The sequence below is a fragment of the Lissotriton vulgaris genome, chromosome 1_1 (genome assembly GCF_964263255.1).
Source record: "Lissotriton vulgaris chromosome 1_1, aLisVul1.2, whole genome shotgun sequence".
Lineage (NCBI taxonomy): Eukaryota > Metazoa > Chordata > Amphibia > Caudata > Salamandridae > Lissotriton > Lissotriton vulgaris.
In genome coordinates, this window is record NC_141685.1 from 39,707,122 (window position 1) to 39,779,210 (window position 72,089).

The window sequence follows — 72,089 nt, forward strand, 5'->3', positions numbered from 1 at the left end:
GAGTACGGAAACGTGGGAACTTATATCTATGATGTTCGATTGACTTTTGCTCCTCTAAGGTGCTATCACCGCGTCATGGGGTGCCCTTGCCACCCCACTTGCTGCTCTGGTAAGCTCTAGCCAGTCTCTGCTTGCATCGCTGCGCCTTTGAATGGCCCAATGCATCCGGGCACGGGATCGGCAGTTACTTGTGGCTGGGTGTCTCTCCGCTGTGTTGCTCTGCTGGGCCCTGGGCTCGGCACTGCTCCTTGCAGCGACCGTGCCACCTCTGCGGGTGGCCCCAGCTTCACTGTGCTCAGCCCTTGTCTCCAGCCTGACACCGCGCCTACACCAGACCCCGGCCACCTCAGCCCCTCACTATTGCAATACCCAGGACGAGCCTTCTCCGGAGGTCCTCAGGGCCGACAATCTCTTCACTCGCCCCAACGCAAATCAGCACACACCCGTGGTGGCTGCCCCGTGTCCTGCGGGTGATAGGGCCTCTTTGAGCTTGTGTGCTCTGTCCCCCTAACTGTGGCTCTCCGGCTTAGTGCTGTGCCAGGCGACTGTTGAGGGTCTTTCTGAAGGTGTTCAAAGAGGGGGCGTGTCTGAGATCTTGTGGTAGGTTGTTCCATGTCTTGTCTGCGATGTGGGAGAAGGATCTTGCTCCTGCTCTGGCTCTGTGGACGCGCGTGGTTTTGGCTAGTCCGAGGTTGGAGGAACGTAGAAGGATCTGATTTTCTGGTGGAAGTAGGTCTGAGCTTGTTGCCACTGACTGGGGACTGTGTGAAATGTGGAACAAGTATGCAGTTACCATGCTAGGAAAGAGCACTGGCACTGGGGACCTTGTACGCATGAACCAAGTGACTTTATGTGAAAGTTGCTTTAGATATCAGTCACAAACTCTGAAAACTAATTTCAGTTTACAAATGAAATAAAAATATATTTACCTGTTTACAATGCAAAGTCAATAAATATTTTTTTTTTCTATCTTTCCAACAGGCACTATGTAAACAATGCTGCAGATGGATACATATCGAATGCATTCGAAAAGATGCAACATCCTTGTTACATCAAGAAGTTTTCAAATGTAGCAAATGTATTTAATGAACAAGTTACTTACCTTCGGTAAAGATGTGTTCGCATATGAGCATAATTGTGCCATCTAGTTTGGGTTACGGATGTTTAAAAGTAGTTTTTCTTTGAAGAAGTCTTTCCAGTCACGAGGTTAGGTGACTCCTTCTTTTGTTGATAGTGCGCATGGGCATCAATTCCATTGTTATACTGTTTGCCCGCAAGAGGTTGAGAATGCAGTATATAAGTGTAGTACAGAGTTGTAAATGCGTATGTTAAGTAAATAATAACAACAGCAACAACCACAGTTGTCGGGGGAGATAGGAGGGCACATGTGAATCCACAGCTCTACATTCCAAGAACAGATGCTTACACTGATAGTGACCCAGATCTCAACTGTGTTCTCTGTTTGCAGTACTGTGAGAGAAGTAAAGAAACCTTCTCAGTGAAGTGAAATGAGTTATTCTGATACATTGAAACTATTTTCACAACTTGTTTACTGTAATATCGTTGTTTGTGGTGCTCATTTTATTTTTTCTGATACATTGGAAATATTTTTACAACTTCTTTACTGTAATATCGGTGTTTGTGGTGCTCACATTTATTATTTTTTGATACATTCAAACTATTTTTACAACTTGTTTACTGTAATATCAGAGTTTGTGGTGATTATTCTAAATTATATTTTTTGATATCCAGAACACAATATTGTACTTCAGTGAAAATGATTTTGAAAACATTTGAAAAATAAATTATTATAGTGTGATTATGTATTCTTTTTAGTGCTTTATTAAAAATATGCAGGGGCATGGTCACTTTCATTGTCATGACGGACACCGCCAGCAAATAAACTGACTGTATAAGCTCCACAGCAGCCCCTCGCCAGGCACACCAGAAGCGGGGAGTGGTCAGATACATACCACGCCAGATAGGAAACCTCCCTAACTTGCCGTGCCAGCTCAGGGGTAATGTTATGTTATGTTATGTTACATTTTCTTGTATAGCGCGGCGGCTGCCCCAGCGAAGGGGCGTCCCGGCGCTGGACTAGACAGGAGAAGGCAAAACATACAAATAGGCTAACAGGTCAACTTAGCAGAACAGGTGGGTTTTCAGTGCCTTTCTGAAGGCCAGAAGATCATTTATACTTCGGATCCACAGAGGTAGTGCGTTCCATAATTTGGCAGCCATGTATTGAAAGGAACGTCCTCCAGTGCGGGCGAGTCTGACACGAGGAATCGTGACCCGATTTTTTCCTTCTGATCTGAGGGCTCTATTTGGAGTGTACTGTGTTATCAAATGGCATAACATGGGGGGAGAAGATTTTTTCAGGATCTTAAAGGCCAAACACAGGGCCTTGAAGCTAATTCTCTTATCCACCGGTAACCAATGCAGTTTCACCAGGGTCTTGGTTACAGACTCGAACCGGGGAAGTCCTGTTAGGGCCTGTGCTGCTGCATTTTGGACATGCTGTAGACGTTTTTTTTCTGCTTGATTGGCTCCCAGAAGTAGGGAGTTAGCATAGTCTAAGCGGGAAAGGACAGTGGTTAGACTGATTGCAAGCATCCCCCCATCACCTTTTGTGTGTTGTATGTACCTTCCTGAGTGGCATGAGGACGCCCAGATAGACTTGTGTCCGGCGCTAGGTCTTCAGTACCGGTGTTTTACCATTACCACTGAGTCATTAACAGCCCAGAACCTGTTGCACACAACAGTAAGACAGGTGAGTTTAGAGATATGCATAGCATTGCATATGTCCCATTAGTTCAACCCAAGCTCACATTCTCTTCTATCAATTAATAGGACGGAATGTATGAAGCTCTGTGGTTATACTGAATAAGCAGTTACCTAGGTTATGACATCTATTAATGTAATAACTGCACTTTCACAATTTCTTTATTAACCTTCCTGCTTTCTCAAATTTGCTTGAAAATGCACCATTTGTCCACACTTTTTTCAAAATGTTCTCCTTAGAGGGTTCGGGCTCGCTCGCTACGGTGCAGTATGATTATCATTTTACGCCTCACCACTTTCAAATGGCACCAGCCGCCACTGCTATCTATCTATCTATCTATCTATCTATCTATCTATCTATCTATCTATCTATCTATCTATCTATCTATCTATCTATCTATCTATCTATCGCCCTCACTCTATCTGTCTATCTGTCTATCGGCCTCACTCTATCTATCTCATTCTGTACCCCACCACCTGGTCTTCTAAAAGTACAGCCCTGCCACCTTACATGCCTTCTCCAAAAGGTGCCAGGATACAGGAATCCTGCAATGATCTATCATCTCCAATGTTGCCTTCAGAGGTTTCTGGGAGAGGGGATCTTTTCAGTGGATGCAATTTGTTTTTATAGCTGACCCACTCCACAGTGTCAGAAATTAGGCCAAATTAAATGCAGGGGTGCAGGTTGTCAGCTGGTCGCCATGCCTGCTTCCAGCAGGCAGGTCATAGCTGCTGAGTCCACCAGTGGTGCCAGTCAGCAGTTATTATAGATTGCATGGCCATACGATGGGGGTTTCGGGCAGTGGTGGATTGGATATTTGTATAGCCGTGCTGTCCCTGTGGTCCTGTCTTTTGTTGTGCTCTGCCTGTTTAGCAGAACACAGCACCACTGTTTGTAGATGGACATTTCTGAGAGTTTTCATTTCTATTACCTACAAACATAGCACCCATATTAGTAGACTGAAAGTACCACCCCCAGAGTTTGGTTGTGCTATTGAATGGTCAAAGATCCTATGTTCAATGGTACTCATTTTATCGACCTTAGAAGGATGAAAAGCTATGTAAACTCATGTGGAATCAAACAAGTGAACATGTGAGTATAGGAGAGCAAACACAGATCCTTGGAGTAGGCACATTAGCTCCTTGGGCCCCCAGTGTAATAAATAACTGTTACCATACCACATGTCCCAGTAAGATAACAGTGTTCGGACACTGTAGTGACACACACAGCACAGCGTTTTGCTGCTACTGCCGTTCGTCTCTGCAATATTGCTGATTAAACAACAGCAGGGGAAGGGCCTGCTGGGGACAAAGATGGCAGATTCTGTTGCTGCTGAGGGTGGGCTCCCTGTTTTCTAGGCGTACCAGTCTTCAGAGCATCCTGTGACCGAAAAGGGGGCTCTCTGTAAGCTCACTGACTCCTAGCAGTCACTGCAAACCATCCTGGCCTGATAAACATGTCAACCTTGCTGACCTCTGATTCTCTCCAAACCCACTGACCACAGCCCACTCTCCTGTGACACCTGACACACACTGCAGCCCTAACTTACTCAGTAAACCACACACCTGCAACACACACTGCAGCCCGACACACACTGCAGCCCTAACTTACTCAGTAAACCACACACCTTCGACACACACTGCAGCCCTAACTTACTCAGTAAACCACGCACCTTCGACACACATTGCAGCCCTAACTTACTCAGTAAACCACACACCTTCGACACACACTGCAGCCCTAACCTCCTCAGTAAACCACACACCTTCGACACACACTGCAGCCCCTAACGTACTCAGTAAACCACACACCTTCAACACACATTGCAGCCCTAACTCACTCAGTAAACCACACAACTTCGACACACACTGCAGCCCTAACCTACTCAGTAAACCACACACCTTCGACACACACTGCAGCCCTAACTTACTCAGTAAACCACAGACATTCGACACACACAGCAGCCCTAACTCACTCAGTAAACCACACCCCTTCGACACACACTGCAGCCCTAACCTACTCAGTAAACCACACACCTTAGACACACACTGCAGCCCGAACTTACTCAGTAAACCACATACATTCGACACACACTGTAGTCCTAACTCACTCAGTAAACCACACACCTTCGACACACACTGCAGTCCTAACTCACGCAGTAAACCACACACCTTCGACACACACTGCAACCCTAACCTACTCAGTAAACCACACACCTTCGCCACACACTGCAGCCCTAACTCACTCAGTAAACCACATACATTCGACACACACTTCAGCCCTAACCTACTCAGTAAACCACATACATTCGACACACACTGCAACCCTAACTTACTCAGTAAACCACATACATTCAACACACACTGCAGCCCTAACTTACTCAGTAAACCACATACATTCAACACACACTGCAGCCCTAACCTACTCAGTAAACCACATACATTCGGCACACACTGCAACCCTAACTTACTCAGTAAACCACATACATTCAACACACACTGCAGCCCTAACCTACTCAGTAAACCACATACATTCGGCACACACTGCAACCCTAACTTACTCAGTAAACCACATACATTCAACACACACTGCAGCCCTAACCTACTCAGTAAACCACATACATTCGACACATACTGCAGCCATAACTTACTCAGTGAACCACATACATTTGACACACTCACTTCAGCCCTAACCTACTCAGTAAACCACATACATTCGAGACACACTGCAGCCCTAATTTACTCAGTAAACCACATACCTTCAACAGACTCCTGCAAACCAGCTAACCCACAAAACATTCTGCAAATCTCACCAACCGAAAAAACAATTCAACCCTCCTTGTGCACACAATATATTGCAAGCATGCACAACACACACGGTGTAAAACAACAAAAGCAGTAAAATGTATTTCTAATGCGAGAAATAAAGACCTACTCGAAAGCCCTAGTGTAGTAATGAGGGCAAGAAGGAAAATGTCTTAGCTAAAATAAAGTGCAGTGCTCTAAATGGCCAGTGTTTTCATATATCTTGGGCTGTGATGTGCTTGAGGCTGAATCTCCGTTCTGCACCAGGAGAATGGGACAATCTCTGGGTGCTTTGGGCTTGCTTGAGCAGTGGTCTAAGAACTGCAAATAAGTAAACTACAACCTACAGGTTCTGGACCTTCGGCTGTGTGTCTGAATGTGTTTTGATGGAGTCTTTGCATTTGCAAGTACAGTAGACACTTAAAAATACATACGCCTGCCTATGAAAGTGCAAAATAAATGTCAACAACTCAGGCATTGGATATTGCATCTTATTTCTACCATTTTAATTTCAATTTTAAGCCTCCAACTCCTCAAGGGCAGTCTCGAATCTCACCAGTTTGCCTTGTATCAAAATGACTATTCCCCCTCCTAAGATGCTTGTGAAACTTTGGCCTCCTTTATCTACGAGATCGAGGTCATTCATGACTGTATTTTCCATCTTATTTCATCCTGTCCCATGCAGAATCATTACAAGCCTTCATCCCTCGTATCCTAGTTCTCCCAAGGATTAAGGAAGAAGGGATATCCTCCTTGCTTACCGCCTGAAAGGCAGTCTCTCCAGATGATGTCTGTCCAGTGCGGACTTTTAAAATCTTTATCTGCGGTTGCTACACCTGCTTTCTAACTTCATCTTTCTAAGGAAGAGAGTTACGACTTGAAAAGGATGTTAGTCCTTCACAAGAAATAAGTCTGCAACATTCTCTGTGCTGGGACCCAAGTACCCGATTGTAGCACTTGACCCTGTCCGGCTCATGAAGCAGAGCAGTGCAAGGCCTATTCGGGAGGTGGTGTGGGCTAGTACCCCCAGTTTGCTAGCACGTGACAACCACACTCAATAAGTCATTGTCCAGTCAGTGCTTTATCTCATAAATATTACTTTATTGCAAACACACTATTACATACTATGCATCATTTACAAATATATAGTCAGGTAGATGGAAATACCTTTGGTGACGCATGCTGAACAGTTGGCACCCCAGGAAACCATAACAATAAGTCCAAGTAGTATGTAATAACCATAGTTGCAGCTTATTTATATTATGCAACAAATAACCATTGGCAAATCCAATAGTCCTTACTTCTGGTTGCATCATATATCAGGATGCAATGACAGATACAGCAAAATAGAAGTCGGGCGGCACACTATGCTAAACACAGATTTTTTGCCTAAGTGTTTTAAAGCCATGCCCCAATTACACTGGCCACGCCCCTTTGAGAGACCCTCAGTTTTTACATCCCACTTAAAGCCCTGGTCAGCAGTGATCTGTTTATGTAAAACACTGCAGATTTTAAGCAAGTAGGCCAGGTGTCAGAGGTGCGGCACGTTTGCCAGGTGTCAGAGGTGCGGCACGTAGGCCGGCGTAAGACGCGATGAAGAACTGAACACAGAGAGGTGGGAGAATGGAGGGCCTTGGACTTCAGAGCCAGAGGTTCATGTCCAGATGGAGCGCAAGGACTGACAGCCTTTGTCACTAGAAAGAGTTCCCTGCGACATGTTGTGACAAAGTGTGAGAAAGCTGGTGGATGAGGTAATGAAGGGGGCCAAAGGTCACAAGTGGAAATCATGGCAAGACAGACTCCTGCCTGAGTTCTTTCGAGGGCTGTACATTGAGTGCCATAAATGTGCTAATAGTAGTATCTGTTATTTACAGTACTTAGAATCGACAGAACTGTATTAGCAAGCGTTCAATAAATACATTGTATTGCTCTGTGATGCAGGAACAATCAAAAACTCTCACTTGGCCTGTTCCAATATCTGAAGAAAGTTTGGAGCGCCTAAAGGCGATTGGATTTTCAGGGAGTGCTACACAAGAAAACACACGTCAGGTGTGTTTTCTTGTGGGCCAATTTAAAATCGCAGCATGGGATGCGAGTACAATGGAATTAAGGGGATTCCTTCAGCTGCACACCTGGGGCAGCGCACTGTGAAAGAAAGGTGGGGGGGGGGGCAAGCTGCATCTGCAAGCAGTGAATGGGCGCCTTTCTTTGGCGGCGGGGGAGCTTGCAAAAGCACCCCTCGATCCCCGCAGCCCTCCTCGCCTTTGTGCGGGCCTCTCCTGGGAGCCTCGGCCGGGCCCTGAGCCCCCGAGGCAGGGGCTACAGGTGAACGGCGGTTAACGGTGCTCGAACAGGAGTAGTGTTCGCCGCTGGATCTTGAAAGCGCATGCGTGCAATCACACGCATGCGCACTAAACCGGCAGAAGAATGGGGAGCTTAAAAATACATGCTGCCGAGACATGGACCATATGCGGCTGCGCATAATTGTGCGCATGCGTGCAAACGCGGGGGGTGTAAAGACAAATGGGGTGGGTCTATTGATAGCACACCTGCCAATTGTTGAGTATGGCCCAAGCATGGGGGAACTTGTGTTCCGGGTCAGGGGCCACAGAGTCAGCACAAGCATTAGATGCTGATACCTCTGGCTTCTTTCTGTGTTCAGCTGACTGCAGAGGCGGAAGGACACCCTCTCGGGTGTCTGTGCAGCTATCTTCATCTACAGACCCTCACCGACCCCCCCAGATCTGCCCCCACCCCCTCAGACTCCAAACCTGCCCCCCCTCCAGGAGGTGGAGAGAGTCTACTATATAAAAATCTGTGCATACTGTGCTGCTTTTTACTGATCGCTGGGAAATCCTGCAAGTTACTTTGCATTTCACTGCACACGGAGGTATTTACAGCTTAATCTTTACATTTGTGCACGCTGCATGACTTGTAATACTGTATGAGACATCTTTGCACACTGGACTGCTTTTTACAACACTTTGTGAAATCTGTGCACATTGTACGTGTTTATTACTTAATTATAAGAAATCTGTGCACATTGCATTGCTTTTCAGGGCACTGTAAAGGATATTTACAGCTTAAAGAGGTAATCTGTGCACAGGGCACTGCTTTTACCACACTATAAGAAATCTCTGTGCAATGTACTGCTTTTTACCACACTATAAGAAATCGCTGTGCAATGTACTGCTTTTTACTACACTATGAGGACTATGTTCACAATGGACTGCTTTGTACTGCACTACAGGGGGGCATGCACAGTGAAAATGTGTACACTGCACTGATGTTTACTGCACTTGGAGAGATGCTTATCGCTGCACTGCTTTATACTGCATTGTGAGGAATCTTTGCCACCACACTTCTTTACCTGCACATTTGAGGGAAATTTACATTCTCATTGTTGCTGATTTTTTTATACCATGGGAGGTTGGACTCACGCACCCATCGACGCGCAGGCCCTCCTGGGTGTGTCTGGCCAGAAAGAGGCACTTCCACCCTCTACCCCTGCACTAAATGCCCTACGAAAGGAATGCAAAAAGTCAGAACGGTTATGGAGGAAGGACAAGTCTGCGAATAAAAAAGAATTATTCCAGACAGCCATGAGAACATACAAAATGGCACTCCGCAGAGCCAAAAGCGTCTTCTATGATGAAAAAATAAAAAATTCTTGCTGCTCCGCCAGGGAAACTTTCCTTATTCTTAAAGAGCTCCTTCAGGTCCCTGACCCCCCTGAGAAACATCTGAGCCCCAAAGAAGCGGAGGACAAATGTATCAACCTAGCTTCATTCTTTGATGAAAAAATCAAAAAGATTCTCGCCTCCCTCCCTGCGACCGCTGCCGCTTTTAATGAAGGAGAAAACGGCATTTTCCCCCCGAACCCCCGGAAACCATCCTCCCCTCACCTGCCTTCATTCGGACCGGTTACCAGGGAGGAAGTAGCCACCACATTTGCATCCATCAAGAGTGGCGCCCCAAGCGACCCGGTGCCTATACGGTTCCTAAAAAAAATCATCCATACCATAGTGCCCCCGCTGACCGCACTGATTAATACCTCCTTACTTCAAGGAGAAGTACCGCCGAGCTGGAAAGCGGCGGTCGTTAAGGGTCTCCTCAAGAAACCTTCCCTAGATCCAACAGATCTATCTAATTATAGACCCATCTCCCTCCTCCCATGGGCGGGCAAGGTCGCGGAGAAACTGGTCAACAAAAAACTGTCTGAGTTCTTGGAAACCAACCATCTGCTCAAGAGCTCTCAAACCGGCTTCAGACCAGGCCAAGGCACTGACACCGCACTCCTGGCAGCAGTGGAGAAGGCCAGAGACATTCTGGACACGGGAGGATCAGTGGCATTGATCCTCCTAGACCTCAGTGCGGCTTTCGACACTGTCAGCCACCAGGTCCTTATCCAACGCCTGGGGAATGTCGGAGTGAATGACAAAGCTCTGGAGTGGCTTGCGTCATTTCTCGGCCAACGTTCCTTCCAAGTCTGGGAAAGTGACAGCCGCTCTCCTACCATCCCTCTCCGGTGTGGCGTGCCCCAGGGCTCGTCACTTAGCCCCACGTTATTTAACGTGTATATGGCCACACTGGAGGAAGTGGTTACTCCATTTGGAGTAACCATCATCAGTTATGCTGATGACACACAGCTGGTGGTAACGCTTTCCCACCCCAAGCAAGACCCCTCGGACCTTCATGGCTGCCTCTCCAAAATTCATCAGTGGATGAATGACTCTGCCCTAAAGCTCAATGGGTCAAAAACGGAGATCCTACTCCTGGGGCACAGAGAGATCTCCCTTCCCCCAAACATCTGGCCTGCCTGCCTCGGTGAACCACCTTCCCCCAAAGCTGAGGTGAAGAGCCTAGGGGTATGGCTGGAGAAAGATCTCACCTTTAGGACACAGGCAAAGAAGACGGCCGGCGTTTGCTTTGGCCTTCTCAGGTCATGCAGGAAAGTCCTCCCCCTGCTACCTTTTAACTCCCGGAAACTGTTGATCCAGGGCCTGATTGTGTCCAGGCTGGACTACAGTAATGCCATTTACTTGGGAGCCCCGGAAGCAACCTTTTACACTCTGCAGAAAATTCAGAACGCTGCGGCCCGGATGCTCACGGGCACCCCAGCCAGAACATCCGCGAAACCCGCCTTGATGAAGCTGCACTGGCTGCCGGTCAGGGAGAGGGTGGTGTTCAAGGCTCTCTGCCTGGCCCACAAAACGCTTCACGAAGAAGGTCCTCCAATTCTCAAAAACTGCATCACCCCCTATAGACCGGCCAGAGCGCTCAGATCGGACCACGAAAACCTCTTAGTGGTACCGAGAGTGAAGAAAGCCCGGGCAGGAGGACGCCGATTCTCGGTGCATACAGCCAAGCAGTGGAATGCGCTGCCTCTGAAACTTAGAACGGAACCCAACCATCTCCGTTTCAGAAAATCACTCAAAACCCTTCTTTTTCCCAAGCCCTCCTAATCTCCTGTTCTGTGCCCCCGTCTGACTACTAGGTATTAGCGCTGAGATACTCCCGGGTGATTACGCGCTCTATAAAAACCTTAAATAAATAAATAAAATAAAATACTCTGACAAGGAGAGTGTCCACTTCTGCTGCTTTGCCGCGGTCAGCAGCCCCCTCCTTTCTTCCTCTTCTTCCCTCTCTCTGTCTCTGTCTCGCACTTCCTCACTTGCTGAATGAAAGCGTGACTTCAAGAAACGGCTATTACCCTCTCTTTCCTCTCGTTTCCTTCATTTGTTCCCCTGTGAAATGGATCCAAAGAAGAAAGAAACACTTTTGCTGGAAATGTCGACTTTTTCTCAAATTTTTCTATTCCAAAGTGCAGCCTTAGGGATGAAGAGAAAAAAAGGTTAAAAATAAGAAAAATACAAAGTAAAGCAAAACAGAGGGGTCGCAAAGAGGCCAGATTGGTTCTATTCACACCTAAACACATTAGCGCCACTTCACGGAGTTTGCCAGTGAAGCAATACTTTCGTTTTCTCGTCTTTCTGTTGGTGCGTGGAGTGGAAAACGTTTAATGCAATCCTTATCGACTGTTTTCCTTATTATAGTTTATAAAATGTGTACCACGGCTCTGTGTTCAGGGATGTGGTCTTTTTAAATCATACTGCTTACATTTTGTTAGGATATAAGCAATCGGCATTGAAACGGGTCCCTTCCTATTCCTGTAGTCATGTCCTTTACTTTTCAGGCAAAAACACTCTTTGATTTCTAAATATTGAGTGTAAAAGTGTTAAGGTAACCATGTTGTTCCAGGTAATATTACACATGGATTTGGATTTGGATGGATTTGGATTTATAAAGCGCGTAGCTACCCAAGGGCGTCCCATGCTTTACTTAATCTTGCATTCCCTATAAGTGTTTGCTTTTCCAGGAGGTTATTACTTTTTCTTTTCAGGCAGCATATTGCTCTTGTCGAGTGCATAGTTTGAAATGAGTCGCATCCAGGTGTTTATAGCGTGGCACAATTGGGTTGTAGCTATAGGCAGTGCACGTTTTTCTCAGTGGACACGTATATACATAGTAGGGGTCATGCCCAATTTACTCTCAAATACCAGGGCAATAACATCAATGATGTAAATTCACAAAAGAATGGTATGGAGGGATCAATCAAAAACATTTATTTCCAGCCAGAGTACAATTAATTACCCTGCTAATCTCTATTCTTATTAAGGACAAATTAATTTCTGCTATTACAGCTTGTGTACGTTTCAAGTGACGGGAAAAAAACACAGTATAGTCACATCAAACTAGTACGTATACAGTTTTCATATATACACAATGTACACATCTTTACACAAACAATTAAATCACACTCATATATATGATACACTACATACATACAATATATACAACATATACAACATATATCAAACACATACATATATAAAAAATAAAAAAAAACAATAAATCAATGATTGGTTCCCCTACTGAGAACAAAACAAACAGCTTGTATACTCTTAAATCAGAGCAATACTCTATAAAGTTGTCCCTACTGCGCCAGAGGAATAACACCTCAAAAGATATTCAGGTGGTGCTTTAATTCTACGTGATGGGACTCCTTTTTCTCAGTGGGGCAGTATGGTGTTCAGTGGGGGTGAGAATTTGGCTCTATGGCCAGAGATGCCGAATTTGGAACTGGTGAACCAGGTTCAGCATTCATTTCCAGACCATTCTCCTGAGGGAGCATATTCCCATGCTAGACCTTAGAAGGCCCCACTGGACCTTAGAAGCCCTAGTGTCTTAGCACCAGCAGGTGGACCCTAGCAGTGGCAGGTATGGGTTAACCTTAAAGGTTACCACAATCCATACCGAAGTTCACCTCCAGTCTTGCAGGCAGGCCTATGAAGCAGCACATCCTATAGCGACAGTGACTTTGGCACTGAGGTCACATAACCCTTGAGGCCAGTCCACCTCACCCATTGGTGCCTCCATTGGCCTTGTTTCAGCAGTGGTAGGGCAACTCGTCAGAAATAGACAATGCAGGATTTGCACCCACACCAAACTAAGTTTGCAAACTTCACGGTCCCTCTGCTTAAGGCACAAGCACTTTTAACATCTGCTTGTGCATTAGGGTTTGTGTATCGTTTTAATCCACACTAACAACATCTTCAATTGTTGGGTACATCAAACTCTCTCTTTTCTACTTAGGCATATCTGTCTACTTGGGTAACATAGCTCAAAAACATTGCCAAAATTAAAAGCTCTGATTAAACACTTATAAGGTCCCAAAGGTGAGACCTATTGGCTATGCCATTGCTTGTTAATACATGTAAGTTACCCCTATGGTAGGCCCTGGGTAGCCCTAAGAGCAGGGTGCAGTATTTAAAAAGTTGGGCATGTGCTTTTACGTTTTACATGTCCTGGCAGTGAAAAGCTCTTACGTTTGGTTTTTACTACAGCGCAGCCTATCTCTTTCTCGTAGGATAACATTGGAGTTGCTGTCTTACATTTTAGAAGTGCAATTTCCCAATGGGAAGAGATGTTTGGTTCAAGTTTGGTGTCTCTGGAATCCTAATTTAAAATCCTAACTCATGTTGAAGTTGAATTTTAAATTACAATTCTGAAAATGACAATTTTATTCTTCAATTCTTTGACTTTTAGAATGTTACCATAAAAATTAAGGGGGTTGCCACATGTCCATCAGAACCTGGGTATCTAATGATATTGGTTACAATGTGTTCAGTTAGGTGTCGCAATTGTTTGAATGAAAAGACAGTTCTAGAATACATCACCAAGGTATGCAGATCAATATATGGTCTGGAAAATTAATGAAACAAAACACACAACATATTTTATTTATTTATTTTTGTTTATAGAGTTTTGTATAGCGCAAACGTGACCCAAGGGTATCGGAGCGTTTCACAGTTGCATGTGTTACAGTTAGAGTGCAACGGTATAGTAGTGTTAATATATATTAGAGTCCGGTATATGTCTTTCTTAGCAGTTTCAACAATAACACATTTAGGATCTGTTTAGTGTACAAAGGTGTACCTCTAATCCTCTCCGAATGATCCCGATGTGTATTGCCATTAAGTTCTACATCAGGATTCCAGAGTAGTACTGATGGAAAGTCTTGCCTAAGGGAGGAACTTGTTCATTAGGAAGATCTTCGCTTCCCTCTTGATTGTTGCCATGTTTGGAATTTTTCCAATGTTTGGAGGAAGTGAGTTCCAGATTCTTAATTCAAGATTTTCCTGAACCAACGCTCAGCGGCGGGAGGGTGTGTCTGTCCTCCGCGCATGTGCAGTTGTTCACCCAAGGCCTCTGTAACCCGTGCTCCGCCGCAGTTGTGATCCACAGGCCCTCTTTAATCCGCGGTAGTCTGTGTTAATTCAAGACCTTCCTGAATCAGCCCTCGGCGGCAGGAGGCTGTGTCTTTCCTCAGCACATGCACAGTTGTTCATCCACAGGCTCTCTTTAACTCGAGCTCTGCCCTGGTAGGCTGTGTCTGTCCTCAGCGCATGCGAAGTTGTCATCCACAGGCCCTCTTTAGTTCAGTCCTGGTGTTACGAAAAGGCCTTAGAAAGCTCAGCAGGGCCAGCCAAGGGTGCCAGACCCACAACAGGGACCACAGCACCCATATTAAACCCCAGGTGAGGTCATGAGATAGAAAGATTGAATTCCTAATTATTGTATAGGTCTCGCTTTTGGGACCTTACAAGTATTTAGTTATGCAGCACAATATCCTTGGTGCAACAGCATCTACTGTTGTATGGCTAAACACTTATAAGGTCCCAAAGGCAAGGCCAATTGGCTATGCCAATGCTTGTTTTCATTGGTTCCTGTTTGTGCCTTTTAGAGATGCATGCTTCTGTTTTGTCCTCGAGTCTAACTACTTGCGCCTTTTGTTGATCTAGGTCACAGGTACTCACAAACATTTTACTGGAGGCCGCAAAGTTTGGTCTATGGTGTGACCGAGGGCCGCACTGATGCCAGCAGGATGTAAAGTCGGGGTAGGGAAACAAAGCATGTATATCTAGTGGCTGCCTTTAAGAATGAAGGTGTTCCTAAAGTTAAGGGCCTAGTTACTTCCTTTTCCTAACTGCAATTAACCTTTAAATAAGTGTTTGCTGTATATGTACCTTTCTTTTTCATGTTAGTTCTGAGTCAAGTGCTGCTGCTGCCGGGGTGTCTGCATGTAAAGACCTGGAGGGCCTTATGCGGCCCCCGGGCCGTACTTTGAGTATCACTGATCTAGATCCTCCCTGCGACCGCCCCAGCTACATGTGTATTTCCATGTTCTTCAAAAGGGGTCGGGGTTGAGCGGGGGTCGCTGTATCTCCTTTGCTCTCAGTGGTCCCATGGGAGTAATAGCTGCTCATTCTGCTAATCCTTCCCTAACTTTCCAGAAGTGTCAGAGCAGACAGGCTCGCTGATTCATTCTTGGTTACTGAGCGAGTCTGTTACATTTTTGCAACATTTCTTCAGCAAGTCTGTTTATTCCCAATGTATGGTGACAAGAGGCTCAGATCAGATTCTTCCTGTTTCTCTTGCTAAGCCATAGCACGTCCATGGGGGGAGTGGGAGGGGTAGAGCTGGGGCTGCCCTTCAAGATGCTCACACCCTGCACAGCTCAAGAAGCTGCCATGGCTTTACAAGAGAAACAGGAAGAATCAGAGAAACTGACACAAGTCATACACAGGGTACCAGAGAGTACTAACTGAGAACTTGCTTGTTTGCACAGTCGCTTTAAGCCAGAGTATTTTGATTGATTGAATGTAACGCTCTTAAAGTTACTCTGAACGCTTCTAAGACAATCACATTTTAAATGTAAAGGTTTTTGAAACAAGTGTTTTTTTAAAACTGAAATTGAATTGAATGCTTACTCACTGTGGGGAAACCTGACTTACTTACGTCGAACAGTAGAACGGGAGTTAGGCGGGGCAGGACCAGTGAGCACAGCTGAGAGGACTCGCCCTCGTGGGGAGCAAGGGACAGGTCAGCGCTCTAGTAGTTAAGCAAAAGCCTACTTATGGTGAACACTGCACGGACGTGCAGCGGCACGCTGCTGGCGCGCCTAAGGCTAGCCCGCCTGCGTCCGGACACGGTCATGGGCAAGGAACCATACCGGATTCGTCCCAGAAAACAGTAAGCTCATCACATATGATAGAGCAGTATTACTCTCATTGAGATACTCGGGTAGAGCCCATTGTGAGATGACTCTAGCGCCAACAAGCTTGATATGGAAGAAGATGTCATGCCCTCTCTGCCGGACTAAGTTTAACTCAGGCAAGATTGAAGGGCCACTACAACTAGATAGGCCCACAAGGAATGAGCAAATGGGACTTATTAACAGTAGATCTTTGCCAGCACACACCACAGAAATCCTAATGCTAATAGAGAATGAAGAACTTGACATTCTCTTCGTTACTGAAACGTGGTTGAAAGACTGGTCCGCCCCTGACATAATCCAAGGACTAACCCCAGATTTCCTTATCCAAAGACAAGATAGGATGGGAAAAACGGGAGGCGGGGTAGCAATTATTTACAAAAACGACTATGAATGCATGATATCGTCCATTACCACCACCAACAGTGAAACTGTACAATTTAACCTAAAACATATGCTAATAACTCGTTTTCAGGCACACTGCTCTATAGACCCCCAGAACCCCCACTCTATTCCTAGAGGAATTTCCCAGCTTAATAGCAGACATGGTGGCCAGCAAGAGCTCCATTACATTATTGGGGGACTTTAACTTCCATCTGGATGAACCTGATAATACCACAGCATTTAGATTAATTCATGACATGGAGGCCATGCAACTGAAACAACTGATAAACACAAGCCGGACAGGCCGGACTTCTGTCACTCCGCTCTAAACACACATCTTAATATCTCCAAAACCACCACCACCCCCTTCAGTTGCAAATTGACGACTTCCCTCCTGAATCTCCAGTCAAAAAGCGGATATATCTCCATCACTATTTTCACGAATGGCACAGTCCTAATTCAGGCCAAAAACGCTCACTTAGAGAGCTTCGATTCTATCTTCCTCCCACTAAAAGAAGCCTCCTTGTCCTCACCAGGTCTCGGATTCACCCCGACAGAAGTCGATTCAGATCCCCCCTGCGGCTGCCCAGACATCCACCTCGGCTTCATCACAAGGCTCCCTGCGCAACTCCATTCCTCCTTTCTCCGCTCAGTACCAGATCATTAGACAGCATCCAACCAGAGTCCCCCACTGTAACTCTTCCCCACTAACCCTCCGTCATCCAGACTACCTGGACACCCAGGCTCCTCCTCACCTCCTCTGCTGTCTCCTATGATGGAAGTCCATCCTCCAGCTCAGTCCACCCTCAGCCCCCCGCCCCTGATTATCTCGGGATCCGGCTCCACTCTCGAGGCAGCATTCCCATTGAGTAGATTGCTTGCCCATCCATGCCCCTCCTCCCCCCCTCTACCAACCCCCAATGGGGATCATCACCTTCCAGCTCAGCTCACCAACCCCCCTCCGTCCTCTCGTCACCCGGGTCTCATCACATGCCTTGAGGCAGCATTCTCCTCCCCATTTACTCCTACTACAGATTATCTAGGCAGCCCCCTTCATAATAATCTTCCTGAACAGGACTCTCGTCCCTCTTTAAACCACCCTGACCGACCCTCAGTCAGCAAGGACATTACGACCTCTGACACACTTCTTCACCCCTTGATCCTTCCTCCCTTAGTCCCTCCCCCCCCACCCAATACCACTCCGGATTCAGACACCCATCAACTCTTCATAGACAGCATGACGCAGCGCCTCTCCTTACTTGAAACCCAGCTAGAAATACTGGTTCGATGCCTGAGTGAAATTCTCTCCTCCCTAACCCTTACGCGAAAGCCCTCACATTCACCCTCAGAGCAAGCCGATCTCACCCATTCAAGCATAGATAAGGCAACACTCCACTCTGAGCCACAAGCCCCACCCAGACCCAAAGTCAGTTCCCCTAGTAAAGAGAAGATCAGCTCCTTGGACACACTCTCTAGAACACCCTCCTCACTCTCCTCACAGAAAATGATTCTCCCTCAGGCACCCCTAGACCTTCTGCTGAACTCGTCCCCAAAATCGGCGATCCAAGTAATCACGGGCTTCAGAAGCAAACACCCTCCCCCGAGAGCACCCAGACCCCCGTCCCACCTTGCCCTCCTGCCTAAAGCCCAACCGAACGAACACAGAGAATAATCCCCCATCAACTGCATGCTCATAAACTGCAGATCAGCCTCTAAACATACATCCAAACTTTCAGAAGCCATTCTCTCCCATGACATACAGATAGCATTCATAACAGAAACCTGGCTCAACAACCTCTCCTACCCTATCATGGACATGTTAGTTCCCCCTGGTTTCACTATGATCAACAAGGATAGGCTAGGGAACAGAGGAGGGGGCATAGCAATCATCCACAAGAACAACATCGCCATCACGGAAATCTCCTCTTGCGCTTACAGCTCTTTTGAATGCCTCTCAGTCAACATCAAAACTCAGGATTCCAAACCCACACTCTGCCACCTTCTCTATCATCCCCCTGGCAATTCTTCAGAATTCACGGTTCACCTTTCAGACTTGATTGCCCACTGCGCACTAGGCAACTCTAACTACATAATCCTGGGCGACCTCAACCTAAGGTGGAAGGAAACCAAGAACCCACTCATTCAAACCTTAAACAACCTACTCCTTTTTTAATTTTTTTTTTATTTTTTCTGTGGCAGAGGCATAAAGCATACAAGGACGAAACAGCATCTAATCAATGGCAGTCATTCACATAGTTGCTAATACATTACTAGCTTAATAAGAAAAAAGAAAAAAAACATATAACATATAAAATATATCTTTGCAAATGCAGTCGTTATTAAATTAGATCCAATTGTCAATAGGGGACCATATCTTCCTAGCAAAAATCTTCTTTTTCTGTCCCTTCAATTTATAAACTGCTTTGTCCATTCTATAAACATTTAGCAACTTTCCCAACCATTGTTCAAATGTTGGTGGATATATATCCAGCCATCTAGAAGTAATACAAAAACGGTAAACAGACATTCCAATGAAGAGAAAGTGTTCTTGATCAACAGATAAACTCTCAGATGGAAAATAGATACCAAAAATAATCACAGAAGGACAAAGCTTGATGTTGACATTGAGCAAGTTAGTCAGAAACTTTTCAATCTTATCTATATATACCACCAATTTAAGACAACTGTAAAACATGTGACATGAGTCCGCTGCTATAGTTCCACAGCGACTACAATTGATACCTTTCGTGGCTTTCCATTTGGCCAACTTAGCAGGTGTGTAGTAGAGATCTAGAGTAGACATATAATGTTGGCTTTTAAGAGAGCTATTAATTAGTGTTTTATTACTCATCTCAAAAGCCCTTACCAAGTCTATCCCTTCTATACACAATTTTCTTTGCCATTTCTGGGCTTGTTGGTCAAGATCATCATGCAGCCTGTTGACCATTAATTGATAGATTGTGCCAATACGGTTATCCTTCCTACAACTCTCTAAAATATCGATAGTCTCCATGGCATCGCTATATAACAGGTTTTTTTTTTCCAAAAAACTACGGATCTGTAAATATTTGAAAAATTCATTCCTGGAAAGGCCAAATGTTTCTTGAAGTTCAGAAAAGGACATAAAAACCCCATTTTGATACAGTTGCCCAATTGAGTGGATCTGTCCCATATGCCATCGATATGTAGGAATGTCTTGAAAAATCCCTGATAATGAAATATTGCAACAAATAGGTGTATAAAAATTGAGTTTTGAAGTTATCCGTAAAGTTTTGTTGATCTGTCTCCAAACTAAAAAGGCAGAAAGAAACACCTTAAATTTTGTTTTTTTGTAATAGCTGGGTTCCATGAATTTCAGTAAGCATTGACGCGCATGAGCGCCCATAAGCATTTCAAAGATGGAGGGTGCCATAGAGGTTTCGGTAGCATGGTCATGGAATAGTAGGACCCTGATTGCTTTAAGAGTGATGGCCCAGTAATACATTCTGAAGTTCGGAAATCCCAACCCAGCACGCTCTTGCGGAAGAGTACACCATTTTAAAGATCTTCTTGAGCGGCGGTACCCCCACAAAAATCTGGACAACATCCTGTCTATTTTATTGAAAAGAGACATTGAAAAGAATAGGGGAATGGTGCGGAAAAAGTAAAGAAATTTTGGTAAGATCATCATCTTGATGACATTGGTTTGTCCATATAAAGATAAGTGTAAATTGTTTATCCTTTCTAAGGTTCTATTGGTGGATATGAGTAAAGGATCCAAATTTAGTCCGACAATGTCATCAATTTTAGGTGATATAGTTACACCGAGGTATGTGCCAGTAGAATTAAATGGAATATCAGTGGGTGTACCAGTTTCAGAGTGTATAATCTGGGTTTTTGAGATATTGAGCTTATATCCGGAGAATTTACCATATTCTCTAGCAACTTCAATTATTTTAGGTAGCGCAGTAGAAGAATCAGAAGTTACAATGGCCACATCGTCTGCGTACGCTAAAACTTTGTGGTCAACCTCGTGAAGTTGGACTGGTGGGATGCCAGGTTCTGTAATTAATCTGTTCAGATAGGGTTCTAAGTAGAGGGCGAATAAAAGCGGGGAACAGGGGCAACCTTGTCTGGTCCCCCTAGTGATTGAGAATGGTCTAGAGGTATCAGTGCCTAGTCTTATTACACCCTTGGGATTAGAATAAAGTGATTGTACAGCTTTAATAAATTGTGACGGGAAGCCCTTCCATTCTAATACAATCCAAACTTTCAGAAGCCATTCTCTCCCATGACATACAGATAGCATTCATAACAGAAACCTGGCTCAACAACCTCTCCTACCCTATCATGGACATGTTAGTTCCCCCTGGTTTCACGATGATCAACAAGGATAGGCTAGGGAACAGAGGAGGGGGCATAGCAATCATCCACAAGAACAACATCGCCATCACGGAAATCTCCTCTTGCGCTTACAGCTCTTTTGAATGCCTCTCAGTCAACATCAAAACTCAGGATTCCAAACCCACACTCTGCCACCTTCTCTATCATCCCCCCGGCAATTCTTCAGAATTCACGGTTCACCTTTCAGACTTGATTGCCCACTGCGCACTAGGCAACTCTAACTACATAATCCTGGGCGACCTCAACCTAAGGTGGAAGGAAACCAAGAACCCACTCATTCAAACCTTAAACAACCTACTCCTAGCGAACAATCTGACTCAACATTGCTTAGAAGAAACTCACCACAAAGGAGCCATCCTTGACGCCATTATTGCTGAAAGCAAGACTATCACCATCGATCACATCCTCCCAGTCGACTGGTCAGACCATCACTTAGTCCTCTTTCACATCAACCTTTAATCCTAGACAAAACAATTCTAAAACGAGACACTCTCAAACGGGTTAGGAACACAGCTCAAATTCCACGAGCGGCCCTAGAAGAAAGAATCAGTCTGCTGCTCCCCTCTACCACTGACCACCTCTCCACCAACGATATCACCGCTCTCTACAACACTAATTTGACGCTTACCCTTGACCAAATTGCTCCCATTAAACTAAAGAAAGCTAGGAATATTCCCTCTAGAACATGGTTCACCTCTGACATCAACGATGAAAGAAGACTTTTAAGAGCCGCAGAAAGAACATGGAGGAATGATCCCTCAAACCTCCACCATGATCAACTCCAAGCAGTCCGCAGGATGTACAAAAATCATACCAAGAATAAAAAGCCAGCTTTCTTCTACTCTGCTTTAGATAACGCAAAATACCGGCCTAAAGAGCTTTTCAACATCATCAAGAATCAGACCTCCAAACCTATACCCCCCTTAACTCAAGCATCCAAAGCTCGGTTCGACAGCTTTGCAACCTTCTTTAACGACAAAATCGTCAAGATAGACCTAGCATTGGGCTTAACCCCCTCCTCCCTCAATGAGATCAATACGCCCAAAACCCATGTCAACGCTTCCATGAAATCTCCACAACAGTGGTCATCATTCACTCCCATCCAAGCCCTCAGCACTCGCCCTGGACCAACTACCGCCTCTTCTGACCAAAGATCTAAAGCGAGTCCTAGCTCCAATATGGTGCAAGATCATCAATAGCTCTTTGAGCTCTGGATCCGTTCCAGACTGCCTCAAGGTAGGGCAAGTCACACCACTATTAAAGAAGCCAGGTCTAGACACAGAAGATCTAAACAAAACCAGACCGGTCTCGAACCTTCCTTTTTTGGCTAAAATCATGGAAAGATGTGTTCTCCCTCAGCTAACCCTTCACCTTGAAAACATCAAACTTCTAGATCCCCACCAATCGGGATTCAGAAAGGGATGCAGCACTGAATCTGCAATCCTCAACGTCATAGACGACCTACGCAAATCACTCGACTCGGATCAATGCTGCCTTCTCATCCTCCTAGACCTATCTGCTGCATTCGAAACAGTCAACCATAATCTACTGCTAAGGGTCCTTCAAGAAAGAGCTGGTCTTCAAGAGACAGTCCTTCAATGGTTCTCCTCCTTTCTTCACAACCGATCACAGAGAATAAAAATCAAAAGCTACGAATCCGACCTCCACCCGGTCATCAGAGGTGTTCCTCAAGGGTCTGTACTCTCCCCACAACTCTTCAACATCTATATCGAACCCCTCACCTCTCTACTCAGAAAATCCAACATCCCCTTTCACCTATATGCGGACGACACGCAGCTGTATCTGGAAACGACCTCAATTGAGGACATCCAGAGACTAAACAACACAACAACACAAATATTTACACCTAGGATATTTAAAAAATGGGCACAAAAGTACAAAATGAAGGGTGTTTTGCGGAGACATATTGTCGCAGCCGCAAGCACCCTTCTGCGCAATAGTTAATGTAAATCCTGCAGGGTCCGCTAATAGGTGTGGTAAAAGGTTAAACCTAAAGCGGGTCATTAGGAATCTATCATGTGAATTATGTACCAGATACAAGTACGGCTTCATGCCCTCATTTTTTATGAGACTAAGGACAGCTACAGATTGTTTGGTTGTTTCCCTGCTGCTCTACGGTTTACATAGTGATTGGATAGTAATTTTTTAATTTTGGATTTATCCGAGGGTAAAATAAGCTTAGGGTTGATGAACAAATCCTTCCGGTCAATGCTTTCCAGGGTGATCTTAACATAATTTAGCCAGGGAATATGTAACCCTTTGTCCCTATGCAAGCAGTCTTCCAAAATTTGTCTACCTAAGACTGCCTCGGGATTTGACCAGGTGTTCAACGATGCCAATACTGGTCTTAGCTTACGGCCGTAGTTTGCTTTTGCACCATTTGTGGAGAATAATTTTGAGCAACGGTCCTCCACTAGGTATCTAAATTTGAGTGCCCCGTCGAACAATAACCCTAGATAGGAGAACAACTTCACCTTCTCTAATGTGTGGTTCCCTATCCTATAGGAGAACCTATTACACGGTTTAGAGCCTGCTAGTATCACAAACGATTTACTCAGGTTTACTGACAGATGCAGACACCCCATGAACTTAACAAAACCATCAATTAGGCATTGCAGGCCCCTCGGAGTGCGTGCAAGCAGGACCGCGACATCCACATACAAAAGCACCGGAATATGACGCGATCCCACTTTAGGGCAGTCCGAGTTTAGAGCCAGCAACGCCTTCTCTAGGTTGTTGATGTAGAGCGAGAACAAAAAGGGTGCTAGGATGCAACCCTGTCGCACTCCACTTGTGCAGGGAAATGGATCTGTGTTCCCCACCTCCGTGTTGAAACGTACCCTAGCTGTTGTGTCCTGGTGTAGTACACTCAAGATGTTAATCAGGCCTAGGTCAATTCCCATATCCCTCATCAGGCACCATAACTTGTTCCTATTTACATGATCGAAGGCTGCAGCCATATCCATGAAGCCCAAATACATAGCCTCATTGCAAGCTTTAGTGTATTTAGCGATCACCAAATACAAATTAAGGCATTGATCGCTTGTGGACCTTCCTGTTCTGAAACCATACTGAATGTCCGTAATTAGATGGTGTTCCTCGGTTCAGTCCATAAGCCTTTGCAAAATTACCCGGTCCAAAACTTTTGCTGAGACGTCGATCAGGGAGATTGGCCTATAACATTGCGGGTTGTCCCTGTTACCCTTCTTAAAAATAGGGACAATTACCGCGGTAGACCAAGAGCGGGGCAAAACAAGCTGGACGGCAGTGTTTAACACTCTGGTGAGGATGGGGGCCCAAAGATCTACTTTACTCAGGTATAAATCAGGAGGAGTGCCATCAGGGCCCGGCGCTTTATTGCGTGTGAGGCCTTGGATCCCTGCTGTTATTTCTGCGAGGGTAAACTCAATACCTATTCCCAGTTGGGCAACCCCCCCCCCCCCCCCCCCCCCCCAATCCATTTCTGTATCCTGCTTATGGTTATATAATCCCTCAAAATGTGAGACCCATTGTTCTTGTAAAATGCTCGACCCGATCTCAGGGGTATTGCTATCCTGGAAGCAGGGATTATTAACGATCCTCCAGAATTGGGACATATCCCTTTTTTCTCCTGCCTCTCTCATATCTGCCCAAGCTTCTGTTTGTAGGGTGGTCTTTCTTTGTTTCTGTGCATTTTTGTACATACGTCTGCACTGAGCTATTCTGTAGGAGTCCCTGGGCTTAGCCTTTAAGCTAAGTTTTAAGTCTCTCAGGGCTCGTGAGCACTTGCCATCAAACCACCTTGGCTGCAGATTAATCTTCTTGTGGGCTTTTGTTTTTAGTAAGCCATCTACTAACTTGGTCACTGAGCTAAAAGCCCCAAGCAAATTACTCCCCTCTATCATAGGATCTAAGCATTCCTCTATCAGAGCCTTCCCTTGTGACATTAGGTCTTTATAAAAAAATGTCCCCGTCGATTTTGGCCCATCTGAGCCGCATTTCTTGATCTGTGGCCTTCAACACGCTGTCCCTCAAGGGGCTAAACTTAAAGCGACCCCACAGTTTAAATGTTAAAATTAGGGGGTTATGATCGCTAAATGCGCTCCACTCAGTCCCTACTGTGCTGATTGACTTTTTAACATGCCTAGAGACTAGAGTATAATCTATGTAAGAGGAGCATCCTCTGCCTTTAAAAGTTGGAGTAAGAGACCCATCCTCTGCTAGGCTGACCAAGTCTATTGTATGTTCCAGGTCATGCGTCCTTAACAGATTACTAAGAACTAAACCTTCTGTAGAGTGTTCAAAATGTGGGCCCTTCTCCATGGAGCATCGGGACCAATCTGCGTTCAGGGGAAACAAAGAAGGACAAAGGTGACAATTAAAATCACCTACAACTACCAAAGATTTTTCCATAGTCCCTTTTCTGTTGGAGTCTGTGGTCTAGTTCTAGCAGCGTTTGATTTTTTCCATTTACAGACCCTGCATTATATAGATTTAACAATGTTAGTCTGAGTCCTGGTCTTACATACCGTAGCGCCTGTATATTGTGTGCTGACCACGGGGGGCTCGTCCATACTCCTGTCATATTAAGGTCTACATATACCACCAGGCCTCCAATGGCTCTTCCTGAGCTAGCTTTCTGCGCTTGCTCAAAGAAACATTTATAACCAGCCATATGGAAGGGATTATTATCAAGTGCCCAGGTTTCTTGTAAACTAATTATCTGAAACCCCCCTATGTACTCTCTCCATTCTTTGTTGTGGAATTTTCCTGCCAAGCCAGCGATATTCCAAGATAGAATGTTCAGCTCCCCCTCAGGGTCCCTGCCTGGATTTTTGTTACAGTCGGATGTTGGCCCTCCCTCCGACCTTGGAGATGTAGTATCAATCCCAGGATTTTGTGTCAGATGCTGAGCTGGTGCCACCCTCCAATTTGCCTCCTGTGAGCAAGATATTTGAGGCATGTGATACTTTTCGGCCACCTGAGTAATCACCCTTTCTATACTTGCCATTGGCGAATATATTTGACTACCTTATGATTTTGGTGATGGTGCATTATTTTTCTTCTGCCTCATATATCCACCTTCCCCACTAGATGAACTTATGGCGTTACCCTCCATATCAATGTACTCGCTGACTTGGACCTGATGTGTTTGTGGTCAATCATTGTCTTCTAGGCTCAATAAGGGGCTGAATCTATTCTCCCAGATGGCAGCATTTTGTTCTTGCTACATCACAGCGTTTGTAGCAAACCTGCCCATCCCATTTACAGGTTGGCCCATGCCTGCTCTCCCCGGGTAATGTCTGAAATTATAGGGGGCATGTTGTGTGGGGTAAAAGTATCCCAGTGGCAGCGTTTTGATTTTACTTCGTAGTTGTAGTGAGCCACTCGCCAGTATATATTCCACCAGTCTCTTGTCCCAAAAATTCACAATTATACAGTTACCCGCTAGATCTTTGTGTTTGCTACCTATCCAGTTCACCCTTCTGACATTCATGATTTCACCACTTTAGTTCCCTCCCAGTGGTCTATTTGTGTTCAGCCATAAGATTGTCTTGTTTTTAAGCTCGGGGTAGAATTCTTTCTGTTCTGGTTTCAGTTCTGGAACCCCCGAGTACCGCTACGTAAGGACAGGCCTCAGGTGGCAGATTTATACTGGGTAGGGAATTTACTACTCTTGAGTTAATTTCACATCTGGTTTGGTGTGCTGGTTTTCCCTTTTGCCCTTGTGCTATTAAATTACTTGCCCCCCCCCCCTAAATTACACTGGGCCCTCTGCCCTGACATGATTCAGCATTCGTGGGAGTAGAGGGATCAGTAAGTATTGTGTCATGCGCTACAGTATGCTTATTACTGATCGTGTGGTCAATTGATATAGCAGGCTGAATGGCTGGGCTGGTCACTGTTGTGGAGATACTCCCATTGACACTGTTATTCACAGTTTTAACCTGAGTCCTTCCTTTCTTGTGTAACTCATTAATGATTTTATCGAGTCTGCTGATTATAGGTTTAATCTGACTCACTATGAGTATTTCTAGGGAGTTTTGTAGGTTTGAGACAGGTAGAAGACAGGACCCCCCCCCCGAATCGAGTATCCTCAGCGCGTCATCAACCACTTGCAGTAGGGCTGTTTCAGTGCTGCAGTTTTGGATGAAGCCGGACTGACAATTGTCAAGAAGATCATTGTCTTTGATATGAAGAGAGAGTTGTTTCGCTACACATCTTTCAGTGATCTTCGCCAGAAAGGGAAGGTTAGTGATGGGGCGGAAGTTGTTGAGGTCATTCGCATCAGCAGTGGGTTTTTTAAGCAGAGGGGTGACCTGCCCAGTTTTGAAGGAGACAGGAAGGGAGCCTTGAAAGAGGGAGAGGTTGACCAGAGTGGTCCAATAGGAAAGGGAATGGGTAAATAAGTCAATGGCAATGGCACTGGGGATGGGGTCCAGAGAATGGTTGGAGGGACCTGGTGTCTCTACATTGTCTCTTTTTGTTAACTAGGACACTACACTTTAGTGTCTGCCTCCACCGGTACACAATGCCGTTGGCCTTTGACCCGATCAGGGTGAGTTCGACAACCCAGCTACCATCTGTTTTTAAGACCTTGACGTGTGCTGTGTTACGTTTTTAATAGATCCAGATCACAGTTGATGCATGTCACAACTCACCTGTGTTCTGCAGGAGTGTGACGCACCATGGATGTTTAATGTTGCGCCCAACATATTGCTATGTCTTTGATATGATATGATAATGTTGTCGTATTGTATTTTTATTATAGACTTTGGTATAGATCTACAGGTACCACTTTTTACGGTGCTGTATGGGTGGTCGTTTCTACACTTCACAGAATTTGTGACCACTACCAAAAAGTGTAGGTAGATCCTATTTCGGTCCTGAAGAATTGCCATTAATAGATATCAGGCAAGAAACATGTTCACCTCTCTCACCAGCACATTATCTCACATACCTTAGAGTGGGAGTGTGCGCCTTTTCTGGTTTTAATCAGGGTAGTGCCACAACTCATTAAAATTGTTCTGAGTGGACCACTATTCCCTGTTTTATTTTCACATCCCTACACATTATCATCACATACACTATATACACTTTTCTAGGGCCCTCAAACGCACTACACCCAACGGCGTTAGGAAAAGAGATCTGCGCCAAGAAGGCCCCATCACGGGTGTCTGATCGGGTATTGCAGCGCAGACTCGATAAGGAGCAGACCCAATGATGAAGCAGGACACCTAGCTGGCTGGGTGTTTGAGGGTCTTTTTCCGAAAGGAGGAAACGCTTCTGCCCATCCACACATTGGTTAAATCCTTTGATTTCTTACCATTACCTGCACTACATGTTAAGAACGGCATACAACTTCTGTTTTCACTGTATGGAGATAGGCCAAAAAATGAACAAGGGCCTCATCCAGTCCATATTCTTAAAGGATGGACCGTAGACGGGACCAATTGACAAAATCGAAGGCTGAGGACAGGTCCATAAAAGCTAAGTAAAATGGCGAGTGCTGTGCAAAAGTGTACGTCCCTATGATCAAATTAAGATTAAGACATTTCTTGTTCGTGCCAACGATACCCCTGAAACCCAGGTTAACATTTTTGTGTATAAAACTCTGCCTAAAATTTTAAGGGTGTTATCTATGAGGGAGATCGGTCTATAGCAACAAGGTTGTGTGCAATCGCCCTTTTTAAAAATGGGAACGATCGTGCTAGTGCACCGTGTCTTAGGCAGTGGGGCATTGGTTAGATTATTAAAAATATTTAACAACAGTGGGGCCCAAAAATCTTGTTTATATTTAATAAGATCGATGGGCAACACATCAAGGCCTGGAGTTCTATTGCCCGCACTCTGACGTATAGCCGCCTCAACCTCGTTTTTGATAATGAGACTCCAGGTGGCACCCTGTTAATAAAAGGGTCGGATTAAAAAGCAGGCTCTTGGTAAATAGCGGAAAAGTGACTTTCCCTGGTAGCGCTCATTATGTTGCAGCTGATGGGAGTTAACGGTTGTCCTCTTTAATGGTAATCCAAAATATATTCCCATTATTTAAGCTGGCAGCATTAATGGGCGCATCCCAGTGCTCACCTAATAACTGTTGCTTCCTATTAGCAATAGCCTGCTTATATGTCAACCTTAAGGGGATGTATGACGTTACAACGCATGCTTTTACCACGCATGCTTTTACAACGCGGTTTTTACATCGCATACCATTACAACGTATAGCGCTTTGGAGGGATCTATGACAGAATATCGACTACAAAAATATCGACCTACAAGAATATCGAGTCAACAATATCGAGGGCAAAAATATCGACATCCTATCTACAACATGGTAAGTACAAAAATATCGAAAAAATAATATCGTTGTAAAAAATATCGATGTTAAAAATATCGATTTTTTTTTTTAATATATATAAATGTAAAAGTAAGTATATAACACTAATAAATAAAATAAACATATTTAAAAGTATCTAATAATGTTTAAAATTAATAAATAAAAATATATACAGTAAAGATATAATATATATGTACTAAACAATAAGTATTAATAATTAATTTACTAAAAATACCCCTTTACCCAAAAACTGAAAACTGACCCAGAACCCTAAAAATACCCCTTTACCCAAGAACTGAAAACTGACCCTGAACCCTAAAAATACCCCTTTACCCAAGAACTGAAAACTGACCCTGAACCCTAAAAAACCCCTTTACCCAAAAACTGAAAACTGACCCTGAACCCTAAAAATACCCCTTTACCCATGAACTGAAAACTGACCCTGAACCCTAAAAATACCCCTTTCCCCATGAACTGAAAACTGACCCTGAACCCTAAAAATACCCCTTTACCCATGAACTGAAAACTGACCCTGAACCCTAAAAATACCCCTTTACCCATGAACTGAAAACTGACCCTGAACCCTAAAAATACCCCTTTACCCATGAACTGAAAACTGACCCTGAACCCTAAAAATACCCCTTTACCCATGAACTGAAAACTGACCCTGAACACTAAAAATACCCATTTACCCATGAACTGAAAACTGACCCTGAACCCTAAAAATACCCCTTTACCCAAAAACTGAAAACTGACCCTGAACCCTAAAAATACCCCTTTACCCATGAACTGAAAACTGACCCTGAACACTAAAAATACCCCTTTACCCATGAACTGAAAACTGACCCTGAACCCTAAAAATACCCCTTTACCCAAAAACTGAAAACTGACCCTGAACCCTAAAAACACCCCTTTACCCAAAAACTGAAAACTGCCCCTAAACACTCAAAATACCCCTTTACCCAAAAACCCAAAAATGACCCTGAACCCTAAAAATACTCCTTAACCCAAAGTTAAATAATATTATTTAATTAGCAATTAATAATTAATTAACAATAACAATTAAGTAAATATATTAGCACATAAGCTGTAATTAATATAATTTAATACTTATTATCATTTTTCCCCAATTAATTAATTAACAGTAACTAAAAATTATATATAAATAAATTACTCTAATAATGTAATTAACTAACTAATATTATTTAATTACCAATTAATTACTAATTTAAAATATGTACCAAATTATATTAATTAATTAACTAATTAATATTAATTATTTGCCAATTAATTAGTTATAAATATTTAAAAGCATATATTAATTAATTAATTATTATTAAATTACTCCCCACCCTATTCCCCTATAAACCCACATCCCGCTACAGAAATATATAAATCAATTAATCAATTAATTATTTCCCAATTAATCAATATTAATTAGCAAATAATTATAATTAATTAATTAATCCTACTAATTATTAATCAACTTACCATAATTAAATTACTTCCCACCCTATTCCCCTATAAACCCACAACCCGCTCCGGTACTAAAACATCAAATTTACTTATAAATTTCTATATTATTATAGAAAATGTATACACATATAATAGTAATTATTTTAAATACTTAAATTAAACATATAACACATACATAATAAAAAACTATAAAATAATACAAATATCGATATTAGTGTCATCGAAATTATTAACATCGATATATATGCTATCGATATTACTAACTTCGATATTACTTACATCGATATTAAGTATTTCGATATTACTTACCTTGGGTCGATATTCTGTCCTACGATATTCTTGCCTTCGATATTATGCTCCTTCGATATTACAGACTCGATATTATGGTAAGTCGATATTTACAACTCGATATTTTGACTGTCTACCCTTTGGAGTGCTGGATAGTGAATAATTTAATTTACTAATCCAACTCCAGTCCCCGTGGACACTAGGGAAGGTGTTGGATAGTAAATTAAATCTATTCCCTATCCTAGAGCGCCCCCCAGCGCAATGAGTTGTAATGGTTTGCGTTGTAAAAGTTGCGTCGTAAAGGCACTGCGTGGTAAAAGTTGCGTTGTAAAGGATGTTCCCCACCTTAAGAACTTGACCAAATCATTACACCTAGGGTTTTTAAGATAGGGCCTTGCGGAGCTTCCTGTTGGCAATTGAGCACTCCTGATTGAACCATCTAGGGTCGCGCTGTACTGTAGAAATGGGTTTAGACAGCAGGGATTTAATGGCTCCACTGAGTTCGGTAAAGGCGCTGATAGCCACTGGGTCTAGAACTGAATCGGTCTGCGTTATTAAGGCCTCGCCAGCCCAGACTGCGGTTATCTGTGGATGGTGATAGATCCCTAGCACCACATTCTGTCTGAAGCGTTGGAATTGGAGACATCCGTAACATTACTTGTATTGGGTTATGGTCACCAAAGATTCTGGCCATAATTTTGGCTATAAGCAAGCTTGCTTCTAAAGCGGGGGAGGTAAAAAACCATTATCAATTGCAGATAAACTGACCCTCCCTCTGAATGTCAGTTATGGGGGGCATTTAATTTAATTTAATTTAATTTAATTGCGGGTTTATATTGCGCTAGGAATCGACTCCCGGAGGAGTATCTCCACGCTTCGACCGCTGGGGAACCCATCCTGGCTCACCCTGAGAGATGGTCCCTGATGGGTATCTCTAAGGTGCGACCAAGCATCCCCGGCGGTCTGGGGGGGCCGTTGTGAAGATGAGGCAAGCTGATGCCCAGAGTTGCCGAGTGTGGTCTCTGACTAGAGTTGGCACCGAGGCGAGAATTATCGAGTCCGCTAACCCTGGTCCACGACCCTGCCGTGTCGGGAATCGAACCCTGGTCCCGGGCCGTCCTCTGCTTACGGGTCTGCCACCTCTAACCAGTGAGCCACACTTCTCCCTAACTATTATCTTTTGTAGTTGCATCAATTTCCATTAATTAAGTTAAGGGTGGTCAAATGGTCCATTAGCTCTCTACCCCATTGCATGTTTGTCTGCTGCTGTGTGAATATTCACTTGACCATGAGAAAGATAGCTTAGCATTAAAATCGCCCCCCAGACAGATTCCTACTGACTTAAAAGAGTCTTTGGATTTTCCAATAGATGCAATAAAATTAATCACATTTATAAAATGCATATTTGGAACAGAATGAAAATCATTGTTATAAAAATTAATTATCCAAAAGGAAATTCCCCTATTAAATAATATGCCTTGAACATTATTGTTATCTGTATGTACAGTTTTTATGCATCCCCCTGTCTTAATATTGACCCAGATTGATAAATCCCCAAATGGTCGACCCTGCTTGGGGGTTGTTGCTAGGATATTATGGCATTCAAACCCCTCAATATGCAATTCTTGTGTGGCCCATGTTTCCTGAAATAAAAGGATATCTTGGTCTTTAATAATCTAGCTAGTGAAGTTTAGAGTACAACCTTACAACATTCCAGCTTAAGATACAGAGGTATTAACTTGCTGAGCCCTTCGTTTGCATAGGGGGATAAGTGGGTTGTGGGAATAGTACACTCAGTTACTGGCAGGGCATGGGGTAACCTAATAGCAGGATCAGTATTTTACCCAGAAGTTGATAGTCAGTCTTGGGTCTCTAATCCAGACAAGGCCTGGAACCTAATAGAGGTAGTAATTCAAGAGGAATTGTTGGTGAAAGGAGCATGTCTTGGTTTGTAGAAGTAACCAAGGGGTAGTGCGCATATGTTAGTGCTATTAGCTGTTATGAATTTGCACCCCCTAGTAGGTGTCTCACCAAAGAAGGTCTGCGAAAGTTAATTAGAATACCGTCCCTTTCGATATTTTTTGTAGATGCACTGCCTCACCCAACCCTGCATGGCATATTAATATCCTTTATTTCGGATACAAAGAAGCTTCTATGCCTTGATAGCCAGTCCGCACATTTATTGCGTAGCTGGTCCCATGACTCATACTGATCCCTCTTTAAAGTAGGTACTCCTGCCAGTACCAACACAAAAGGGCAAGCAGCGGGCGGCAGACTCAGGACATCCTGATTAGCCATTCATACTTGGGGCGGCAGGAATATTAATGCACGAGGTACTAGACAACCTGTTCTGATTCGAGCCCCTGGGCCTGTTTAACCTATCAGCACTATCCCTGGTGGGGTTGGTATTTGAAATGGTTATTGGTATAGGTGGGTGGGGTGGAGGAGGAGGAGCTGTTTCTTTCTATAGGCAATTAAGGCAGCCCCTGGATTGATCGTATATCGGGTGAAGGGTGATTGCGGGAGCAGTAACTCCGGCGGTTTGCCACACAATTTCGGCATCTAAAATACTCATACAAACACCTACACCAGGGGTACTCATAGTACGGCCCGCGGGCCAGTGGCGGCCCGGCAAGCCTTCCCTGGCGGCCCGCGGACCTTTCATACATCGTACCCGAGTTGTGTTTTTTTCCAAAGGGTGTCTGTAACCAGAGCTCGACTCAGAGACTCTGCTGCTCTGTGGGGGCCGGGCGATTATCGCCATAGTCAGAGTGGGGCTGTAGGGGCGCTGCCTCATTAACATGCCAATGGTCTTTTAATGACCTGTGAAGTGCTCGGGTGGCGCTGTGTGTGTGCGCGCCTGGAAGCTGTCACATTTCCATTTTCCATTGTCTTCATTAATAACCAAATAATCACAAAGGTACATATGTCAGGAGTCGGGCTGTATGCACTGTAGGTACACTACATCTCCCAGAAAGAGTAGGGAAAAAAGGGACGTAGTGCACTCTCCCATACGATTATGCACAGGTCAGGTGAGAGGGCGGATTTAAACCAGCAGCTGTAGTCACTCATTGCTTGGCTTTCAGCGTTTCTCGTGTCATTTTTTTTTTTTTTTTGGTCAACTACCTCCACTGGGAGCGATTATGCATCCCCATTAATCAGTGCAAGCCGTCAACGTTTGGCTGGGGACGCCCCACCTTCCTGGATTACTCTCTGATTTGCGGACGAGTCCAGGCCAGATTTTGGTTTAGCATTATTGAGGCTTTTTTCAACTATTTTCAACACGCAAGTTTGCGCATATACTCGGACATTCGAGTTTCTTATTTTTTGTTTACGCATTCTTCTTCTTCCTTCATAATCCTATCGCAGGAGCGCTCACACGCCTTCCTTTTCCCTGAACAACTTGTGTACCTACTGCACTTTATTACCAGCGTTATTTATTTGCTTTCCACAATATTCCTACACATTCCTGCCTGGGGCTTGCTACAAGTAAGCGTGGAAGGGTGCACAATTGCTAAATTAGCTGTATATATTCATTAAAATATTAGTACCTTTGATTTAGATATATTTTGTTGTTTCCTTTTATATTTTAGCTTGCACTGTCCTGGGAAGCGGCCTCCTCCTTGCTGACTGTAATAGGGACTTCTTGGATGGTTTTTCTTGGTCCCTTCATTTTTCAGGGATGCAGCTCCTTATAATGTATTTCAAAAACTTCACACTGGGAGACTTTGTGTCTGGGAAAGGGGGGGACATTCTCTTCACTCCTGGGGAACGGTTAATGGTATTGACCAAGCGAAGGCCAACAACATTACTATATATATATATATGTATCTTTTTACCATCTATTCAGGTAAATAAAATATACACACGTATCTCCGCTGCAGCCATTCTTCAAAAAATCAGCAAATAAAATAAATGCCAAAGGGGTGGAAATTGTTGGAGCTCGGGAGGGGGGTGTGGGCGGCGGAGGCAGGGTGAGGTGACAGAGGGAGGTAGAGGGAGGGAGACCTCCGAGTGAGGGAGAGGGAAAGAGAGAGAGGGAGACCTCAGAGTGAGGGAAACGGAGGGAAACCTCAGAGTGAGGGAGACCTCAAAGTGAAGGAGAGAGAGGGAGACAGAGGGAAGGAGAGAGAGGGAGACAAAGTGAGGGAAAGGGAAATAGAGTGAGGGAATGGGAAATGGAGTGAAGGAAAGGGAAATAGAGAGGGAAAGGGAAATAGAGAGAGGGAGAGAGGGAGACAGGGAGAGAGGGTGAGACAGTCAGAGTGAGTCAGACAGAGGAAGAGAGGGAGTGAGACAGTCAGAGTGAGTCGGACAGAGGAAGAGAGGGAGTGAGACAGTCAGAGTGAGGGAGAGGGAGTGAGAGAGTCAGAGTGAGAGAGTCGGAGTGAGTGAGACAGAGTGAGTGAGACAGAGGGAAAGAGAGGGAGGGAGAAAGAGAGGGAGGGAGACAGAGAGAGAGAGGTGTGTATGCCCGGTCTGGTGGCTCAGTGGACGAAGGCGTCCGCTGCAGGGACCTGTGATCAACCTCATGATCACAGTTTTCTTTGTTGCTCTAGCCCCGCCCCCTTCCCCACTGACCCCGCCCCCACCGGTGCGGCCCTCCGACACAAACCACACAGTAAATTTGGCCCCCGAGAGAAAGTTTGTGAGTACCCATGACCTACACTATCAATGGCCCTGCTCCCATCAACCTCTTTGGTTTCAGCCACCTTTTCCCCCATTGTCCCCTTAAAACGTTTTGCTACTAAAATAGCCACCCGCCTTCTTATCCAGGGTAGATGAAAAGAACTGCTGGGGAAAGAGTCGTGACCTCATTCTATGCCAGTCTTTGGAGAGGAGCTGTGTCTCCTGGAGGAGGCACACATCTGCCTCCATGTTATCCAGGTAGGAAAGGATGGACCTCCTTTTATTGAGATTGTTGAGACCTCTCGAATTGAAAGTGAGAATTTTCAGTGTGGGCTGGGAAATAGCGTGTCATAGTGAGTGCACCAGCTTTGGCCTGTATTTGGGTCCCTGTGACCCCTCTTCCCCCTGAGCTCCCAACGTCTGCCCAGCCTCTATTGCCCTTTGATCCTCTCTTCAACGCCTTTAACCTGCATACCAGTTCTCCACCCTCCCCTCCCTAACAACTTAGAAACCCATTAACCTTAAATTGTCCAGGGCCCGCCATTCGTGCGTGCGCGTCCTTGGAAGTTGGAATAGTTGGGAACGTGTGTGTCCAGTTCCCCGGGTCTTCACACTCCCCGTGTCTCTATGCTCCCCGCAGACTTCTTCGCCACCCACTCAGCCGTGCAAATGTCACTTATGTGTCCCTCAGTCGTTCACGGTGTCATCATGGGGGAATGTTTCCTTCGACAATGTCTCCAGCACTGCCAGTCTTTCTTGTTCCATGGTCTTGGGGTCCGGTCTCGTCGCTCGCTCTGTGCTACGCCTCCCGTAGACCTTATGCCATCTTTCTCGAGGAGTTTTGGTCTGTGGGCCCTCTTTCTCCTCCTGGATTGGATTCTCGATGCCCAGCACCTGGCAAGTGTCCTGCATGGCTCTGAGCTGGAGAAATTTGCCCTGCCATATGAAAATCAGCTTGAAAGGGTGACCCAAAGAATACGGTATTCCTTGATTTCAAAGACGCGTGGCTGCCACTCGGAACACCCAACACTTTTGAAGGGGTATTAGAGCCAGGTCCTGGTACAAAGCTATGGAGTGGTCCTGATATCCTAGTGGTTGCTTGTCCCTGGCAGCACGTAATATACACTCTTTTAGTTGAAAGTCTGGAATGTAAGCCAAAATATCCGGTGGGGGCGCCCAGTATGCTCCTGAAGAGACCTTGGAGGTATTGTGTGATGTCTGGCCCTTCTTCTTTAGGTGGAACTCCATTAACGCGGATGTTGTTTTGCCAAGAACGATTCTCCAGGTCTTCTGTGTGTGCCTGGAGATCGCTCTGTTGAGCCTTGAACCGGAGTATCTCTTGCTGTAGATGCTCCACCTCCTCTTCCCGGGCTTGCTCCTGATCCTCGTTGGAGGCCACACGGTCCCCAACAGCATCGACGTCCCGCCTTATCATAAGGCGGGACGTTGTTGGCGGTTGGGAACGTGTGGCTTCCATCGGTTATCTCCTTCATCTCCCCCGCTATTTCCCTTTTCAGCGTCTGCAAGTCGCCTTGTAATGCACCGAATAGTTACTCTAAAAAGGCGTTGGTAACTGGGGCTTCAGAGGTGTCCGCATCTTGGCTGATTTGTGTCGTTGGGGAGAGCCTCCCTTCTCTGCTGCCGGTCATCCGGAGCTTGGTCAGTATCTTTTTTAGATTCTGATCCTTCTTGCTTCTCGCTGAGGACATGGCTCCTATATCTCTTACCACATCACCAGGCCGGCCTGCCTTGTCGTGGGGGTCCTAGCCCCAGTGGGTGGCTGTCATCGGGTTGTCCTCCCGCTGAGCTCCACTACGCTGTTGCATGATGGTGAGGGCCAGAGTTGTCACTCCCTTTCAATCTCGTCCGGGCCTTGCTGCCTGCCGACCGTCTGCTATTGCCCTACTGGGCATCTGCTGCTTGTTCTCAATACTCTTTGCGCCCCAACCTGTCGTGAATCCCCCTGTAGGTCAGCAGCCCTATCTGAGCCTGGAGCACTAGATGTCTTCTTGGACCACTGCGTCTAATTCCTCCACTATGTGCTTGCAGGCCGTGACCTCCGGTTTCCTCTGACTTGGCAGTCAGCTCCAGAGAGACTAATCCGTGCCCGGGCCCCTCATCCATTGGCACCTTGTGATTCTTACAGCGTTACAGTTCATATCTCATTCCCCTTATTGGATTTTGTCATTTTAGTGTCATTTTGTTGAATACATTTTACTTTATATTTCTATCTCGGTTTGGGTTTATTATTGTTTTGCATTTTGACTTTTACTTTTTTGGTTTCTGCATAAATATTTTACATATTACCTTAAGTAAGCCTTCCTGTTCGGTGTTTAGGTACCAGGGGGTTGATCCTAGGTTAATTGAATGGCTTTGAAAGGTCACTCTCACAACGGTTGTGATTGTTCCTCATCTACCACAAATAATAAATCAGTTTCTTATAGAAACTATCTAAAATTATCTGCAAAACAGGCAGGTGATAACCTACCAGGGTTGAATCACCTGTGGACAAACTGGAATGTGGGACTAGTATTGTGTGGCAATAGAACCTCTAAAAATATTCAGCTTGCAGATGAACCAAGAATCACGCATGAATGTCACACCCTTTTAAAACAAGGTAGTCAGGAAAAGTGTGGCGAATATATTGCAGCTCTTTGCATTTTGACAGCCCCAAGCAAGTTTGAGAACAGAGTGGATGTATGTAGCAGAGACGAGTCTGTTCACCCAATGTGAGTGGTGAGATCCGCATTGCTGGTCTGCCTGAAGTTGTGATGCTGCTGACAGTAGCGTGTCTGCTAAAAGCGATGGCGTGACTGGTGGAACAATAAAGCCAAATAAGAGAAAGTTATCTTCCGACACCACAGTCTTCGTGACTGAGACCAGTGACACTGAAGACTCTGAGACTCACAGCAGTAATTTCTCCTTTCAGAGCGTTATTGCTGCAGATGGAGTGAAGCCAAGAAGTAAGCACATTACTAAGGTACCAACAAAGTTTAATATTGTTCATTTGTATTAACTGTTTCTTTTTTGCAGCATTTGGAAATGCATTTTCTAGTTTTGTTGCTTTTTGGTTAGTTTTTTATTGTAGGCTGTTACCTTTGGTTTAAAGGGAAAGATGCTGTAGTGTGTGACCTTAATGCTGATGTTTGCATTTCATTACCATCATTTGCTTATCCTGGAAAATCTCCAGGGTGTAGGAAGTTTGCTATTCCAGAGTTCTTTCTTCAGTTTCTGGGCAGTTGTCGCTCTGTGGCGATCTGTGGACCTGTTTCTCTGCTCTTCTTGTAGCAGCTCCTATCAGAGCTTCATCCTCCCGCCAACGATAGTAAGATGCCAGGCATCACCCAGCACACAACACAGCCTATGTTGGGCTAAGTCTGTCAGCTTGGCGCAGTTAGAGCGAGGATAAAGTTCTCCGGACCCATCTGGCTGTGAATGTAACCTAAGGGCTTAAGCTGAAATGTAGAGCTTACCTCCTTCCTGATTGGCTCCAGACTGCTGTGTGCAGACCCAATAGCTGGCAGCACCCTGGAGTATGTATGTATAAATCAGATTATGTTGGCAGCACCCTGCCATAGAGTAGGATTTCTGATAGTATTTTATTTCCTGACACATTAATGGAGATTGTCTGTTAACAGGCAGAAGAACAACACTGACCATACATTTTCCTGGGGTTGTCTTTAAAATTACGTACACATTAGGAATGGCATTTCGTTCTGCTGGAATAATAACACAAAATATCTTGCACTCTATGTTGTTGTATGGATTTTTGGCTGAAATGCATTCCATGTTTCATTCAAACGTGCTTTCTACAGGGCACATACATGATTTGCTGCTGTAGAGAAATAATGCTCCTGTGTACTGTGGCAGACTCAGAAATATTGAAAAACTTCATGATTTCTCTTTCAGCTCTTCATAGTAAAACCTTTCAATTTTTGACTCAGTCATTTGGCAGAAACATAACTTTGTACCATTAACATAGTTGTGATGGGGAACATTCATGTGGGGTTTGGACTGGCTCGTCCAGAGTGCTTGCTGACTTGGAGGAGTATGGAGTTGGCCACCTTGCCTGGTCCGGTGTGGAACCAAGCCAGCGATGCTTTGCTGCAGGCTCATTTGCCCTGATAGCTGGTCAACAGTTTGAGGAGGAGGAGGGGAAGGGCTGGCTAAGTGTGCCATGAGGCTGGCAGTTCAGTACATCCCTGAGAAGTGAGCTTTGAGTCGATGTGGTGTTCCTCTTATACCACATGCAATTCATCCTCTCCAAAGCCTCAAGAATTCCTGGGTGTGAAGGGCGGCTGATTCTGATTGGGTGCTTGATAGTTTTCCAGAAACTCATGTTCTTTATTGTTCATGTTTGTCAGTAGTCAATTAAACACGCCCAGGGGTTTTATCTCTTCAGTTGACACAAGCTGCAATAAATGTTTCTTTATCGTTGCAAAAAAATATGAACGGCCGACGAGCCTCTGTAGGTCAAAGAATGGAAGGGCTGGGGAACTGTCAGTCATCTCACTGCTAAGCAGAGCAGTGTCATGCTTCACCCTCTGTCATGCCTTTATAGCCCATCCTTTTAATGAGAAAAACAAAACTACAAGTCCCATAAGCAATAGTGGTGGAAGGTGTCACGCATGACCTGGGACAACATCCGATTCAGCACACCCAGTTCAATTTTTTAAGTATTTGAGACACTATTGAATTTATAACCTTTGTTTTTTATGGTCATGAGTCACCAGAATACTAAAAACGTGTCTTTTATTTTCAAGGTCAATTAAGTAATGGTCACCAGCTTGGAAGCTCTGTTAATTCTTCAGTATTTGTCATTGATCTCCACGTGTGGCTGGATTGGGTCTGCCCCCTGCATCTTTCCCGATAACTCGCACAGGTAAGGAGCTTGTAGCAGCAACATGATAACCCCATACTCGTCTGTAAGAAGTGCGCTCCGAGGCAGGTATCCGATCACTTTTGTGACACAAGGAAGGGCCAATATCTGCTATGTACATTTGTTAAAATAAAGCACAATCAAATCACAGTATACTGTTCCGGAGGTTCAGTCCCAGAGACATTATCTGTAACTGAACGCAGACACCCTAGGAAGCATGTGCTTTTAAGGTAAGTTGCGTTCACTCACCTGAAGGTGACATGCCTCATCATTGGGCTATCCTCCTCACCAGGCCGGCGCTACAATGCCTGGCGGGCACCACCAGAGGACACTTTGTCTCAGATCTTTTATTAAGTACGCCGGATGAGCATAGTAGGACAGAGGATGTTGTGTCATAAGAGGTGAGATTGGTGAATATCTGAATATAAGATCAACTATCGACCAGTTGCCACAATATAGTTAATGTGATCATCCTGGTCCATGTTGAGATTAAAAACAGTGGCAGAGAAATTGAGGAACTAATGGCGCCTATCACTGTGTGAAAGTGTTGATCACCTATGGACCTGCTGGTAAGCTGGGGTCTATACTTCAGGTCAACTTTTTTCATGCCTTGTGTAGTCATGGAGCAATCTGTTGGCATTTCATCAGGACCAAATATGGGAAAATGGGTAAATGTGACCTAATCTTCTCCACAGCGTGAGGAGCTCTGTAACTCTGTAACTCAAAGCCCTGCACCGTGCAAAGGTGATAAGGTGCCTATTACCATCTTACTACCACAGATGAGCACTGCCTAACAGAGTGCACTAGATACGGTAACCCTCCTAAAATTCAGAACAAACTGACTTGTCCAATAGCGAGGACGCCGCATCAGAGGGCAACTGGTTTGAAAAGCACATGCTTCCTAGGGTGCCTGCGTTCAGTTAGAGATAATGTCTGTGGGACTGAACCTCCAGAACAGTATACTGTGAGTTGATTTATATGAAGAATGTGTATTCTGGACTGTCATTTTCCTCGTCATCTCTTGTGATATGTAAAATAAAACACAACACACCAGGAGGCCAACAAATCTATCATACATTTAATGCAAAAATAGCAAAAAGCCAAGCAAACTAACAAGTGACAATTGTCTTTGCAATGGACGAGAGCATCCACCCTAGAGCAAGTTGGAGTATACAATGCTAATGCTACACAATGTATTTTATACACTTTTCTCCTAATACAAGTCAATGAAACATAAACACGCGATAGAAACAGTTACTGAAACAACACTAATGAGTAGGAGGCAGGATCTTCCTTCGAGAGGAATGTGAGGAGTCCGTGAGGTACAGATAAAAGATACACAGACTAGCTGCAGAATTCACTGTTTCTGGAAATAACACTTCTGTTTGTCAATATTCAATGTACTACAAGATGCAGGAAAGTGTGCAGATGGACATCACTAAATAAAATGGTTCTGGGCCCTAATAGAATCATGTAACTTTGCAGGCATATTAAGGCGAACAGTCACATCAAATTAATATAAGAATATTGTAATTTGGTTATGTAATATATCGATGCACGTTGTGACAGTGATGTGTATGATGTGTAAACAATTATCAGTATTAAAGAAACCAGTATATCCAGTTATGCTTTCTCAATTCCTTCTTCCTAGAGGCCACCACTGCTGCTAGCCAGCTGTATTCAGCAGTGCCACCTGTGACCTGAAATCCTGTATTTAATCAATACCAAATGTTGTCAATGCTTCTAGCCAACTCCGGTCACTGGTGCCACTCGCACCCCACCACCCTTGGGCCAGTTATTCTTTAAGCCAGCTCCTGTTAGTACTGGCCCCTGGGACCTGTTCTCATTCTAGCCAACTTGAGTCATTAGTAGCACCTTGGGACTAGTGATCATACTAACCAACTTCAGTCAGTATTGGCCCCCTGAGACCTATTATCCTGCTAAGTAACTCCAGTCAGTAGTGACCCCTGTACCTTAAATCCTGCTAGTCTACAAAACCAGAGGTCAACTCTACTGCCAACCAGTTCCAGTCAATATTGACATGTATTGTTACCCTGCTTGTCATGAATACCAGAGACCAGCGTTGTTGCTAGCCAGCTCCAGTCACCAGTGGCCCGTCACATATTATCCTCAATAGGATCAATGCCCAAGACCTGTGCAGCTGCTAACCTGCCCTAGTCAGTAGTGACCTCCCAGACCTGTTATTCTGCATATAATCAGCAAGGCTTCGGCCCTAATAACACTCACCCCACATCCTGATGGTATATTTGCAATGTAATTTATTTACATCATACAGTAGGTACCGCACTATTTCACACAATCCCAAAAACAAAGAAAATCAAAATTTGTCTAACCATTCAGCACTCCACCTTGTCAAAAATGACCAAATCACACCAAGCACTATAGCCTGCCACATCACATGGCACACTCAGCCACAACATGACAAGAAACCACGGCAGGGATTTGGGGCCATTAGTCCTCTGTTCGAGGCTTGTGTGCTATAGATGCACATGCTTTGCAACCTGCTGCCATCTTGTGTTGGGTCCGGATGTTTGCAAGTTGTTTTTCTTTGAAGAAGTCTTTCCAGTCACGAGGTAAGGTGACTCCACCTTTCGGTGATAGCGCGCATGGGCATCGATTCCATTGTTAGATTGTTTTTTACCCCAAACAGGTTTGGATGTGTATTGCTGGGCTCCGAAACCGCTCTTTGGGTTCCCCGCAGTCCACTCTACCCTCAACGGTAATGTTTCAGCACCCGTTTACCTGTTCTCCGCATTTCAAATAGATCGACAAACTCTCCATTTTTGATAGAAAACCTTGTGGGCAACCTTGTGGGCAACGCCTTGCTGCGTAGGGCCAGCCATCTGCAAATGGAAGGGACTCCATTCCATTTCTGTCCTGGGTGCCACGCCAAGTACCCTCACACCGACCTTCATCAAGTTTGTAACTTGTGCCTCTCTCCAGCGCACAAGGAGGAAGACTGCGAAGCTTGTCCAAGAGGACTCTACCCGATCATCAGGCTCGACGACGAGAGAGGCTGCGTCAAAGCATTCAACACACTTTGGATATCTTCGGGGAAGAATCTGACCAAGACGAGATAGAAGCGTCCGCCGTAGAAGAAGAGTCCTATCTTCTTGCCAGAGCTCAATCGTTGGGGCATGCTGGGGCAGCCATGTGATTGCAATTCTACATCATGCCAGTACCATAGGCGACTGACCAAATGTATAGGTTATCTTGTGCACTTCTGGCATCTAAAGAGGCCTAATAAACAGCATTTGGATGTTAGTTCAATACTTAGTTGTGTGGCATGCACCATTTCTTCTTCATCTGGTTGCCAGAAGGAGTGTATTTCATCGCAGGACCATGGTTAATGTAAGAAATCGGCCCCCACAGTGTTGCAGCGCAGGCATATATCTGGGCAAGACCCGACCATTCGATGAAGGTGACGTTAAGTAGGTTCTTTGCAGAAAATTATAATGTATCAGTCGAAAATGGGCATTACTAGAAACCATGCGTATTAGTTCACAGGCCCGCTGCCAGTCTTGATCTTCAATTGGAATGTCAAAGTCTAAATTCCAGGCCAATGGGCCCCAAGTGTGTAGTGCTTACTGTATCTGATCGCATTGTTCTGTAAAGATGCATAATTAGGTGTCTACACGCACCATAGGTTAGCAGTATCTCAAGGGTTTGAATATGCGGGGAGCTGTCGGATAGCATGGCCAGGTGTGCTTAGTTGTGTCTGCCAAGCCCGCATGTTATTTTTGTTTTTAAAAACAAAGAGATTTTCTTGCCAGATCCAAAGCAGACTACTATCTTTATTCACCCAAAGCCACCTACAAAGAGGAAACCAGATCATTTACCACAAATTCCAGTTCCTCCAAAGAAGATTCACAGAGCGACTAACACTTCACCGCCACCACCTGTTAACCCTAATTTAATTATTTCGCCACCATACCCTCCAGAATCAGAGGATAGTGACAATTCATAAGGGCATGGGCAAGTAGATGAAAACATAATGCCATTAGACCCTGATGATTCACCACACGAACCAGACCCATGGCATGATTACAGTACTGATCCCGATCTAACAAATGATCCGGACTTCTACCCCTCAAAACCATCCCCACCGGATAACAATGTGGGGTTTGCCCTCCTAATCAACAGAGCTGCTAGAATATCACATGGTCAAGCTTCATTTAGACCCTGTAGAAGAAGATTTATTTTATTGGAGACTTTTTCCCAACCACAAAAATCTACTCATGTCGTACCCATGCTACAAGGCCTCCTTAGGCATGCTCCTGAGGTGTTCAAAGACCCAGTCAGAGCTCGGGGTCTTAACCCCAGAGTAGATAAAACATAAAAGGCATCTCCCAGTGACCCTATGTACATTAAGGGCCAACTTCCCTTAGATTCACTAGTAGTTGCCAATGCACGCAAACGTGCAAACTCCCAAGGGTCAGGCGACAAACCACCACCTCCTGACAAAGAATCCAAGTTATTAGACGCGTCAGGTAAACATATGGCGTCTCAAGCTGCTGATTCTTGGAAAATAGCAAACACACAAGCCCTTCTATCAAGATACGATAGTGCTCACTATGATGAGCTGGAAAAGCTCATTCAACATCTGCCCCAAGAATATAAGACCAAGCCAATGACCTTATACAAGACGGCAAACTTATAACCAATACCTCAATCAAATGTGCGCTTGACGCAGCTGACACCGCGTTACGTGCAATAAATACTAGTGTTCTGCTACATAGACACGCCTGGCTCAGGGTATCTGGATTTAAGCAAGAGGTGCAAAATACGATCCTAAATCAACCATTTGATCAACAGCACCTCTTTGGACCTGCAGTTGACGCATCTCTAGAAAAAATTAAAGACACAGAAACAGCAAAGTCTATGGGAGCCTTACAGTTACCATCTGCCAGAGGCTCCTTTCGTCGCTCATTTTATAGAGCCGGTTCCAAATCAGAACACCCACATCATCCTATAAATGTCCCAACCAGGGCTCCTTTTCTAGGGGATACAATAGAGGAGGTTACAGAGATAACAACAATAAGGGTAGAGGCAGAGGTAATAACACCCGCCTCTCCCCTAACAATAAAGAGTGATTTCCCTGTGCTTCCCCCCGATCAGCCCACTCCGGTCGGGGTACGCATCTCACAGTTCCTACCTGTCTGGAATTCCATCACAACAGACAGGTGGGTAAGACAAATTATCGAGTATAGTTATTGCCTGGCACTCACTTCTACTCCCCCCAACATTCCTCCAAGACCGTGTCCAATGTCATTAGAACACCTACCGCTCCTCAAACAGGAAGTCTTAGCAATGTTGCAAAAAGATGCAATAGAGCCAGTTTCGATAATTCATCAGGGGACAGGAGTCTACTCCCTTTTTCCTAATCCCAAAAAAGGACGGCTCTCTAAGACCAATACTGGACCTCAGACCGCTCAACGTTTACATTCAATCAGACCACATCCACATGGTCACTTTACAACAAGTGCTTCCACTACTACAGCAAGGCAACGTTCTCTCCACTATAGATCTAAAAGATGCCTACTTCCACATTCCAATACATCTCGCTCAAAGGAAGTATCTCAGATTTGTGGTAGATGGTCAACACTACCAGTTCAAGGTGCTCCCATTCGGAGTCACCACAGGACCCAGGGTTTTCACCAAATGCCTCGTGGTAGTTGCAGCCCATCTCAGAAGACAACAAATTCATGTCTTCCCCTATCTAGACGATTGGCTCATAAAAGCAAACTCCCACAGCAGCTGCGTTCAACACACACTCCGGACAATACAGTTGCTTCACAGTCTGGGATCCACAGTAAATCTAGACTAATCCCATCTCCAACCGTCTACAATGCAACAATATCTAGGGGCAACCGTGAATACTTCCACAGCCCTAGCATATCCAATCCCATCAGGATAAATGCTATATAAAACCTAGTTCAAAGATTTCAGTCACAACACTCACTATCAGCAAGAGTGTTCATGCAGCAAATAGGTATGATGGCATCTTGCATTTTTCTCGTCCCTCATGCAAGATTGCAAAGGCGCCCTTTACAAGAATGTCTAGCACGTCAGTTGAACCAAGCTCAAGGTCAACTAACAGATCTGGTGTTGGTGGACGACCACACCCATCGCTCTCTGCAGTGGTGGATCACAAAAAATCTTTCCAAAGGATGGTCGTTCCTCGAGCTAGTTCCACAGACAGTGCTAACAACAGATGCATCGCTCACCGGCTGGGGAGCACATCTCCAAAACCATACCATTCAAGGTTTATGGACCTCTCAACAAAAGCAATTCCACATGAACTACCTGGAATTGTTGGCAATCTCTCTAGCGCTGGAGTCATTTCAACTGCAACTCCTAAGCAAAGCTGTCCTAAGTCGTAGAGACAACATGACAGCAATGTATTACATACAAAAACAGGGGGGACACACTCTCTCCAGTTACCCCGTCTAGCACAGAACATCTGGAGGTGGGCCATTCCACGGAAAATATACCTCCTAGCAGAACATCTATCAGGAGTACACAATCAAATAGTGGATCTTGTCAGTCGCCAAACACAACAGATCCACAAATGGTAACTTCATCCTCAGATTCTTCTTCCATTCTTTCACATGTGGGGACAGCCAGACATAGATCTGTTCGCCACACGCCTAAAAGCAACATGCCCAAGCTTCGCATCCAGACTAATGGGTCCTCCATTTGAACCTTTACACAAATGTGAACTACAGTACCTTACTTGGAAAGTAGCTTTTTTAGTTGCCATCACTTCTCTCAGAAGAGTGAGCGAACTCCAGGCATTAACCAAACAAAAACATTTTTTCAAATCTTATCATAACAAGGTAGTTCTTAGAACAAACTCACATTTTTTACCCAAAGTAGTATCTGCCTTTCATCTAAACCAGTCTGTTGAACTACCAGTATTCTTCCCCCAACCAGACTCAGTGGCAGAGAGAACTCTACACACCCTTGATGTTATAAGAGCATTACTTGACTACATCGAAAGAACACAACCCTTTAGGAAAACCAAACAGCTCTTCGTAGCTTTCTCCCCACTTCATAAAGGCAATCCTATAGCCAAGACAAGAATTGCAAGGTGGATTGTAAAATGCATACAAATATGCTACCTTAAAGCCAAACGCACGTTAACCATTCGCCCTAGAGCTCATTCTACACGCATCTATGGCATTCTTGCGGAACATTCCCCTAGATGACATATGCAAAGCAGCAACTTGGGCCACGCCGCACACCTTCACAAAACAATATTTTGTAGATGTGCATGCAAAACAACAAGCTAGTGTGCGCCAGGATGTATTAAAAGCACTTTTTCAAAGTACTGCAACAGATACAGGTAGCCACCGGTAAGCAGGATACTGCTGTATAGTCTATTCATAGTGTGCAATCTGCAGCTCATATGCCTCGAATATTACCTGTATACATCTGTTCTTGGCATGTAGAGCTGCAGAGTTGTACACAACCACCCTCCTCCTACCTTTATCTGATCCAGTATTATCTGAATTAGATACATCACGCATTGACACCTTTCTGTTTCTCACTTCTCCATCTAACCCTACTGGCAAAACAATGTTACGATGGAGCCGAAGCCCATGCACACTGTCGACCGAAGGAGGAGTCACCAACCTCATGACTACAAGACTTCTTCGAAGACAAAAACAACATGCAAACATCCGAGTCCAACACCCGATGGCAATGGCGATGGCGATCTATGCATAGTGTACAACTCTGCAGCTCTACATGCCAAGAACAGATGCATACTGGTAAGTAGCATTTTCCTTTAACTGCACATTGCACTTTATGGCTTTTGTATGATTTTTCATATTTATTTGTATTACTTTCTTGCTTTTCTTATGTCTTGTTTTTTCTTTCATGGCCATATCTGGCTTAATAAGGATCTTTTTATAGACAAGATACCAGTATGCCTGGTACAGTATATATAACTATTCCATCTTTTACATACAACAGTTCATTTACTGCTCCAGACAGCATTACACACCCTGCTGTGTCATGCTACACACAAGAACATATGTTGTGGTGCATCTGGTGCACTATGGTGTGATAAGGCAACAAATTATATTACACTGTAGCGCAACAAACAACACCATGCCCCAACGCACCATCCCACGTATGACCTCTCTGCCTAAAGTACCATCTCGCAATGTTCCACACGCTACCACAACATAGAACTTTAGTTTAAGACTCACCACCCTTTGTAGCATCACACCATAGGGTACCACACAAAGCTTAACGACAAAACAAAGTGTTACACTATGCAACCCCAAGCAGACACAAATATAGGACTCAGTAAATGAGGAACGGAATCAAGACTATAGGTAATACACAGCGACTGAACGATGTGCCTGACCGTCTGCACATGTGTACAATGACCCTCCTGGACAGTTGCCCCTGCCATATTCGCTCCAAGCTTATGTTGCTATTCGTGTTGCAGATCGGCCATGCCGTTTCACCTCCTAAATAACAATGCATTTCTTATTATTTATTTGAAATGAGTGGAATGTAATTTCGATCAAAAGCATCAAACAAAAGGGTAAATGTGGTACCTAACCTGATAGGCAGATATGGTCAGTAACATAAACCAAAGTGAGTGGGTGTAGGGCAGGCTCAGATCTCAGTGAGTGAGTGGGCGTGGGGCAGGCTCAGATCTCAGTGAGTGAGTGAGTGGGTGTGGGGCAGGCTCAGATCTCAGTGAGTGAGTGGGTGTGGGGCAGGATCATATCTCAGTGAGTGAGTGGGTGTGGGGCAGGCTCAGATCTCAGTGAGTGAGTGGGTGTGGGGCAGGCTCAGATCTCAGTGAGTGAGTGGGTGTGGGGCAGGATCATATCTCAGTGAGTGAGTGGGTGTGGGGCAGGCTCAGATCTCAGTGAGTGAGTGGGTGTGGGGCAGGCTCAGATCTCAGTGAGTGAGTGGGTGTGGGGCAGGCTCAGATCTCAGTGAGTGGGTGTGGGGCAGGCTCAGATCTCAGTGAGTGAGTGGATGTGTGGGCAGGCTCAGATCTCAGTGAGTGAGTGGGTGTGGGGCAGTCTCAGATCTCAGTGAGTGAGTGGGTGTGGGGCAGGCTCAGATCTCAGTGAGTGAGTGGGTGTGGGGCAGGCTCAAATCTCAGTGAGTAGGTGTGGGGCAGGCTCAGATCTCAGCGAGTGAGTGGGTGTGGGGCAGTCTCAGATCTCAGTGAGTGAGTGGGTGTGGGGCAGGCTCAGATCTCAGTGAGTGAGTGGGTGTGGGGCAGGCTTAAATCTCAGTGAGTGGGTGTGGGATAGGCTCAGATCTCAGCGAGTGAGTGGGTGTGGGGCAGGCTCAGATCTCAGCGAGTGAGTGGGTGTGGGGCAGGCTCAGATCTCAGCGAGTGAGTGGGTGTGGGGCAGGCTCAGATCTCAGTGAGTGAGTCGGTGTGGGGCAGCCTCATATCTCAGTGAGTGAGTGGGTGTGGGGCAGGCTCAGATCTCAGTGAGTGAGTGGGTGTGGGGCAGGCTCTGAACTCAGTGAATGAGTGGGTGTGGGATAGGCTCAGATCTCAGCGAGTGAGTGGGCGTGGGGCAGGCTCAGATCTCAGTGAGTAAGTGGGTGTGGGGCAGGCTCAGATCTCAGCGAGTGAGTGGATGTGGGGCAGGCTCAGATCTCAGTCAGTGAGTGGGTGTGGGGCAGGCTCAGATCTCAGCTTGTGAGTGGGTGTGGGGCAGGCTCAGATCTCAGTGAGTGAGTGGGTGTGGGGCAGGCTCAGATCTCAGCGAGTGAGTGGGTGTGGGGCAGGCTCAGATCTCAATGAATGAGTGGGTGTGGGGCAAGCTCAGATCTCAGTGAGTGAGTGGGCGTGGGGCAGGCTCAGATCTCAGCGAGTGAGTGGGTGTGGGGCAGGCTCAGATCTCAATGAGTGAGTGGGTGTGGGGCAGGCTCAGATCTCAGTGAGTGAGTGGGTGTGGGGCAGGCTCAGATCTCAGTGAGTGAGTGGATGTGTGGGCAGGCTCAGATCTCAGTGAGTGAGTAGGTGTGGGGCAGGCTCAGATCTCAGTGAGTGAGTGTGTGTGGGGCAGGCTCAGATCTCAGTGAGTGAGTGGGTGTGGGGCAGGCTCAGATCTCAGTGAGTGAGTGGGTGTAGGGCAGGCTCAGATCTCAGTGAGTGAGTGGGCGTGGGGCAGGCTCAGATCTCAGTGAGTGAGTGGGTGTGGGGCAGGCTCAGATCTCAGTGAGTGAGTGGGTGTGGGGCAGGCTCAGATCTCAGTGAGTGAGTGGGCGTGGGGCAGGCTCAGATCCCAGTGAGTGAGTGGGTGTGGGGCAGGCTCAGATCTCAGTGAGTGAGTGGGTGTGGGGCAGGCTCAGATCTCAGCGAGTGAGTGGGTGTGGGGCAGCCTCAGATCTCAATGAATGAGTGGGTGTGGGGCAGGCTCAGATCTCAGTGAGTGAGTGGGCGTGGGGCAGGCTCAGATCTCAGTGAGTGAGTGGGTGTGGGGCAGGCTCAGATCTCAGTGAGTGAGTGGGTGTGGGGCAGGCTTAGATCTCAGTGAGTGAGTGGGTGTGGGGCAGGCTCAGATCTCAGTGAGTGAGTGGGTGTGGGGCAGGCTCAGATCTCAGTGAGTGAGTGGGTGTGGGGCAGGCTCAGATCTCGGGAGGCCATGAGGTCAAACGATGAAGTCCTAGAAGGTGGACTCGGAATGATGCAGATTGACTTTGGGTGTGATAATGAGGTTCTCTTTGGCAATTCTCCTACATGACTGTAGCATGAATGTACTTAGGTAGTCCATAGAAATGCTGAGGTGCGCTTTGAATATGATTTTCAACAACTTGTAGAGAGTGTTCTTTGCTTTCGGCGAGAGCCCTGCAGCTCCGTGCTGCAAGGGTGTGGTCGTAGTATTGGGTCTTATCCAGTGGGGAGAACGGATACTGAGAGACTTCAACAGCAGTGGTAGTAATCCAATCTGCTGAGAGCAGTGAGTGAATCAGTGCATTAGTGGTGTGGAATAATAGACGTGGATATATATTATTCATCGATGTGTTACTTGGTTTCATCCTGTGGTGACGGGGATTGTAATGAGCGCTGTTATACACGGTGAATGGTTGAAAAGCACTCCTCAGTTTCTAGCAGAAGAGGAGGACAAGGTACGAGGAGGGACGAGGACCAGGAGAGAGTTACGTGAGGCGATGATAGCAGAAGAGGAGGACAAGGTACGAGGAGGGACGAGGACCAGGAGAGAGTTACATGAGGTGATGATAGCAGAAGAGGAGGACAAGGTACGAGGAGGGACGGGGACCAGGAGAGAGTTACGTGAGGTGATGGTAGCAGAAGAGGAGGACAAGGTACGAGGAGGGACGGGGACCAGGAGAGAGTTACATGAGGTGATGGTAGCAGAAGAGGAGGACAAGGTACGAGTGAGGTAATATGAATTTTTATGGTTAATTGTGTCCCCTATCGTAGACCCCAACGGCTCCATGTACATGCTTCTAGTACATGTAAGTTCCCTCCACAACCAGCTATGAAGACGCAAATACATTTGCGTCCAACGTTAACATGTCCTCTTTCAGATCCACCATGAATGGGTCCGATATTCAGTTCCTAAGTGTGCCTTGCCAACGTCTTTACATGGTGCACTTTCACGTTTTTCTGGCCCTGGCGAGTTGGGCCTTGTTTTCTGCCATTCAAGCTTTCTCCTGCCTTCTGCCTCTGGAAGCTGCAGCCTGAACCTGCATCTGTATCCATGACCTTTCACTCACTCCCTGCGTGGCCAGCGGTGCCTGGCTCAGCCTGCCGGCCTGCCAAGACTGTATTCAGCCTTCAAGTTATCTGCTCCGCTCCTCGAAAAATACATTCCTGTCTAGTAGTTTGGGTAAACATCCTTCCCAGCTGCAGAGCAAAGGGCCCGGCTTTTCTGTCTCCATGCAAGTAATTCATAGCTTCCGTTACCATGGTAGGCCCATGGCCCCTCACATCTCCTGTAGACACGTAGTCGCATATGCACGCACTAGCAGTCAGTATAGAATAGCCTCTGCCCGAGAGACCTTTCCTTCTAGATAATACAGTTCCTCAAACACAAGATATTAGATATGATTGGGATTAGGTTGTTCTGACACTCCAGACTTCTGTCTCCACATGTAGGTCTAAATGTCAAGTCCCCTTCACCCTCCAGTTCCACGTCAATCATACGTCATGCTGCTGCGCGCGCATCTCTGCCACATGTTTTTGCTGACTCTGCAGGATCCTTCTAGGGATCCACCCACTTATGACACCTTTATGTGACGTTTCTTGCACACACCTCCGTGTACGCCCTAGTGCACGCCTCCTGTTACGTATTTCTGCTCTTATCTCGTTTCTCTCAGCTGTTACGCCTTCTGCATTCAATGTTACTGTATGAAATGACTATATATATGATTACTTGTTAATAAATCATTGTACATGTCCATTGCAATTCCCACTCAGAACCCTCGTGGCGATGAGTCATGCTACCTGGTTCGAACCAATTCCTTTTTAAGGAATAAAACCCCTTTTAAACCTCAGATACCACGGATTCTGCCTCTTCATTTTGACTGAGTTATTCTTATTGAACTTTACCGCATAAATTCCGTATAGGTAATTAAAATTTACCACATAATTTGGCGCCCGAATAGGAACCCCTCCCCCACCCCACGCGCCGGCGGTGCGTTGCAGGCCCGGTCCCCTGCCACAGCGCTGACGGACAACTACGCGTACCCGCAGGATTTCCTGTATCTCCCTCAGGCCAACGGAGGTGACTGAGGCTGCGATCGACACCCAGACGAGGCGGTGAGGAGTGCGGAGGATCCCGACCAGAGCCTAGCTGAGAGAGCAAAGTCTGAGGTATCCGGAGGCCCACCAGTTCCGAAGTTCCGAAGTGCTTACGCCACGAGTCGAGTCCAGTCCAGTGTCGAGTTTCCGAGGCCTTCTGTTCTGTGCTTCCCGGTGAGTACCGTTGCTGGGGACGCATCTAGACGAGCGCATTAATTTGTGCCGGTCAAGACGGGTTTGGGTACGCAGACCCGGTCTGCACTGTTTAGCGGTGTATCTGTACTGTTTAGCAGTATATCCAGTATGAAATTAACTAGTTTTATTCTAATCATTATTGTTCGCTCTGAAATGTTTTAGTATGTTTTAATGTCGTGGTATGAGTGATTGTCCGATCTGCATTATTGTGTTTACTGTATTAGTTGTGTCCAAGTTCGAGTAAGTATCAAGTCCAGAGTAGCACGACTGAAACATGCCGCTGTTCTCCAAACTAAGACAGATAGGAACTAGAAAAGGGATTCTAGAAGAAGCAGTGCCTGTTCCACCTAGGGACACTCCAGGGCACTTTATGTACCACAAGCACGGCCTAGATGCTGTATTATATCTTGATTTGTGGGTAGACTATACTAAAGATTTAGCAGAGAATCAAAGATGGCCCGCCTCAGGGACATGGGATGCCGAGTGCATCATGAGAGTAGAGGAAGCGTTATGGAAAAAGAAAGCCAGACAGTCACAGAAAGACGCCATTGAACTATGGCGTAAAGAATCGCACAGACGCACAGAGAAGGCACTCAGAAAAGCAGAGAAACATAAAGAGGATTCAGACAAAGCCCAAGAAAACGTATTAGTTGAGGAGGGGATACGAGTAAAAGCTGAACAAGTAGACCGACAACGAAACACTCTTATGAATGGTATGTATCCTTTGCTGACCGAGGGTTTACCTAAGGCCACTCCGGAAATACCGAAGGATCTGCCCCCTCCCTTGCTCCCGACTAAAGTACATCACAAGACCACAAAGGACATATTCCTTTCTTCCTATCTAGACGACGTAGCTCCCGCATATACAAATCCACATGCTCAACCACTACCCGCTGATGGTACTCCACCCCGAAATCATCTACTCCCACCTCCGCAACGAACTCCTTCCCCCGTTCCACCCCCTGCACCTGTTCCCCCAACCTTTCCTGCACCTATTCTTCCGATCATTAACCCATTAAATCCTTTTGGTCCTGGCACCTCGGGAGGTGCGACAGTTTTTCAAACACTGCCACCAGCACACTGATTGACTTATAGGGATCTAGCGCAACAACGTACACCTCAAGCAGCCGATTATGACATATTCAAAGAACGTCTCTCAGACTGTAGATATGATCCAGTACCCGGTAAAGACGACAGAAGGATGCTCGCATCAGTACGATTACGACGAGTTACAAACTTTTTATTGTTACTACCAGGAATGGTTGATCATCTAGACAGAATATATCATTTTGTTCAAACGGGGGAAGGCCCTGAAAGTATTGGCGAGGCCATGGCTTACCAAAAGGTTGACACTCAAGGCAAGATATTACGGTTTTTCATAAACTGCCTAATAAGGGAACAAGATAGGCCTGGTGTAGACCAGGAAGAAATGAAAGCACTCAATAAATGGGGTCAGAATATAGCCGATGGAAAACATGATAAACAGAGTTGCATAGATAATATGTACCGAAGGATCAGAAATGCAGTAATAAAAATACATGAAAGAAGACAGCCAGAACCAGAAATAGATTCAGACAAGGTCGAATCCTCAGGGGAGGAGGAAACACCAGAAACGGCAACAGGACAATCACAATTACCAGCTAGAGAAATGATAGCATATGTAGGTAAGGGAAGACCCTATAATAATTCAATGCGTCCGGTACGTCCGGAAAGTAAAAGAATCTTTCAAGCTGCCATGACAAATCCAAGGACCCCCGAACATCTATTCCAGGCTACCGATAGAATACTTCAAGAACGCATGGGGTACCATGTACTCAATTCCATGGATGAACAAGAATTGGCCAGGTCAGCCGTACAATGGACTGACGATCCTGATAAATATAGTGATGATGGTTTAGTGCAGACCTTTTTAAACCTTTCCCCTGATGAACAGAAAATAGCTGGCATATATATGGTTCAGCATCTCATTACATTATTCAAAGGCCAACATTCTGATCCAGGTCCCTTACCTGATATATTAATAGAACTACTCTCGCCACAATGGAGAGGTCTAGGTACTGACTTGATTAAAGTAATTCTAGAACATCGACACAGGTATAATACTTTCCTGAATACACGGTTTGTTCCAGCTCCACCCGTAGACAGAAAAATGTATTACATAGACAGAAAGAACCCCTTGCGAGAAGTGCATCCAGTCCAGAATGCTGATAATACCCTTAGACGCATGTTTGTGTACACGCCCATAACGAAAATGGAACTATTAGAAATGAAGAAATTAGTGCCCTGTCACGATAAAGACCCAGCAGGTTTCCACCGCGAAATCAAAGACATGTTACTCATGGGGGATTATACCTACCCCGATATTATGAAAATGTTGAAAGTGTTAATGCCTGCCGGTATTTACGAGAAACTCAAAGAAAAGGATTGGGAGGTAGGAGACCAAAAGATTGATTGGGCTGCATTAGAAGACGAAGAAAAGATTCGTACCCCAGGAACAGGGCTTGGGGACAAATCTAGAGCATTACGCGGATTGTTAGTGCAAGTATTGCCACGTTTATTAGCAACTAAAAAGGAGGACTGGGATGCAATCTCAGCCTGTAAACAGAAACCTGATGAAGACACTAGCGATTTTTATTCCCGATTTGAGAAATGTTTTGGTATTAATAGTGGCCTGAAAGCAAGTAGCGAGTCATATCCACATCTTTTCGTAACAAAGCTAGTCGAGAATTCCCTGCCCCAAGTTAGGAATCGTGTACAGAAAGTCGAGAGCACATGGCAAGCAAATACACCTTCACAAATGTTACAAATGTTACAGTACCACCAGAATAGAATTAGAGAAGAACATGAACACGAACAGAGACGCATGAAAGACACGAAAATGAAAATGTTAGTTGCTCAGTCAGTTCCCGCTGACGGTCAGAAAAAGGGCACGACACAGTCAAATAATTCAACAGCTCCTGTTAAAGGGACATGCAACTATTGTAAACAGCCAGGTCACTATATAAACGATTGTGCAGTTTTGAAACATAATATACTTACTGGAAAAACTAAAGAGAGACCGCGTCCTCCTAGACAGGACCAGGTCCAACAACAAGTACCACAGAATATCCAGCCTATGCAAGCCTCACAACAGACAGTACAGACAGTAGCGGTGCCACTACCCCAACCGATTGCTGCAACTCAACATGCATCACAGCAGATGTACCAGTATGCCCAGACTGATTATCCCGATTATCAGCGATACACATGAAACAGCCTAGAGAGGGAAGTTGGCTTGCCTCTTATTGAGGTTCCTGTAGATCAAGAGGGTCCTTATGTACACAGTCAAGTATTAGGGAAAGACAGAAAGTTTTTAATTGATACAGGGGCAAGCCGAACAACGAGAAGTCATGACGAGGTCCCAGGGGCACCCCTCTCAGGCTCACAGAATGTTTCCCTTGGTTTTTCAGGCAAGCCTATTATTAATGAAGTATCGCAACCACTTCCCCTTGCAGTCGGTCCATTAACACGTACTACAGATTTACTGCTCACAAAGTCATGTCCAGAAAACTTGTTAGGTATCAAGACTCTGAAAGCTCTAGGAGCTGTTATTTGCTGTTCTCCGGAAGGAGTACGGTTGTTTCTACGTGACTTTAAAGGTCACTATGTGTTGAGAGACATTGATCCCCGATTACAGAATGTACCTGCACATTTATGGGCGCAAGGCCCCACTGATGTAGGTTGTATGCACATTACACCGTATCGAGTCACACTCAAGCCAGGTGTTGTTTTACCATGAATTCGACAATACAAGTTACCGCCCGATGCTGTAGTGGCTTTACTGAAAATCATTGAAGAGCTCATTGCACAAGGAGTGGTTGTAGAAACCAACTCGAATTTATGTAATTCTCCTATCATTCCAATTCTTAAACGTACAGATCCCAATGCACCACCAGTTTACCGACTGGTTATTGATTTGCGCGAATTGAATAAATGCATCGTACCGCAGTACCCTGTGGTCCCAGATATCTCATCTCTATTGACAGCTATTGATTCTGAAGCCACGTTCTTTACTGTTATTGATCTTAAGAACGCCTTCTTTAGTGTCCCTATTGATCCGGAAAGCCAATACCTTTTCGGATTCTGTTTAAATGGACGAAGCTTCAAATTTGCACGCGCACCTCAAGGATTCACAGAAAGCCCCAGCATCTATAGCCAAGCACTACAAAGACAACTCGACAGTATACACATGCCTGAAAATACTGCCCTACTACAGTATGTCGATGATCTACTGATCACCGCCCGAAGCGAACCTGAATGTGAACTAGCGTCACTGACGGTTTTACATTTCCTGGCTGACAAGGGGCACAAGGTATCCCCTTCGAAGCTGCAATTCTGTGTTCAGCAAGTTGTTTACTTAGGCCACTTGCTGTCCAAATGGGGGAGACAGCTAACGCCCGATCGCATCCAGTTAATTGCAGGTATGTTACCACCCAGGACACAAAAGGAGGTGCAGGCTTTTATAGGCCTCACTTCTTACTGCAGACAATGGATCCCTCAGTATGCATTTCTAGCAAAGCCACTCATTCAGTTCGACTGTCCTCCCTTGGACTCAGGAACATACACAAGCTTTTGACGACTTAAAGAAAGCCTTATGTCAAGCACCAGTTTTAGCGACACCATGCTACAGTAAGCCTTTTACACTTTTTGTCACAGAACGTGAAGGTACTGCATTGTCGGTACTCACGCAGGATCAAGCAGGTTCACACAAACCGTGTGCTTACTTCTCTAGTACATTGGATCCAGTAGCCCAGGCTCTGCCTGCGTGCTTGAAATCAGTTGCAGCAACAGCTCTAGCAATCAGACAAAGTGATTCAATAGTGTTAGGACATCCATTGACAGTACAAGTTCCACACTCCGTGGAAGTTCTTTTAAATCGAACACAGACTCAACACTTGACTATAGCAGGATTGACAGGTTATGAATTGACATTATTTCAGCCACACATAGAAATTAGACGTTGTAATACATTGAATCCTGCTACACTTTTACCATTAACTGAAACAGACCCGTTGGCACATGATTGCATTGAAGTCATTACTATCACGACGAAACCCAGACAAGACTTGACAGACACTCCATTACCAGATCCAGACCTGACACTTTACGTGGATGGTTCATGCATGAGAACAAGTACAGGAGAATTAGTGGCCGCCTACGCAGTCACAACAGAAACTGAAGTCATAGAAACAAATTGTATTGACACCCTTTCAGCACAAGCAGCAGAGCTCATCGCTCTGACCCAAGCCTGTACTCAAGCCGAGAACAAGAGAGTTAACATATACACAGATTCCCGTTATGCATTCGGAGTTGTCCACGACTTCGGTGTCCTCTGGCGAGAGAGAGGTTTTTTGACTTCTCACGGTGCCAAAATTCAACATGGTCCCCTCATTCAAACTTTATTAGATGCAATACATCTGCCTACAGCAATATCCATCATGAAGTGCAAGGCACATACAAAAGTTACAGATACTATTTCCCAGGGTAATGACCTGGCAGACCGAACCGCAAAACATACAGCTCAGAATCAGATTCACGCCACTGACCCGACAAAGACAATAGTCGCGACACCGACACATTGCATGACAGTTAAGGATCCCGCCCTAGATGTAATTGACATACAGACACATGCTACACCAGATGAAATCAAGAAATGGATTGAACTAGGAGGGACCCAGACAGATCAAGGATGGATGACGAAGGGAAAATCTACATGGTTTCTCCCCGACTCTATGGTTCAAGTTATCATTAATACCGTACACAGTCCAGCACATCTAGGAGAAAAAGCCATGTTAGACAGTATTCAACATCTCTGGTTCAATAAACACTTACGAGCAGCAGCCAAACAGAAAGTGCGTACTTGCATGATTTGTTGTCAGTTCAACCCAGGTAAAGGCGTTCCCGTAGAGCAAGGTGGTTTTCATCCTCCCGATCACCCTTTTGAAGTCCTCCAGATGGATTATATTCAGATGGAACGTTGTCGAGGTTTCAAATATGTCCTCGTAGTTGTATGTGCACTCTCCCGTTGGACAGAAGCATATCCAGTCCCAGATTACACTGCTCCGACCACTGCCAAGCAGCTGGTTCGTGAATTCTTCCCTCGATATGGTTTGCCCCGTGTCGTATACTCAGACAACGGTCAGCCATTCTCGTCCGAGCTTATGAAGCAGGTATCACTGCTGCTAGGCTACCAATGGAAGTTCCACTGTGTCCGACATCCTGAAGTAGCAGGTCTCGTAGAGAGACACAATCAGACCCTGAAAACTCGTCTTGCAAAAATCTGTAAGGAGAAGGGTGTCGACTGGATCGTAGCTTTGCCGGTCGCCCTTTTTTACATGAGAATGGTCGCCCACTCCAGAACAGGGCTATCCCCGTATGAGGTGGTCTTTGGTAGACCGCCGAATATGTGGGGGACGCCTTTGCCTAGAAAAATTACTGATGTCGATTGTAACATGTTGACAGATTACCTTGCCTCCTTGATGTCTGCACTACAATCATGTCGTTCACAGGTCGCTGCAGCCTTTCCCGACAACACCGAGGTGAAACCGCATGATGTTGTTCCAGGAGACATCGTACTTGTAAGAAATTTCGACAGGAAAAGTCCGCTGGAGCCCAGGTGGCAGGCGCCGAAGTTGGTACTTCTCACGACGAGGACTGCAATTAAGGTCGAGGGCCGCAAAGGGTGGCTCGACTCGAGTCATGTGAAAAAATTTCGTGCATTGCCAGATACTGACTCCCCCTCCCCCTCTAAGGACTGTCCAGATTCTAGTGACTCTAAACTTCCCCTGATAGAGAAAACTCCACAGCAGGAGTATAAAGAAAAATTGAGGTCTAGCAAGTCAGACAGTTTAATTGTTTAAGTCCTCCCCTAGGTGAATCGGTTAGACGTGTTTTCTGACATGTATCCCCTAGACCCCAACAGAGAGAGAGATAGACAGAAACAGCTCAAGAAACGTGAATATTGCAAATCTCTTCGCAGCCACTGTATTGTGACTTTATTGATTATGTTTTTTCTGAGTCTTATGATTATTGCTGCAAGTGTGCTTCTCCACATATACTATCCTATATTCAAGCGTGAAAATTCTCCCTTCAACGTCACTGCCGAGCATTCTTTTAGTGAACTGCCCCCACATGAACTCTCTTACAGACTTGCGCTGCGCAACAATACATTCATTAGTATGTTACATCATTCCCATCAGACCAGCAATGCTACTAATTGTTGGATATGTGGCCGACTCCCTCCCTATCAGCAATACAAAGGAGTTCTGCCTCTTTTTCTGTACCCGTTCACACATAATGGGTCCTGTGGTGCATGGTTTAGTTTAATAAACTCTCTAGATTCCGATTCCGTAGTCTACCAGGGTAACTGGGTATGGGGAAACCTGAACATCGTTTTGCATAAAGTCTGTTTCCCTGACAAGGAGGGTCTCCCCAAAAGGACAGGAACTGATCTAGAAAATGAAGTATATGGATTAGGTAACTTTACACTTAACCTCATGATTCTCAGTGTTGAATCCGAAACAGAACCAGTCCTGCCCGCCATGTCCGTACTTCCAGTCAAGGGTGAATTATGTGTCAGAAAGAATGGTTCAGTACACCTGGGTCATAGTAGATGTACTACTGTGATCGAATTCAGTGATAAGGGCAAGTCTACCTTCAAAGCTTCACGTCATTCCTACTTCATTTGTGGTCATACTGCCTATATACGCTTACCTCTAGATTGGGATGGCACCTGTTACATTGCATTCCTTCTGCCACCTGTTTTCCTAGCTCCTCCTGATTATCATAGAAACACCCATCTAGTACATAATAGACCCCAGAGAGATCTCCCGATTGTCGATTATACTGAAACGGCATGGGAACAATACACAGATTTCAATAAAGGTTTCTTTCCCTACTTAGGTGCTGTCTTTAATAGTAAACTGATACGAAAATTAACTAGAACCCTTGAAGCTGTAGTGAATGAAACTACTTCCGTTCTAGGTAACTTAACAGAGGAGCAGTCTGCTATGCGGATTGTTGTTCTTCAAAATCGTCTCGTCCTTGACGTCATCCTGGCCGATAGGGGCGGAGCCTGTAAGGTCATCGGGTCGAGCTGCTGTGTTTTCATTCCAGAAAACGCGCCATCAGTATATAGAGCCATAACTCGCCTTCATAAAATTGCAAGTCTGATACACCAGAATCCAGGCACCTGGACTTGGTCCGGTTGGTTCTGGACAACGTTGTCAGCCTGGGGATGGAAAGTCCTATCCTTCCTAGGTATTGGCCTTCTCATAGTATTCAGTTGTTGCCTATGTCTGCAATGTGGGCCAGCGATTTGCGGCTTGTGCGCCACATCATGTATTCCTCATTCAAGTCCTCATTCAAAACGCCATAAGAAGAAAGAAGAGCAAATGATGTTACATGAACAGATTGATAGATTAATGAGGATTGATATATCATGAAGGGTCCGTAGGGGACAAGGAGGGAATGAGGTAATATGAATTTTTATGGTTAATTGTGTCCCCTATCGTAGACCCCAACGGCTCCATGTACATGCTTCTAGTACATGTAAGTTCCCTCCACAACCAGCTATGAAGACGCAAATACATTTGCGTCCAACGTTAACATGTCCTCTTTCAGATCCACCATGAATGGGTCCGATATTCAGTTCCTAAGTGTGCCTTGCCAACGTCTTTACATGGTGCACTTTCACGTTTTTCTGGCCCTGGCGAGTTGGGCCTTGTTTTCTGCCATTCAAGCTTTCTCCTGCCTTCTGCCTCTGGAAGCTGCAGCCTGAACCTGCATCTGTATCCATGACCTTTCACTCACTCCCTGCGCGGCCAGCGGTGCCTGGCTCAGCCTGCCGGCCTGCCAAGACTGTATTCAGCCTTCAAGTTATCTGCTCCGCTCCTCGAAAAATACATTCCTGTCTAGTAGTTTAGGTAAACATCCTTCCCAGCTGCAGAGCAAAGGGCCCGGCCTTTCTGTCTCCATGCAAGTAATTCATAGCTTCCGTTACCATGGTAGGCCCATGGCCCCTCACATCTCCTGTAGACACGTAGTCGCATATGCACGCACTAGCAGTCAGTATAGAATAGCCTCTGCCCGAGAGACCTTTCCTTCTAGATAATACAGTTCCTCAAACACAAGATATTAGATATGATTGGGATTAGGTTGTTCTGACACTCCAGACTTCTGTCTCCACATGTAGGGCTAAATGTCAAGTCCCCTTCACCCTCCAGTTCCACGTCAATCATACGTCATGCTGCTGCGCGCGCATCTCTGCCACATGTTTTTGCTGACTCTGCAGGATCCTTCTAGGGATCCACCCACTTATGACACCTTTATGTGACGTTTCTTGCACACACCTCCGTGTACGCCCTAGTGCACGCCTCCTGTTACGTATTTCTGCTCTTATCTCGTTTCTCTCAGCTGTTACGCCTTCTGCATTCAATGTTACTGTATGAAATGACTATATATATGATTACTTGTTAATAAATCATTGTACATGTCCATTGCAATTCCCACTCAGAACCCTCGTGGCGATGAGTCATGCTACCTGGTTCGAACCAATTCCTTTTTAAGGAATAAAACCCCTTTTAAACCTCAGATACCACGGATTCTGCCTCTTCATTTTGACTGAGTTATTCTTATTGAACTTTACCGCATAAATTCCGTATAGGTAATTAAAATTTACCACACGAGGAGGGACGAGGACCAGGAGAGAGTTACATGAGGTGATGGTAGCAGAAGAGGAGGACAAGGTACGAGGAGGGACGAGGACCAGGAGAGAATTACATGAGGTGATGGTAGCAGAAGAGAAGGACAAGGTACGAGGAGGGACGAGGACCAGGAGAGAGTTACGTGAGGTGATGGTAGCAGAAGAGGAGGACAAGGTACGAGGAGGGACGAGGACCAGGAGAGAGTTACGTGAGGTGATGGTAGCAGAAGAGGAGGTAAAGTAGACCTCTGTTGAGGATGAGTTCAGCATAAGGGTCCCAAGGGCTGTCAAATGTTGAAGTGCATTGAGACATGCTTGATTGGATGTGGGAGGACAGGCAGTGGCGGCTCCTCCGCTAAGGCAGAGGGGCGTTGCCCCACTGCTGCAAAGCAATGAAAGAAAGAACAAATACATTGATAATAACTTGAGATTATCGTTGATTTTGTGTCTGCTGGGCAGCTTTGTGGTACGGGTGGGGCTGCTCTGCTCTCAGAGCAGGGGAGGAAGGGTTAGCCCACTCCCTAGTGCACAATGACTGTTTGGCCGGCCTCTCGGGACGGTAAAACAGTCATTTTTTTGTTTAGGTTTGTTGATTGGGGTTTAGCATTCATTATGACAGTTATAGTTCAGTACATTAGTGCTATGCTGTGAATACACAACAACAATAATCACCAGATAAACATTCTTCTACATACGCATTGCATTGTCCGACCGTTGTTGTACTGTTTGGTCCGTGTTTACATAAGTCCTATGCCTGTATCGGCCGTGTTGTGCACCTTATAATTAAGACCTGTCGGGGGCAGTTGACACCTCCCTTCCAGCGCATTATCGCGTGCTTGACGGGTTCAATGTAATGTGCATCTCATGTTGTGGTCCTGTCTTGTTTGTCAAAATGCCTTCCCCCCCAAAAAAAACTCTGGTGGAGTACCCCTTTCCAACTGAGCCTTGGTGGGCTGTCCTTAAGCTGCGGTGAGGTGCGGGGCTGCGGCAGCGCGTGTGGTGTGGAGGGGGTCGAGGATTCGAGTCGTTGTGGTGATCCTTACTCTGTCAAGGGGTGGCCATTCTGTGTGGGTTCCACTCCAGATTGGGCTCGGGGTGGCGGGCGTTGTTGTGCTTCCTCTAAAATAGGGGATGCCGGAACAGCCGGCTGGGCCTGGGCCTGTGAGGCTATTGGTGTCTCCGGTGGGTTCGTTGTCTGTGTAAATTCGTGCATTAGTTGTGCCCATTCCAAAGAAATAGGGTGTTTGCGGACTCCCTTCAATTCTTCCTCCCGATGTGTCTCTTCCTCAGCTTTTCCCCATTTGATCATGGCGCCTATCCAGGCTGCTTCCGGAGGTCCCGAAGGGTATCTCCAGTACATGGCTTTCCCCTTTTCGCCAATAGGATGGCTAGGGACATGAAACGACATTGTACTTTCTCGGTTTTCCGCCTGCTGAAAATCCCGAGCGCACATGCCTCCCATGTGGACATTGTTGTGATGTTGGTAATTGCTGTGAGTGACCGATGAACCCGGTCCCAAAAGCCTATAAGTGTGGGGCAGTCCCAAATCATGTGTTTGAAGTCTGCTGCTGGGGCTTGACAGCGGGGGCATGCAAAGTGTGTATCTGGGAAGAATTGATGAAGGCGGTGCAGTGTGAGGTAAGCTCTTTGGAGGATATTAAACTGTATGTTCCGGAATCTCGCGTTTCTTGAGACTTTTTTGGGGTATTCCAGAGCTGTGTTCCATTCTTTATCATGGACCACCCTCCCTATGTCCGTTTCCCACTTTTGACGTAGGGGCTGAAGGGATGGAAGGATTAGTTTGCGCACTGCCTTGTAAAGCCAAGTAACCAAATGGCACCCCACTCCCTTGTGTAGTATTGTGTGAATTACTGGGTGTGTTGGAGGTTCCCCTGTGTTAGGATTCCAGTATCTACGGCTGCTATCTAAAATTTGCCTATGCATTAGAAATTGCCCGGGTTGGAGATCATACTGTTCCATCATTTGGGCATATGTCTTCAGCTGTCCCTTTTCAAAGAATGATTCCATCTCTGTGACCGCCAGATCCGTCCATGCCTGGAGGGCGCCCGTTGTGTAGTATGTGTCTCCTTTTGGAAACCCCACTAGAGGCAGTAGGGGCAAGTACGGCAGCCGCGTCCCAGACATACGATGTATTCTCATCATACAGGTGCGAGCTATGGACACCTGCAGTGGCTGTGTGCGTATGGGTTTAGTACCCGGCAGCAGTAATCTGTGGATTGCCGGTTGTGGCACGGGGCCCTCCATGGTGATAGTCTCTCCTATATGGCGCCCGCCGTCCAATACGATAGCCATTAGAGCTGTGCCGACAAGAAGTATGCTTCGAATGCTGGCGCTCCCAAGCCCCCCTCCGTCGCGGGCAGGCGTAATGTGGATAACGCAACCCGTCGCCGCCCTCCTCCCCATATAAGCTCAGTGAGGAGACTATCCAGTTCTTTAATGAATGATCTCGGTGGGACAACTGGGAGGTTGGTGAAAAGATACAATAGTCGAGGGACCATTATCATTTTTGCTAGTGACAATCGTCCTATGGGAGCCAGAGGTAACGTTTTCCAAACCTCACTGCCGACCTAAGTCCTGCTAGCGCCTTACAAGGGTTCCACTCGTACAGATCCTCTGGGGTGTGGTACAGCCGCACTCCCAGATCCCTAGGGGCCTCTGTGTTCCATATGAGAGATTGGGTCCCGATCCTGGCCTCGAATGGGGCCAAGGGATGGCTCAGTGGGTAGAGGGAGGATTTCTCCCAGTTCACCTTAAGGCCTGAGACTTCCGCAAAAGCTTTTAGTGATCTCCAGATGGCCGTCAGGTCTCTAGTGGCGTCCCGGACACATATTAATAAGTTGTCCGCATACAAGGTCAAACAGTCATGCGCACCTCCATGCTCTTATTCAGGCTGCATTACAGCCTGCGTGAAGAACATGCCCGGCCCCCATTCACTGGCAAGCACCGATCCACGGCGCTCAGCCCGATTACAATGCTGCATTTCAGTATTGTGATTGGCTCAGGGGAGGGAGCATGGCTGCTTCCTGTTCCAGGCCCCAGAAAGACAACATGGGAAAGAGCAGAAGAGGAGAGAGGAGGTATGGTTCCTCCCCCCTTCCTCCAGGCTGCCTGACGATCCCTGATCCGTGCAAGCTGCTACTGAGAACAGGGAAGGAAAAATAAGCAATTATTTGGGTTCTCAATGTAGCAGTGTCAGGAGAAGTTAACTGGCATTGGCAAAAAAAAATAGGTTTCGCCTATGTGAGATCTGTTGGCTATGTCGATGATTTTTTAGACCTCTTGTAACGGTGGTTAGTAAAAGTTGCTAAACCTTTATCTTTTCAAAATACTGAACAAGCATTTGCAATGCAATAGGTCTTGCATTTCTTAAAGTTAGAGCGATTGGCGTTGAAAATAAGAATGTTTTTTACTTTTGTTTTTTCATTTTCAGTGGAGTTGTTATATCTGCTTAGCACTATTACCAATGGTCTAAAAAAGCAAGAGAAACAAAATTGTTATTTTCAACCCCAACAGCTCCAACTAACAAATACAAGACCTATTGCATTGGCAATACAATCGGTCTCGCATTTGTTGGAGTTGGAGTTATTGGCAATATAAATGGCAATATTTTTCACCTAGCCATGTTGCAGGGTGTCGTACCATATGTGGCCAAAAGTGGGCCCATGCGACCTCTTTTGTACTGCACCTGGCAGAAGATATGGTAAATCCACGCTACCATAATGCATTGCTTGTAAGACAGTGCCACTAGTACATTCAAATAGCTATGTCCATATATACAATTAGTAGCTCTAAAATGTGACAAAAGAATTATTATATTAATTCAGGGTTAGGTTGTACTCTGTGTTTCTTTTTATCTGCAGTGGAGTTATTATATTTGCATACCACTATTATCAATGGTATAAAAAAGCAAAAGTGAAAAACATTGTCATTTTCAACGTTATAAGTTGGGGGATTAAGTCCTGTAGGCTTGTCAATAGAAATAATCACACTTTGGCTACAGAGTGAAAACAACTCTTGAAGCAAAGCTCTACACTGTAAGAACCCACAATAGTCTGCTATAGGGCATGTCGAACTTTTACACATTAGGCACCGAGCCTGGGCTCGACAAGGCACACTCAGGAGCGACGTTTATAATGTTTACATGTTAGATCACTATCCTACTGCAGGATATTAAGTTTCATACATCCGAACCACAATGGTGACCCTGGAGCCACGCTTTTACAGTTAAACATGTAGGTGTGTACATGTACTTTGCAGCCCGCGCACAGTGGAAGGCCCCTTGTAAAGTTTGACTGCTTTCATTTATATTGCTATCTTAACCCCTTTTAGATCACTGCAGTTTGAGGATCAGGGCCCTAAGGTGACACTCAGAGTTAGGAGGTCGAGTTTTCTCAGTTTGAGACCTCCGCTTCAAATAGATGGCGTCATTGCAGATCATGCCTGTCTTAATTAAAAAATAAAAACACGGCTATTTCAGTTGAAGTGCAGTGTGTGTTTCAATTAGGTCTTCAGCGGCAGCCCCAAATAGTCCTAGTTAAAGTAATCCCATCAGCCGAATAACGTGCACATTACTATTCATCAAATTATCGGGCCATCACTGTATCTTGATTATAACTCCTGCCTTCATGTTCTGGGTACAGAGAGGACAATTCACGTCAAATGTAGCTTAAAGTAATGCAGGCACTGTTAGCAGCAGTCGTAGCTGAAGTCCATAACCAACTGAAGCTCACACATCATCTATAGTCACTTGCATAGAAGGTACAACTCAACACGTCAGCTCAACGCCCACTGCTACAAAAAGTGAAATTCCATAGTTAAATAAAGTTGCATTGATCCATTACATAGATATTATAAAAGAAGCTCCGGCAGCATAAGTAAGGATGTAATTGTTCAAAGCTGACGTCATTGTGTCCCGTGAATAAAATAACCCAAAGAAACCCCCCAACGCTTGAACTGCAACTGAGATCAGAAGAACGAAGTGCAAAAAAAACCCACGTGCGTGACCTAGTCCCCAGGGTTAGCCAATGCAGTCAGGCAAACTCGAGCCTCATTTTCATGATAGCATGGATATAGAAAGTACAGTATTTAAAACAGAACATTACGAATGCATATGATAGCATGGAAATCGAAAGTATAGTATTTAAAACATAACATTACGAATGCTGATGATAGCATGGAAATCGAAAGTATAGTATTTAAAACATAACATTACGAATGCATATGATAGCATGGAAGTCGAAAGTATAGTATTTAAAACATAACATTACGAATGCATATGATAGCATGGATATAGAAAGTACAGTATTTAAAACATAACATTACGAATGCTGATGATAGCATGGAAATCGAAAGTATAGTATTTAAAACATAACATTACGAATGCTGATGATAGCATGGAAATCGAAAGTATAGTATTTAAAACAGAACAGTATGAATGCTGATAGCATGGAAATCGAAAGTATAGTATTTAAAACAGAACAGTACGAATGCTGATGATAGCATGGAAATCGAAAGTATAGTATTTAAAACATAACATTACGAATGCTAATGATAGCATGGAAATCGAAAGTATAGTATTTAAAACATAACATTACGAATGGTGATGATAGCATGGAAATCGAAAGTATAGTATTTAAAACAGAACATTACGAATGCTGATGCATTACGAATGCTAATGATAGCATGGAAATCGAAAGTATAGTATTTAAAACAGAACAGTACGAATGCTGATGATAGCATGGAAATCGAAAGTATAGTATTTAAAACATAACATTACGAATGCTGATGATAGCATGGAAATCGAAAGTATAGTATTTAAAACAGAACAGTATGAATGCTGATAGCATTGTATTTTTAAAGCATAACATTACGAATAGCTCATCAGTGTTAACACATACCGGACCCTGAGGTGCTTCCTCTGCTGATATGCGCTTGGGAATGTCCGGTCTCTGGAAAACAGTGCTTGTGAAGTTGACTCCGCACCAGTTGGGTTGGTTAAGGGGAGCACGCGCCCCACCCAGAGCAGTAGCTTATCCGCGTGGGACTTTGGAAACAATCCTGCTCGGACAATCATGGGGCAAGAGTGTGATTCTGGTGTTCGGCAGGACACCATAAAGTACCTAGAGCATGCGCACTGCGTGATAGTGACATTCCGTCCCGCAACACCCTGGCCGAGCGTTTTCCATACCTATCCAGCCCAGTTGACCTATCCAATGTGGGGTCTAAGCAGGTGTTAAAGTCTCCGCCCCAGATTATAGTGCCTGGTTGCATCTCTCTCAGAGTCAACCAGAGTTTAGCATAAAAAGAAGGGTCGTCTATGTTCGGGCCGTACACGTTCACTATCGTCAGTACAGAGTCCCTGCAATTGCCCTGTAATACCACAAAGCGCCCCTGGTCATCTCGTATTGATTTAAGGTGAGTGAAGGGTACTGTGCGCTTTACCCATATCAAGACCCCTCTAGCGTATGAGGAATAAGAGGATGCCAGACGGAACGAAGACCACCTTGTTCCAATATGTTGTTCCCGAATGTCAGTGAGACGCGTCTCCTGCAGGCAAGCTACATCAATATTATGTCTGTCTAGATACACCAACACCTTGCATATCTTCTGTGGATTGTGTAGGCCCCGTACATTCCATGTAATGAGATTTAATGGTCTACAATCCTTAGATGGACCTCCCATCTTGTATGTCAAAGTCTAATGTCAGCCCCCTATGTGTTTGCTGTCGGAGGATGCCAGCCACAGGTGTGTCAGTGTTCAATTTGCCGGTCAGAGTTTTCGGTTTTCCCCATATCCCCCCCACCCACTCCACCACCCCAAACCTACTGGAGACATCCCTTACAACGAACATCATCCTGTCCCATAGCCAACTTAATAGAAAAGAACAAAGAAATAACATAATGCAATAAAACTGTGCGGTTCAGGCGTGGGGGTCAGAGCTGCCTACCCATTTCCAGTAACCTCAGTTACATGAGTCTGAGCCCGCCGCGTCATGTTATCAGCTCACCCACTCACGTTACTGTCAATCTTATATGTGCAGCCGTTGGGAACAACATTGAACATTACATTTCTAAGATCGATCCCACCACAGTTACCGGCAGCAATCATGTCTGGCAAGATATCTAGCAAATGTCCACTTATCTGGGAGCGCTGTCTGTTGTAGTCCTGTATGTTAAGCACCAGTGTCCAGCGTCTGCCGATTCTTGAATCATGTCCATGATCCAGGCCCCCAGCAGGTTCCATTCAGCCTTAGTCCAAGCCATTCCACGTCTGACATTGCGGGTTTTTCTCCTTGTTCGCTTCTTGGTGATCTTCTCCTCACTCTCTGCTTCCCCTTTTGTTTCAGGAATTTCTGCACCTCCGCTGTGTCATTGAAGATCCGAGTTCTGCCCTCGGCAATGATTTTGAGCCTTGCCGGATATAGCATTGCGTAGGGTATGTTGAGCTCTCGAAGTTTCTGCTTTACATCCATGAACTTTTTCCGTGCTTCTTTCACTGCAGCGGTAAAGTCAAGATAGAGTGAGATGTTCATCCCTTCATGGGTTAGCGTGCCTTGTTCCCTGGCTTTCCGCAACGCCGCGTCGCGGTCTCTGTAATTTAGTAACTCAGCTATGATGGGCCGCGGCCTGGACCCGGCGGGTGGTTTCGGCACCAGAGTCCTATGCGCTCTTTCCATGATGAACACCTCCGAAAAGGTGTCCCGTCCTAACATGGTGATTAGCAGTTTCTCCTCATAGTGTTCCATTGGGCCCGTGTTTGTGGTCTCAGAAACTTCCATCAGGCGGATGTTGCTCCTCCTGGACCTGGCTTCCAGATCTTCCGTCTTTGATGCCATGGCCACCAGCTGTTTCTCTATTCTCGTTTGTTTCACCTCCTTTTGCACCTGAGATTCGTCGTTCCGCCATATCCAAGCGCTCTGTGTGCTTATCTAAGCGTTCCGACATTCTATCAACCCTGTCGGTTAAAGAGTTGATTTTCCCGTCTATGTTCGTCAGTGAGGTCTGTATGGTGTGAAACATAGTTTGTGTGGCGTCATTTGTGATCGCTCCTGCCTCTGAGGACGTGAGCGGGAGCGGGGCCTGCGCTTCCGTGGTGTTATCCTGTTGTTTTCTGGCCTTGTCAAAAGTGATCTTAGGCTGGTTACGGTCCGGTTTCCCCATTACTCTACCGGTATTGTTTATAGTGGGTCAGTTCAGGTGGTCTCTGTGTAGGTGGGTGCGTAGAGAGTAGGTGCGCCGACCGGGGGCGTTTCTAGGTGAAGGTCAGTGCAGTGGCGCTGGTGCGCGGTCAGCGTAAGGTTGTCGAGAGGCTGCAGAGCCTTGGTCTTTCTGTTTCAGCACCGAACCGCAGATGCTCGCCTGGGCTAGGTTCGTCCCACAGCTCCGCCTCAGTGCATCCGCCAAATACCCCCGGTAAGGTATGTTGCCGGCTCGGTGTCTGTCCCAGGCCTAGATAGACAGAGTGAGGGCGATCAATAGATAGATAGATAGATAGATAGATAGATAGATAGATAGATAGATAGATAGGTAGGTAGATAGATAGATAGATAGATAGATAGATAGATAGAGTGATGGCAATAGATAGTGAGTGTGATAGATAGACAGATAGAGTGAGGGCGATAGATAGATAGATAGATAGAAATATAGATAGATAGATAGATAGATAGATAGATAGATAGATAGATAGATAGATAGAGAAATAGATAGATAGATAGATAGATAAATAGATAAATAGATAGAGCGAGGGCGATAGAGGGCGTCAGTT

At 45.4% G+C, this 72,089-nt stretch overlaps 1 long non-coding RNA gene across 1 annotated transcript; it reads left to right on the forward strand.

Moving 5' to 3' along the window:
- Positions 1-8,203: 8,203 nt before the first annotated feature.
- Positions 8,204-40,586, forward strand: LOC147737109 (uncharacterized). Its single transcript, XR_015309806.1, has 3 exons — positions 8,204-8,476; positions 38,632-38,682; positions 40,466-40,586. It is a non-coding gene; the product is annotated as an uncharacterized LOC147737109 (long non-coding RNA).
- Positions 40,587-72,089: the final 31,503 nt, after the last annotated feature.